At 51.9% G+C, this 64537-nt stretch overlaps 9 protein-coding genes across 24 annotated transcripts in view; 4 read left to right on the top strand and 5 right to left on the bottom strand.

Annotated features, from left to right (window-relative positions):
- Window positions 1–1365, bottom strand: part of Iqcf1 (IQ motif containing F1) — a 2603-nt gene extending 1238 nt beyond the window's left edge. The window contains exons 1-2 of one of the 2 annotated variants that reach the window (XM_034484540.2): window positions 779–1279; window positions 333–431 (exon numbers count right to left, since the gene is read on the bottom strand). In XM_034484540.2, the coding sequence (XP_034340431.1) occupies window positions 333–431; window positions 779–781 (102 nt within the window). In that variant the 5' untranslated portion in view covers window positions 782–1279. Of the gene's footprint in view, window positions 1–332; window positions 432–778 lie in introns of both variants that reach the window. The other variant, XM_034484541.2, reaches the window with a different exon arrangement.
- A 3655-nt stretch (window positions 1366–5020) lies between these two features.
- Rrp9 (ribosomal RNA processing 9, U3 small nucleolar RNA binding protein) lies at window positions 5021–18393 on the bottom strand. 3 transcript variants are annotated; one of them, XM_076917510.1, is made up of 16 exons: window positions 18224–18393; window positions 17185–17688; window positions 16869–16951; window positions 13171–13280; window positions 8923–8990; window positions 8793–8834; window positions 8296–8422; window positions 7434–7558; window positions 7260–7352; window positions 6799–6899; window positions 6570–6704; window positions 6424–6486; window positions 6145–6290; window positions 5981–6060; window positions 5288–5361; window positions 5021–5188 (listed from the first exon to the last, which is right to left on the bottom strand). In XM_076917510.1, exons 2-16 carry the CDS (start codon window positions 17338–17340, stop codon window positions 5095–5097), a joined length of 1497 nt encoding a protein of 498 aa, XP_076773625.1. In that variant the 5' UTR covers window positions 17341–17688; window positions 18224–18393; the 3' UTR covers window positions 5021–5094. The 3 variants fall into 3 exon arrangements, with proteins under 3 accessions (XP_076773625.1, XP_076773626.1, XP_076773627.1); XM_076917511.1 differs by having other exon boundaries at window positions 17185–17616; XM_076917512.1 differs by having other exon boundaries at window positions 17185–17410.
- On the top strand, window positions 17880–23558 carry Parp3 (poly(ADP-ribose) polymerase family member 3). 4 transcript variants are annotated; one of them, XM_034484167.3, is made up of 11 exons: window positions 17880–18127; window positions 18677–18860; window positions 19350–19475; window positions 19657–19845; window positions 20022–20160; window positions 20248–20474; window positions 20715–20864; window positions 21022–21108; window positions 21313–21490; window positions 22613–22768; window positions 23116–23558. In XM_034484167.3, the coding sequence occupies exons 2-11, from the start codon at window positions 18684–18686 to the stop codon at window positions 23283–23285; spliced, it is 1599 nt and encodes a 532-aa protein (XP_034340058.1). In that variant the 5' UTR covers window positions 17880–18127; window positions 18677–18683; the 3' UTR covers window positions 23286–23558. The 4 variants fall into 4 exon arrangements, with proteins under 4 accessions (XP_034340058.1, XP_076773622.1, XP_076773623.1 ...); XM_076917507.1 differs by lacking the exon at window positions 17880–18127 and adding an exon at window positions 18410–18427; XM_076917508.1 differs by lacking the exon at window positions 17880–18127 and adding an exon at window positions 18434–18574 and having other exon boundaries at window positions 20037–20160.
- Window positions 23559–28716: 5158 nt separating this feature from the next.
- Gpr62 (G protein-coupled receptor 62) lies at window positions 28717–29985 on the top strand. Its single transcript, XM_034483863.2, has one exon. The coding sequence runs from the start codon at window positions 28909–28911 to the stop codon at window positions 29983–29985; it is 1077 nt and encodes a 358-aa protein (XP_034339754.1). The 5' UTR covers window positions 28717–28908.
- Window positions 29986–30671: 686 nt separating this feature from the next.
- Window positions 30672–41013, bottom strand: Pcbp4 (poly(rC) binding protein 4). 2 transcript variants are annotated; one of them, XM_034483862.2, is made up of 14 exons: window positions 40819–41013; window positions 40438–40546; window positions 34220–34364; window positions 34070–34093; window positions 33943–33975; window positions 33627–33743; window positions 33264–33395; window positions 32996–33124; window positions 32690–32764; window positions 32498–32542; window positions 32359–32422; window positions 32197–32249; window positions 31931–32100; window positions 30672–31350 (listed from the first exon to the last, which is right to left on the bottom strand). In XM_034483862.2, the coding sequence occupies exons 3-14, from the start codon at window positions 34298–34300 to the stop codon at window positions 31284–31286; spliced, it is 990 nt and encodes a 329-aa protein (XP_034339753.1). In that variant the 5' UTR covers window positions 34301–34364; window positions 40438–40546; window positions 40819–41013; the 3' UTR covers window positions 30672–31283. The 2 variants fall into 2 exon arrangements, with proteins under 2 accessions (XP_034339753.1, XP_034339752.1); XM_034483861.2 differs by having other exon boundaries at window positions 30672–31547; window positions 40819–41012.
- Window positions 41014–41534: 521 nt separating this feature from the next.
- Abhd14b (abhydrolase domain containing 14B) lies at window positions 41535–45966 on the bottom strand. Of its 3 annotated transcripts, none has more exons than XM_076917517.1 (4): window positions 45943–45966; window positions 44233–44508; window positions 42805–43046; window positions 41535–42485 (listed from the first exon to the last, which is right to left on the bottom strand). In XM_076917517.1, exons 1-4 carry the CDS (start codon window positions 45947–45949, stop codon window positions 42306–42308), a joined length of 705 nt encoding a protein of 234 aa, XP_076773632.1. In that variant the 5' UTR covers window positions 45950–45966; the 3' UTR covers window positions 41535–42305. The 3 variants fall into 3 exon arrangements, with proteins under 3 accessions (XP_076773632.1, XP_034339761.1, XP_034339762.1); XM_034483870.2 differs by lacking the exon at window positions 45943–45966 and adding an exon at window positions 45563–45712; XM_034483871.2 differs by lacking the exon at window positions 45943–45966 and adding an exon at window positions 45563–45623 and having other exon boundaries at window positions 44233–44554.
- On the top strand, window positions 45254–53769 carry Abhd14a (abhydrolase domain containing 14A). 4 transcript variants are annotated; one of them, XM_034483864.2, is made up of 5 exons: window positions 45254–45511; window positions 49886–50099; window positions 50250–50365; window positions 52929–53164; window positions 53415–53769. In XM_034483864.2, exons 1-5 carry the CDS (start codon window positions 45493–45495, stop codon window positions 53595–53597), a joined length of 768 nt encoding a protein of 255 aa, XP_034339755.1. In that variant the 5' UTR covers window positions 45254–45492; the 3' UTR covers window positions 53598–53769. The 4 variants fall into 4 exon arrangements, with proteins under 4 accessions (XP_034339755.1, XP_034339756.1, XP_076773630.1 ...); XM_034483865.2 differs by lacking the exon at window positions 45254–45511 and adding an exon at window positions 46548–46709; XM_076917515.1 differs by lacking the exon at window positions 45254–45511 and adding an exon at window positions 46680–46824.
- Window positions 53770–55233: 1464 nt separating this feature from the next.
- Window positions 55234–60646, top strand: Acy1 (aminoacylase 1). Of its 2 annotated transcripts, none has more exons than XM_034483859.2 (15): window positions 55234–55484; window positions 55880–55984; window positions 56618–56682; window positions 56771–56875; window positions 57339–57433; window positions 57698–57774; window positions 57855–57944; window positions 58032–58088; window positions 58466–58539; window positions 58621–58670; window positions 58796–58940; window positions 59027–59095; window positions 60031–60110; window positions 60246–60306; window positions 60392–60646. In XM_034483859.2, the coding sequence occupies exons 2-15, from the start codon at window positions 55891–55893 to the stop codon at window positions 60554–60556; spliced, it is 1227 nt and encodes a 408-aa protein (XP_034339750.1). In that variant the 5' UTR covers window positions 55234–55484; window positions 55880–55890; the 3' UTR covers window positions 60557–60646. The 2 variants fall into 2 exon arrangements, with proteins under 2 accessions (XP_034339750.1, XP_034339749.1); XM_034483858.2 differs by having other exon boundaries at window positions 55235–55484; window positions 55876–55984.
- A 1385-nt stretch (window positions 60647–62031) lies between these two features.
- Rpl29 (ribosomal protein L29) lies at window positions 62032–64243 on the bottom strand. Of its 3 annotated transcripts, none has more exons than XM_034483872.2 (4): window positions 64131–64243; window positions 63754–63798; window positions 63252–63316; window positions 62032–62515 (listed from the first exon to the last, which is right to left on the bottom strand). In XM_034483872.2, exons 2-4 carry the CDS (start codon window positions 63788–63790, stop codon window positions 62147–62149), a joined length of 471 nt encoding a protein of 156 aa, XP_034339763.1. In that variant the 5' UTR covers window positions 63791–63798; window positions 64131–64243; the 3' UTR covers window positions 62032–62146. The 3 variants fall into 3 exon arrangements, with proteins under 3 accessions (XP_034339763.1, XP_034339764.1, XP_076773633.1); XM_034483873.2 differs by having other exon boundaries at window positions 64194–64208; XM_076917518.1 differs by lacking the exon at window positions 64131–64243 and adding an exon at window positions 63961–64042.
- Between the last annotated feature and the right edge of the window lie 294 nt (window positions 64244–64537).

Raw genomic sequence — 64537 nt, 5'->3', positions numbered from 1 at the left:
CCTGATGATTTGCACAGTTCTCATCTTAATTGACAAGCAGACATATGTGCACAAGCCTAAACACACACACACAATTCTAAGCCAACTTCCCAACATCGTAGCTATCCTATTCCATAAATGTGTTCCCTGGCTCAGCCCCAGTCCCTCAGTCTGAGCCATAGTTTCCCCAACTTCACACTAACATTGTCTGCTTTCCATTTCTGAACCAGAATTTTAGCCTGAAAAGGAAACAGGAGAGAGTGGCAATAAGGGACCATTTGCCCCAGTTCTGAGCTATGGACCATGCAAAGGACAAGGACCGGAGGAGACACCAAGGCCCAATCTCCTCCTACCTCTGCCTTCTCTGAGGATAGATCAGCTGGCTGCTGCTTCTGCTGAGGGGCATCGTCAGTAGGTGCATTAAGGTCTTCAGGCTTCTGCTGCTCCTCATCCTGTGCTTAGCAATTGGGGAAGTCAGGGGTGGGTCTGCCATCTCCCCTCACTCTTCTGTGCCCACATCCCTGACTTCCAGAGCTCCCCAGACTCTCTCCTTTCCCCCTACACTTTGTGAGCCAGGGTTTCTCTGTGTAGCCCTGGCTATTCTGAAACTTGCTCTGGAGACCATGCTGGCCTCAAATTCAGAGATCTGCCTGCCTCTGCCTCCCGAGTACTGGGACTAAAGGTGTGTGCCCCCACCACAACTACTTCCTTCCCAGACTCTGAGGCATCAGAGGGTCCCCTCGTCGTGAGAGACCTATGGGGACATAAAAGCATAATGTGTCAGCCTTCTCCTGCTCACCATTGTTCACGCATGGATTGGGTGTAGATGGTTCAAATCCCCTCAGGTCTGTGCTGCTCTGGCGTTGGCATGAACAGAAAGCAGAGGAGGGTGACCCATGATGTCATAAGGGCAGTTGTGACTCAGGTAACAGTCACTTCCAAGGAAAAGGCAGAGTGATGCCTGTTTGCTTGTTTGATCTTTTTCTGCCATAAACTGGCTTCAAGGCAGAGTCATGGCAATCACTGGTCCATTGATGTAAAGGTGTATAATTGATGGTAACACTTCATTCATATTTTTGAATAATTAATGATTTATTTATTGATTTATTTATAGTCTGCTCATACCTTCAGACAAGATGGGACACATTCAGGGTGGTATGACCATAGACTGCTTATACCTTCAAATACTATATAAATATTTTAAAAGTAGTTAAGTCAGACCTATAAGTGGCCACCTAAGTGGCTGACCTATAATTCCAATACTTAAGAGGCTGAGGCAGGAGGATTGCTTTGGGGTCAAAGACAGCTCAGAATCTTTTTTTTTTTTTTTTTTTTTTTTGGTTTTTTGAGACAGGGTTTCTCTGTGCAGCCCTGGCTGTCCTGGAACTCACTCTGTAGACCAGGCTGGCCACGAACTCAGAAATCTGCCTGCCTCTGCCTCCCAAGTGCTGGGATTAAAGGCGTGCACCACCACTGCCAACAACTAGCTCAGAATCTTAAAAGGTAAAAATGAGTTGATCTCTCCTGCCTAGATATATTTGTAAGTAAAGAAATTGCTTTAATCCCAGCACTTGGGAGGCAGAGGCAGGCGGATTTCTAAGTTCGAGGCCAGCCTGGTCTACAGAGTGAGTTCCAGGATAGACAGGACTACACAGAAAAAAGAAAAAAAAAAAAAAAAGAAATCTCAGATCATGGTGGCTGCATCTGAGTACTGTCAGAACAACGAGACATGATCCCGAACATGAACGCAAGGGAGGCAAAAGGTATTTATGACAGAGGCACTGGATGGCTGACATATTTCACCCACCCACCTAGTGCCCAGGATACTCCAAAAACCAGCCTGGGCTCCCATCATCTCAGTTCTGGGTTAGATATTCCCTTTCGTCTTCTGCCCTTAGAGATGACAGGGATGCAAGCAGACAGGTGGAAGGCAGCTGCTGTATGAGGTGAGCCTTGTCTGCTGACCCTCCCACCTCCCACCTCCCAAAGATCCATCTTGACAGCATGAGGCCTGAAGTCCACTCAGAGTCATGGTCCCAGGAGTCACTGGGTGGTTCTTTCAGAATGTACATGATTAGTATAGGAGAGTATACTGAAGGGAAGGGGGTCATGCTGTGAGACTAGAAGTGTCAATGTGAAATTAATAGGGTAAGGGAAGGCAGGATGTCGGTGTAGGTTACAGAAAGATGCATTAACCTCTATTTGGAAAGCATAAGAGACAGGTCTTTGTGACAATTTTATTTCACTTCTCAAATCAGTATCTCTCTCTCACACACACACACACAGAGAAAGAGAGAGAGAGAGAGAGAGAGAGAGAGAGAGAGAGAGAGAGAGAGAGAGAGAGAGAAATGAGAAAAAGAGAGAAGTTAAATTATTATTTTTTACTTTCCAGACAGGGTTTCTCTGTGCAGCCCTGGCTGTAGACCAGGCTGGCCTTGAACTCAGAGATCCACCTACCTCTGCCTTTTAAAAGACCTTTAAAGAGGTAAGTTGTCTACAGAGATGGCTTAGCAGGTAAGAGCATTGACTGCTTTTCCAGAGGTCCTGAGTTCAATTCCCAGCAAGCACATGGTGGCTCACAACCATCTGGAATGGGATCTGATGCCCACTCGTGGTGTGTCTCAAGACAATTACAGTGTACTCATATACATAAAATATATGTCTTTTTTTTTAAATGCTTTAACAAGAGGTAAGTTGGGGTCTACCTCAAGGTGCTTAGGTCACTGAAGTTGCTTCCCTTGGAAAGGACGATTGCAGGGTTCACCCTAAATTTCTAGCTTCTTACTGGATGATATAATCTCTCACATATGCCCCTGCCATCTGCCATAAGCGCCTCACCAGAGGTCAGCTGACACTGATAATGAACTACATTAACCCAGAGAAGAGCTCTCCTGTTCTCAGAACACACTGAGGTCCTGATCATGACACCTACAGGGCCAGGGTTCTGGGTCGGAAGGAAAACTTGCCTGGCGTGATTCAGACTCCTGGGTGTCATTCTGGGTGGGAATGTGAGGGGGGCCAGAAATAAGAGACTTCTGGGGGAGTTTATGACTCCAAATAAAAACAGGGTTTTTTTGGTTTGTTTTGTTCTTTGTTTTTCCGAAACAGGGTTTCTCTGTGTAGCCCTGGGCTGTCCTGGAACTCACTCTGTAGACCAGGCTGGCCTAGAACTCAGAAATCCGCCTGCCTCTGCCTCCCAAGTGCTGGGATTAAAGGCGTGCGCCACCACCGCCCGGCAAGAAGTTTTTTTTAGGGACCTGGTGATATGGCTCAGTAGTTAAGAACACACCAGCCGGTCAGTGGTCCAGGCCTCTAATTTGTTTTCTGGAACTGTGGTGATGAAGCACCAGTTTTTGATGTCTGCACCTTTGTAAGCTAATTCTAGGAAGAAGCATGCTCTCTCATCTACTGGCCACGGCGAATGCTTGTGGCTGTGTTGGTGGGCACTGGAGAAGCTGCTGACGCAGATGAAGGTGACCACATCGCTCTCAGAGAACTGGGAAACCAGGCAGCATTAGCCAACAGTGCTGACGGCTAGCAGAGACAACCCTGCCTTTTACATAGCCAGGACAGATGAGCATCTACCTATGGACTATGTCCCGTGGAGTCTCCGGTCTAGACTTGAAGTTCCCAGTAGAAAGACAGGAATCACATACTCAACCTTGATGCAGAACGAAGAGCCCAAGTCCACATTTTTTGGTTTTTTTGGGGTTTTTTTTTTTTTGGTTTTTTCGAGACAGGGTTTCTCTGTGTAGTCCTGGCTGTCCTGGAACTCACTCTGTAGACCTTGCTGGCCTTGAATTCAGAAATCTGCCTACCTCCAAGTCCACTTCTTTTAAGGGAGAATCCTTCACATTCCACAAAACTCTACAGACTTGAAAGGAGAATACATTGTCTCTGAGTTTATGATGAAATTAGGAACACAGGCTGGAAATGAAGACTAGGCTTCTCCCAGGACACAGAGCTTGGGTAGTGAGCCCAGACAAAACACCATCTTGCCACGACCTGCTCCTGAATGGCCTTCTTCCTCCCACTCCCCGCCCAAGCAGCACTCCTCCTCGGCCCCCCAGCAGCTAGTTTTATATTTATTTATCAAGACGGACATGCCATGGCATGCATGTGGGCATCAGAGTACTACTTCAGGGGTCAGCTCTCTCCTCCCACCATCTGGGTTCTGAGGATCGAACTCGGTCGCCAGGCTTGGCAGCAAGTACCTTTACCCACTGAGCCATCTTAGTGGCTTTTCCGTGTGACCTAGGATCAGTCACTTAGCTCCTAATCCTCTCACGGCTTCTCACCACACTGGAATAAAACCCCGGGACTTTCCAAGTCCTTTTCCAAGGGCCTAGCATCTCACTCCCTTTTCCCAACATCTGACCTGCCTGGTACCTCTTAACCTTGTACAAACTATCCTGGGGCGGGTGTGTGTGTGGGGGTGTTCTCCATCACTCCATCACTCTTCAGATTTCAAGACCTGCCCATCCATCTGTCCTACTCTTCCATCCCCCCTCTCCCAGTCTCCCCCTCATCCACTGCTGCACCCCATGACAGGCATGAACCCCCAATCTGTAAGAGCAGCCGGATCCTTGCCTAGCTAGCTCTATCAAACTGAAAATCTCTTCCCCAATTCTGACCTTGTCCCCAAGCACAGTAGACTCTCCTACTTCAGGGGCAGTGCATCCCTTCAGCTTCCTGAGCTGGAACAGGTAGGGAAGTGGGGTCAGCCTCAACTGCAGGCTTTGCTGGCTTCCATGTGGTCCTCAGACCCCAGCCCGAGCCTTCACACAACAACGGGGAAGGCCGTCGTTCCTTGGCTGATGGGTGAGTGACTCTGACCCCATCAGCACGGTCTGAAGAGTAGCTGTCTAATAAGGTCATGCAAGAGCCAGCTGAGGTTCCCACCCAGTCCTCTGAAAACAGAGCCAGCTGAGCGCTAGCTAGAGTCCTGCCCTTCCCAGGCCTCTGCACCTCCTGCCTGGTCCTTGCCACACACCTACCCCTTACCCTCCCAGAAGCCAGAGGCACAGGGAAGAGCAAGATCTAAAATGGGAGGCTTTAATACAAAAGGGGCGGGGCAGGGGCGGGGCCTGGAAAGCACTTAAATAAGGGTGAGTGTCAGGAGCCAGCAACAGGGGACACAGGGAGCCTGCGGAGCGGGATGATGCAGACTGAGTTCCGGGCCTCCTTGATCCTCCACCACCGGCCAAGCCTGCAGGGAATGAATGACCACTGAGGCAGACGCACGCACCCCTCTCCTATTCCCATTGGCCAGTGCTACCTTGCCCTCAGCCCCACCCCCATCACACACCTGTGTTCCTGTCCCACTCCAGCCACCAAAAAGTCCCCAGCACTGGAGAACTTGAGGCTGTTGATAAAACCAACCTGAGAGAGAGAGAGGACATAGTAAGACATCAGAATGCTCCTCACCACAGCTCCCAAGAGCAGGCACGGGACAGGCAGACGCCCCTGCTGCCTCACGCACTGGTTAGGTGCAGACCCTTTCCCCTGAGGCCTTAGCCTCCTATCTCAAACAGTACGAGTGGAGCACCAGCCGAACAGGGAGATGGTGAGGTTTGAGGAGACGTTGCCCATCAAGTGTGTCAAGAGCTGCCTGGGGCCTGGCTCCTGACACTGGGGTGTTAGAAACCCTGACCCAAGCTGTCACTGACATAAGACAACCCCACAGGTCACCCCTGTGTGGACAATCAATTCCACACAGCCCAGCCTGGTTTTCAAGCCAATACCCACTTCACAGAACCAACCCAGTGCAGACCTCCACCCTCTGCCCATGTATATGCAGCTTGTGCACAAAGCCAAGACAGGGCGGAACAGGTAGGGGTTGGGGAATAGAGAAGGAAGAAAGAGGGAGTCCCTGCCAGGCTCTGTGACAGCAAGTGGCCTTGCCCTGAAGAGACTTCTCTGGATGGGAAGAGCAGAAATTGTTCATTCACAGGCCTCCAGGGTCTTGCCAAGACAGGCTTAGGCATTTAAGACCACTTACCAGGGGGATGTCACAGAGAGGGTCGAGCTGCCGGAAGCCCTCTCCACACTGCCAAAGTCGCACACGGGCATTATGGGAGCCTTGGAGGACAGAGCGTCATCAGTGAGTAAGCCCTATCCCAGCTCACCCTACAGACCCTCCTCCCCACCTCAGCGAGCACCCACCTGTGGCTACAAGGTCTGTATTGAGAAGGGCTGCCACGGAAGATATCCAGAAGGGCTGCTCCAGGCCTGCTTCCCCGTGAAGCCCATGAGCTTCACGCTGGAGGGCGAGCGGCCGTTTCTTGGAGAGGCCCCACAAGGCCACAGAGCTGTGGGTGAGGGAGGTAGTCTGAGGTATACAGCAGGGAGGAGCAAGCTGAGGGATGTGGCTAGGGTCACTGACCCACGAGCTAAGTCCACTGGTGGCAGCAGTGGTCAGACGCATCAGAAAGGAAATCTTACCCATCATCTGCACCCGACACCATGTGCTCCTCGTTGATCAGATGGATGCAGTCAATGGAACCCCTAGAAAGAGAGACCATGAGGGACAAGGCCCAGCCCTGTCACTGGCTCACAGAGCCCCGACACAGCCCAGCAAGCTGCCTTACTGGTGGCCATAGAAGACAAGCTGGGACTCCTCTGGGATCTTCCACACACGCACAGTGCCATCCCGGCCCCCGGCTGTCACACAGCACTCTCGGCTCAAGGCGTCCAAGGCAGCCACAGCATCCTGGTGCCCGAACCTGGAGGGAAGGGCAGAGCAGGAAGGGAGGGTCACATGGGAACTCAGACCCACAGGTGGACCTGTCCGCGTGCTATCCGCCTGGGCACACTCACAGCGTCTCCACGTAGGAGTTCTCGGCTGCATTCCACACCTTCACAGAGCGGTCGTGGGAAGTGCTATAGAGCTGGTGGGTACCTCTTCGGAAGGCCAGTCCCTAGAGGGAACGGAGAGGGGTCAAAGGGTATGGACTGTGGAGGGTAGACCCAGAGAGGCTCTCCTGAAAATAAGTCACATGCCCCAGGAGCCTGCTCCCCCACAGCACTCTGAGTACCACATAAGGCCCTGTGTGGAGCCAGAGCGTGCTTGCCTGTCCTCCAACAGCAACCCTCAGGCCCTCCGTCCACTGAACCTGGTCTCCCTCCATCCCTCCCCATCTCTTCAGCACACTCATGACTCACTACCCAGGGAGACCTCTGTAGATGAGCCTGGGGCCTGGGGTCTGGCACCTAGCGCCAGGCGGGCATACTCAGCAGGCATCCCATGCTAGGCAGGTGGTCACTATCCAGAGCCTCACCGACACGGCGTCCCGGTGTCCCGTGAAGGTGTACAGGTGCTGGCAGCTCTGGGCCTCCCAAATGAGAATGAGCTTGCTACGGTCACCAGAGGCCTGTGGGAAGGAAGGTAATGACCACAGGCACATACCACCCACCCACACCTCCACCCGCCCACAGGGCCAGCCCAGTCTTACGAGGTACTTGCCATCAGAGGAGATGGCCATGCAGAGGATATGGCTGCTGTGGCCTGAAGGCTGTCCCTGGGGACCCTTCTTGGCTCGAGGGATCACATGCAGCTTCCGCCCAGTCTCTACACTCCCTGCCGCCAAAAGAGGAAAGAAGTCACTGGGATGCAGGATAGGGCTGGCTACTCAGAATCCTCTCTCCCAGTATAAAAGGGCAGCACAGGCACGGGGGTCAAAGAAGGATCCTGCACTTGGGTTCAGCAGCTGTGAGCATCTGTACAAGTCACTTTGGTCACATCTGCCAAACGCAGGCAACAGATGGCAGCCATGGTTCCCAAAGAGGAAGAATGCAAAAGTGCCTGGAACGTGGAGGACTGCTGGGAGGACACCTGCGATGTGCAAGGACCCACGCGATTCCCACAGACTATCTTCTGACATCTCTACAGGTGAGCTGTGGCATATGTGCACACCACACACACAAGTGAAAGCATCAAAATAAGAAGGAGAAGGAGAAAGAAGAAGAGAGGAAGAAGAGAGGAGGAAGAAGAGGAGGAGGAAGACAAGGACAACAACGTACATTGGGACCACTAACCACCCCCTCTGATGACAGTGGGAAGGTGAGGACTATGATCAGGTTTGGAGAGCTAGGCGCCCAGAAGGACCGAGGACTCCAAGTCCGTGCAGAGCTTGAAACACCTTCTAATCCAGTTGCCCGTTTGAGTTCTCAGCTCTGTGCCCACAGAGCTCAGAAGCCCTACAGCTGCTTGGAAGCCTCTGCTGTCAATCACAAAGCCCCTCCGAGGTAGCAAATGTCTATAAGCTTCCGTCACAGGGCTCCAGCCCAGGCTCACACCCTCAAGGTCTCACTCACACTTAATGATGGTGCAGTCTTTGGCAGCGGAGAAGATGGCCAGGTCATCAGGAGTGATGACCAAGCACGTGATGGAGAGCTGGTGGCCCCGCAAAACTCGAATGTCGGTGGGAGCTGGGGCCTGAATCTGGGCAGACAGAGACTAGGTCACTGCAGTAGGAGCTACGACGACACTTCCCAACCTAGGACCATTCTTCCCCACCTACCCTAGCCAGAGGAAACCAGAACCCAAGGCTACAAGAATAAGACACTTGCATACCTGCCCAAGTGTCCACTGTTTTCCACGGGGACTTCAATAGCCTGAGCAACACTAAGCCAACTGACTACCAACCCACGTTCGTGCACTGACTCTACCCACACACTACCAACCCACATGCGTGCACTGACTCTACCCACACACTACCAACCCATGTGCGTGCACTGACTCTACCCACACACTACCAACCCATGTGCGTGCACTGACTCTACCCATACACCAAGGTACCCTGCACACTCACCTCCTTTGCCACCAATTTCTGCAGCCTGCCTCTCTGCTCGAGCTGCAAAGAGAGGAGAGAAGAGGAGTGAAGACCTGGGGAAGGCCCCGCCTTCCACCCCCCCCCCCCACACACACACACCCATACTCACCACATCCTCCTTCAAGCGCCCGGCCACCTGATCCTCCTCAAATGCACGGGCTTCAGCCTTCTCCTCCTCTGTGCAGGATAGAATAAGCCACATTGTTAGGAGCCATGCTGCGTTTGCTGAAGTAGCTATACGCTCGCCATTAGAAGATGGCGCTGGCTTCCTGTTCCTGGTTCTTCTTGGCCTTGGTGTCTGCAGCTGTGCGCACGCGTAGGTGCGAATTTTCCCGCTGATAGTACTATCAGTGGATATGTAAATGAGACCCCAGTCTGTAAGCCAATGAGGACAGATCATGTCTCTTTGATAGTATATAAGTCAGTACATTCTGGGGCTTGGGGTCCTTCCTTTGTTCTCCATCTTGCATCCTTCTAACTAAAAGAGCTATAACAATAAAAGACGCTGTCAGAAGAATCTTGAGTGTGACGTGCTCCTTATCGGGGAGGTAGCGTGTCGCATTATGGTGCCGAAACCCGGGAGTGAACGCCGAATGCCCCCGAGGATCGGATCGTCTACCTTGAAGGACCCTGCTTAGCTCGCAGAAACAAGATTCAGAACTGACGGTGCAGTAAGTCTAGACACTTTTCTGTAAGATATGGTGGATCCTATGCTTGGCCTTGCTTTCGCTATCCCTGTCTGAGTGGTGGTTGTTCTCATGTTTTGCTTTTGCCTTAATTGGCATATTAAGGGACGGGAGTGTACATGTCCTCCTTTTCAAAGTGAACCGTAAATCACAGGTAGATAACTGTGCAGGTTCGCCCAGTTCTGTAGATAAAGAATTATGGGCAATCAACAGTTTAAGCCAGCTCTCGTGGCAGTGCAGGCGCTGCTGCAGGAAAGTGGCTTGACTATTTCAGATGGGGTTCTTTTGAAGTTTTTTAAAGAATTAACCCGGGAAAAGGAAGAGGGAAGATTGAGAGCAGGCACGTTACCTATTTTTAAGATGATTCAGGCATGCATAGCGGATGAGAAATGCCAAGGAAAGATTAGAGAAGGACAAAGGGTCCTTACTCAATGTCAGGATAGCCTATCAGAAGCAGAAAAGGAAGGGAATGCTAGCAGAAAAAAAGGCAATGATAAACAGCCTTTAAGCCCTCCATGTCAGAAAAAGAAGGAGGGGGAGAAAAGAAAAAAGAAAAAAGATAATGGAGCTGAGAAAATAGCTCAGTCAGAGAAATATAAAAAAATATATCCAGCCTTGTCTGGGTTTAAAAAATTAACACTGAATGACTCCGCCTCAGAGGGGACGTCCTCTGAGGAGGGAGAAAACGAGGACGATACTTCGTCCCAGGATGGGTTGGATTCGGACGAACAAACAGAGCTCGTTATGAGAAAGAAAGATATCGTCCGGATCCTCCTTATGCACCTGGCAGTTTGCCATCGGCCGCAGCTGCTTGTGCGGAAGACAAAACAGGAACAGGCTAGGAGATATGCTCACTGGCCAGGGGAGCTATTTGTGTTTTCCCACAGGAGCAAGAAAATCCGATCTGGGTACCAACAAGTGAAGGATGGAGAAAAAGAAAATCCGGATCCAGAGGCTGTGGACATCAATGTTTCTGATATTAATTTTTTGGACTCCCATAAGGAGAGCAGCCTACCTCTGTGGGCAATAGTGAGAACATGGCCTGTTCCAATGCCTGTACATGCTAATTCGACTAAACTTCCTTTATTCTTATCTACAAGTTGTGCCATGGAAGCACCATGCATCAAAACGCCTAAGTTTGAAACAGAACCATATAATGCCACCTCAATAAAATTAAATACGGCATTATGTTTTACTTTCCAAAATGAAACTATTAGCTCTGGAAAAGGGCCATGTATTAAAATTACAAAAATGAAATTGGGATATTGGGAAGATCCACTTGTTGCTAATAAAATTCCCACAGGGATATTAATGAATGCCCTGTCACAAATAAGTACTGGAGCAACTAGTGGAAGTGCAACTGGTGGTGATAATACATCTTCTAATATCACTACCATTATGCTCACTAGCAATGTAACTATACCATTAGCTGATAATTCTCCTCTTAATGTGACCGGTAAAAGACAGATACCATGGTGCTATCCATTATTGGATTTTCCTCCGACATTTACAGCATATCAACCACCAGAATTACGGAAATTTTAACTATCGGAGGGTTTCTATTTTAATCAAAAGTTAAAAAGATTTAAAACAAATAACACTCACTCTGGCCCTGGGAGTGAGTGGCCATTTTTCGAATAGATAATTATAAATAATGATAATTATTAATGATGATAATTATTAATGGATAATTATAAATGATAATTATAAATGATAATTATAAATGATAATCTCTAATTATAAATGAGGCATCTACTAGTATATCAGCCTTTGCTAATCTACAAGGAAGCTTCCATACATCTAATAATGTCAGTGGTACACGATTGGAGACCACGCAAAGTAATAAAACAAAGATCAGTTTATCTAATTTGAAGATTAATCAACAATATTCTAATTATACGCTTGAGCCATCGCTAGTGTGTGTTCAAGCACCATATTTTTTCCTTATATTTGATAAAGAGTTGTTTGAAAACAGCTCAATAATTAATTGCCATAGTCCTAATATTACATGTTACTTAACAGAATGTTGGAATGGAAATAACCGGACAGCAATTGTGGTGAATATTCCCACATTTGTACCAGTACCTGTTGAAGCTGACCCCAAAGATTTTCCTATCGTACAATTATTGAGACAAAAAAGAGATTTTGGCATTACAGCAGCTATAATCACTGCCATTACTGTTTCTGCTGCAGCTGCAGTGACTGCAGGTATTGCCATGGCCAATCAAGTGCAAACAGCCTCAGTTATTAGTCAAATTACTGAAAAGGCATCCGATGCACTTGAGACAGTGAAGAGAACTGATGCTCATTTGGCCTCAGGGGTCTTACTGGTCAATCAGCGCATTGACTTATTACAACAACAATTACAAGCGCTTGGAGATGTCATACAACTTTCTTGTGTGGCTTCCACACGTTCCCTATGTATAACCCCCTTACTTTTTGATAATTCTTTCCTTGTTAACAGTTCTATTATTTCAGAATATCTGAAGGGGAACTGGACCCAGGAGTTGGAGTTCCTTCAAGAAGAATTACAGTTGAAGATATTAGACCTCAAAAATACAAGCCTTGATATAATCAGTTTTAAAGACTTTACCTCTTGGCTTTTTTCTGCATTTTCCTTCTTTAAGGAGTGGGTGGGGGTAGGTTTGTTTGGCTGTATGCTACTTGGAGGGACATTGATCTTACTCTGGTTGTTCTGTAAAATGAAAACTCAACAACAACGTGATAAAGTAGTTATTGCTCAGGCATTTTTGGCCATTGAGACTGGAGCATCCCCTCAAGCTTGGTTGAATATGCTAAAGTGCTGAGACGCTGTTCCGTTTATACATGCTTGTGGGCACAGGATCCCATTGCACCAAGCTGTAGACGGGACAGCCTTTTGATGCCTCCCAGGGCTCGGGTTCCCATTGCACGGGACTAAGGCACAAAGGGTCTCTAGTCACTATATGCTATTTATAAAGAAGGGGGAGATGTTAGGAGCCATGCTGCGTTTGCTGAAGTAGCTATACGCTCCCCATTAGAAGATGGCGCTGGCTTCCTGTTCCTGGTTCTTCTTGGCCTTGGTGTCTGCAGCTGTGCGCACGCGTAGGTGCGAATTTTCCCGCTGATAGTACTATCAGTGGATATGTAAATGAGACCCCAGTCTGTAAGCCAATGAGGACAGATCATGTCTCTTTGATAGTATATAAGTCAGTACATTCTGGGGCTTGGGGTCCTTCCTTTGTTCTCCATCTTGCATCCTTCTAACTAAAAGAGCTATAACAATAAAAGACGCTGTCAGAAGAATCTTGAGTGTGACGTGCTCCTTATCGGGGAGGTAGCGTGTCGCACCACATAATTCCAGGCTGCAGTTCCTTCCCTCCCTCTGTTCCATGCCTAGCCCTCTATCCAAGGGTTGGGCCATGAGTGCTGATCTTACAGGAAGCTCCTGGTACCTCAGGGGTCCCTGTCTGCCTTTGTTTACACTGGGCTTGGCTCCCTAAAGGTCTGGTCTGTCCCAGGGTGTACTGGTCCATTGGAGACACTAGCCACCCTCTGCAAGGTACCCAACACCAGCAGCACTAGCGACAATGGGAACCTACGTGACTGACCCATCAGATGCCTGGAACTGCAACAGGGGCAGCAGGTCGGCTCTGCCAGAGACCCTGGCCTGCATCAAGCCCCCAGCTCACCTTGCTGCCTGAGTTGTTCAAGGTAGAGTTTGGCCAAGCGTAACTTCTTTTCCTGTGCAGTCTCCTCCAGCTCTTCCTCCTCCTCTTCCTCTGTTTTTCTTGGAGCCAAGCTGTGGAGAAAAGGGGTGGGGACTAAGGGGATGACCCCCTCATCTGGGAGAAGGGGTGGGGTCTAAGGGGATGGCCCCCCTCATCTGACCACTAGAACTGTGCTTCCTCAATGCCAGCCTTGCCCCTGCCAACCCCTAGGGCCAACGACCCACATACAGAAAACAGAAAGATGTGACTTCAACTGAAAGGTCCCACAGTGTCCAGCACAAGGTCATCAAAACAGCCAGCTCCCCCTCAACACTAGGAAATTACCACAACATTTCAACAAGAAGGGAAAGAGAAGATCCCACACGCTTCTACAAGAAGCCAGGTTGTATACGAGAGAGCAGAAGTAAAAGGTGGCAGGCCTGCTGACTTGGCTTAGTGGCAGAGTTAACAAGCATCCTTGAAGCCCTGGGCTCAACAGCCAGTGCAAGGGAGAGGGGAGGAGAAGAGGAGGAGAAAGAGGAGGAGGAGAAGAGGTATCAGGATAAACGTGACAAGTGAAGACATGGCCATGGTGTGGCTCAGTAACAGGACAAGGTCCTGAACTCAACCACCATCCCCCAGAAAAACCACACTGTCAAGCCAGGCACAGTGGCACACCTAAAATCCTAGAATTTGGAAGGCTAAGACAAGGAGACCACCACAAGTTCAAGGCTAGCTTGAACTAGAGTAAGACTATCTCTAAAAGTCCCAGCTAAAAAGGACACGGTCAGGTATACAGAGTGACGGAGAACTAACTGACCCTGTCCTTCTACTGCGCTTCCCAAGCTAAAGGACACAGGCACAGGGCACTGAACACAGGAAATCCAACATACAGAACAGAAGGCAAAGGCCAGGATGACATCCACTCCAAGACACAGGATGGCTAGTCCCTAAAGAACTCAAGACACAGACATGCTGGGGCTGCCCTCGGCTTGCTGCCCTGCATACTCCTTGAACCCCAAGGGCTAGGTTCCAAGTGAATCCTAAGCAGTACTGACTGAGCCATATGTGATGAATTTCTTGCTGTCCCTTGTAAGCCCCAGAGTCCCTGGACCAGCTCAAGACACTCATTTCTCTCAAAGACAGGTTCAGCTTTGACCTGTTCCTGAAAGCTTGAAGTTAGTGTTAAGAACTCTCAAGCCAGGCGTCCAAGGCAGCTCGCACCCTCCAATCACAAGCCTGCAGACATCCAGTCTGCTGCCTGCTATTTCCCAGTACCCTTGCCCAGTACTTCTACCAGAAGGGACTTTAAAACCTGTCAGGAACAACAGTGTCCTGGGGCACATCCCAACACTTGGGAGGCAGAGGCAGGCAGGTCTCTGAGTTTGAGGCCAGCCTGGTCTACATAGCAGTTCCAGGACAGCCAGAGCTACAAAGTCCCTGACTAAAAGAACAGAACAAAAACCATGTCTCAAGAAGGTCAAGGCCAGCCAGGCGGTGGTGGCGGTGGCGCATGCCTTTAATCCCAGCACTTGGGAGGCAGAGGCAGGCGGATTTCTGAGTTCGAGGACAGCCCGGTCTACAGAGTGAGTTCCAGGACAGCCAGGGCTACACAGAGAAACCCTGTCTCGAGAAAAAAGAGAAAAAAAAAAAAAAAAAAAAAAAAAAAAAAAAAAAAAAAAAAAAAAAAAAACACACACACACACACAAAAATGAAGGTCAAGGCCAGACCATGCCCCAGAGTTATGGCCTTCCTGAGTGTACCCAAACCAATCAGTCTCTTATTTAAGGGTCCCCACAGAGAAATGCAGACTGGTGGTTAGAAGTATGGTGACTCAGCAAGTAAAGACACTTGATGCCAAGACCTTATAAACAAGATTTGGCAATTCTGCCTTTTTTGTTTTGTTTCTCAAGACGTATTTTCTCCATGTAGCCATGGCTGGCCTCAAATTCACAGATCTGTCTGCTTCTGCCTCCCAGGTGCCAGGGATTAAAGGTGTACACCACCATACCAAGCATCACTTTTTATTTAAAAAGTCCCTTTTGAAAGAAAAGCTGTTTCAACCCTAAATTTAATGTGTGTACACATTTATTTTTACTTTTGCCCATGTAAGAAGATCAGCAGAAGAAAACTGAGTGGTACTTCTATTGCTAATACATTTACTTTATGACACAACTTAAAATACTTCAGAGCTGGAAAAGAGTGGGCAGGAAAACATGGCTTATTGGCTAAGAGCTCTGGCTGATCTTACAGAGAATCTGGGTTCCATCCCAGCACCCCTCAGGTGGCCCCATGACCACCTGACATGACAGTTCCAGGGGAATCCAATGTCCTCGGTCTTCCCTGGGCATCAGCATGTAAGCACTGTATACAAACTCATGCATACACACACACATATAAACAAAAACCAAAGTGGTTTTACACAGGTCCTGGAGGCAGAAGCAGGCTGATGTCTCTGAGGTTGAGGCCAGCCTGATCTATATAAGCTAATTCCAGGACAGCCACGGCTACATGCAAAAAACCTTGCCTCAAAAAGGGAGATTGTTTCCATGAGCAAGTTAAGGCAACACATATCCACTTCCACAAGCAGAATTGATAGTCAGGTCTGTAATCCTGGCACGCAGGAAGCAGAAGCAGGCAGATCTCTTGAGTACAGGGCTAGCCTGGTCTACGGAGTGAGTCCCAGGACAACTGCTACTCAGAGAAATCCTGTCTGGGGGTATACTATAGAATTACTACATCCAGTTTATAAGGGAGGTTTCATGATTCCCAGGACTAAGAATCTCCACCCCAGGAATGACACCCTGTTCCCAGTCCTCTGAAATCTTGATGCCATCCCCATCACCGGCTGAAATGAGGAAAGTGTTCAAACCTCCCTCAATTCTATATGCACCTATCACTTGCCCGTTTATTTTTCCTGCCTCCCAACCTGGCACACTAATACCCCAGCCTCGTCTTCGGTCCCTGAACCTCTTCTCTATCAACTCCACGACACCCCTCATCTCTCCAGACTCAACTTTTAAAAAGGCTTCTTCGGTTCTCACAACACATGCCTCCAAGATACACACCTCCCTACACACCTCCACACACAGTGAAACAAGTCCCTAGTGTTAGGAAGGCTACACATGTGACAAACACTAACTTTAACTCTTTAGAAAGCTGAAGTTGAGGCCAACCTGGTCTACAGAGTGAGTTCCAGGACAGCCAGGGCTACACAGAGAAACCTTGTCTGGAAAAAACAAAAAAACAAAAAAACAAACAAAAAAAAAAAAAAAAAAGAAAGAAAAAAAGAAAAAGAAAACTGAAGTTGTAGGATCATTTGAACCCAGGAGATCTGTCTCAAAAAGGAGTCCAATGACACCAGTCGTTGTGGTATTGTGTGAAACAGAATGAAGTAGGTGTGTTCTGCACCCTTCTCTTCTCCCCTTGCCTCTCAATCGATCCAGCCCTGTGCCTGCCTCCATGTCATAAGGCGAAAAAAGGTCCCAAGCTCTCCCTCCCCTAGAGGTCCAGGGTCCTCCCCATAGACACATCAGAGATAAACGACATCTCACTGACAGAAATTGGAGGAATGACCCAGCATCTCGAGCCAAACACCTAGCTCTGTTACCAGCCGCACTGAGTCTTCTAGTTACCACGAGCCTCAGTTTATCTTTCCTCTCGGTAGACAACAACTCACCTCTCACTCTCAGAATCGCTGGAAATCTCTTCATTCATTTTGCCGCCACCCTTCGACTTGCCTCTGTCGGCAGCGGAGTCTACCTGGAAATAAAACGATCCTTTCTTGATCAAGAGCCCCAGGACTAAGAAAGGCAAGTGGCACCTGGCCCTGACCAAGCAGGTTTCCCAGAATTTGGTGGGTGGAAAAAAAGAGATGGAGGCTCCCTTCTGATGGAGCTCTTGGGGAAGATACATGCCCCGATGTGGGGCCTGGGATGGAATGATGGCTCTCCCAGTAGCAAGATCAGTTGCGCCCAAGGGATCACCATGCTCACCTTTCGTCGCCGCTTGCCGGCCACCGGAGCCGCCCCGGGCCCGGGAGCTGGCTTTGCCCGCTTACGAGTTGCCACGGCGGTCGACATACTGTTCATCAAGGCGCCGCTGCCGCTGCTGAAGAACTCACTCACATGGCTGCTAAACCCGGGCCGCATGGCAAGACACGGAGCCCTAATAGGTTTCCACTGCACGGCGGGCCAGCTCCATTGGACCCTTCAGAAGAGCCTGTCACGCCCCCAATCGTCTATTGGACCGATGCAGTTGGACACGCCTCCAGGAGCTCCTATAGGCTCCGGCGCCAGCCAGGAGTAGGAAGCAAGTCTCTCCTACTGTTTCCGGCCTGGGCCTGTGGCGCTTGCGCTCTGCTGACACCTGACTTCCAGGGCGGGGTGGGGCCAGGAGGGCATGTCTGTGTTTGCGTCTTATGGCCACTAGGGGGAGCCAGAGGTGCGGGGTTCTGTGATTTTCTGCTGGGGCAGTGTTAAAGCTAACCCAGCTAGGCTCTAAAACATAAGGAATGGGATTCAGGCAGCTCTAGAGAGGAGATGGTATCCGAACCCAGAGCCAAAATCACCGGGAAAATAACGGATACATGCTGCATGTGCCTAGTCAAAGCTGCATGAGGGGCGAATCAGTCCCTGCGGCTTTGGATACGTCTAGATTAATGTCCTCTCATCTTTGGGACCGGTCACCAACATCGGCCTACCCAGCCTCTGACTCATCCCACTAGTGGCCAAATGACTGGAATTCTACACCACCCCTAAGCTCTTTCCCCTCCTCTGGTGGTTGCTGGGAAATCCCTACCAAAGACAAGCCAAAGGCTCACGAAGGGTCACTTAGATGGGAGCCCACACTTGGAACTCGTTTCTTAGGAAGCACACTCAGCATTCCTGAGACACGGCTGGATAACAGCCACCTCTTCCAGGGTCCTGTTTCTTCTGGGTGAGTGTCCTTTGGCCCTGCCCTGGAGTCCTCTGCAGGGCAGGGAAGGGTGAGGTTAAAGTGGCATTTGATCTCTGGCAGTTGAAAGCCACTTACCTGAAACTTTGGCTGGCACCCCAGAACTCTGGACTGTTAGCAAAAGGCTTCTTCTACACAACTTGGTCCTAAGCTCTGAAGGTAGCTCTGGCTGCAGAAGGGCTACTTATAGAGTCCTCCCCCTGTAGTTGCGATGATTCAGCCCAGATGACTGACAGGAGGAGGAAATGTTCTAGAAAGGGAGGTGCCCCAGAAGTGGGAGGGGTGAGTCGTCTTTCACTTTTTCTACTACCTCAGGGCACACCTCAACCTGGAGAGCATAGGGAGCCAACTTCTTCCAAGTTCCAGAGTGGGCAGAACTGACAGGGACTCTAACCTTGTACTTGCAGCTTAGGGTGGGGTATCTCTGAGGTACTAAGTGCAGTTTTGGAGACGGGGATTTGTATACCAAGAAGGAGTAGGAGGTCAGCCCCCTAAAAGGCAAATCTGAACACTCCCTACCTCTTACCCCAGGAGAACCATGGCTCCAAAACGAAAGTCTTCCGTGCAGACTGAGGGCTCCAAGAAGCATCGACGGGGGACAGGGGAGGAGGACAGCTTCCGGTCCACTGCTGAGGCTCTCAGAGCAGCTCCTGCTGATAATCGTATCATCCGTGTGGACCCCTCATGTCCATTCAGCAGGAACCCCGGGATTCAGGTGAGCTGAACCCATGTTCAGACTACAGCCTTCTCCTCCTTGGGTTCTTAGTTTTAACCCAGTAGCTCAGTGTCTCTATGCCAGGGATTGCGTACATGTCTTCTGAAGACCACCAAGGTCTTCAGGTCAAGGTGTATCATGTCTGACCATCAGGTCAAGGTGTATCATGTCTGACCATCAGACACTAGGGTGTTGCCTCTTGCATCACATTCAAGGAAGGGGCCTGACTCAGTTTCCCCAGGACCCTCCTCCATGTTCCCTCAGCCCTCAGGGCAGAGCCAGGTCTTTTTCAGATTCCCACACCCAGGAAGCAGCTGCATCCTCTCCAAATTCCCATGCCCACAATGGGGCTTCATCACATCCAGTGAGACTGTGATCCCAAGGAAGGGCACAGTCACCAATGCCAAAACAAGCCCTCCCCCCACCATGCCCCAGTGTGACACCTAGCTCATGCCCAGCCAAGCTGCCCTCCGGACCCACCCCACACAGGTCCATGAGGACTATGACTGTACCCTGAACCAGACCAACATCGGCAACAACAATAATAAGTTCTACATCATCCAGCTGCTGGAGGAGAGCAGTCGCTTCATCTGCTGGAACCGCTGGGGCCGAGTGGTGAGTGAGCCATCACCAGGGCTGCCCTCCCCCACACTCCCTCCTCTGGGCACAAGGGTATCCAAAGAGCCACTGCTGCTGACTGTCCTACTTCCTTTCCAGCTGTTCAGAGGCCATCGGCCCAGCCCAGAGACCAGCAAACAGTTTTGGTGGGCACACCCCTGAAAGTTGTCTCTTACAGGGAGAGGTTGGCCAGAGCAAGATGAATCACTTCAACTGCCTGGAAGATGCAAAGAAGGACTTTAAGAAGAAATTTTGGGAGAAGACTAAAAACAAATGGGAGGATCGGAACCACTTTGTGCCCCATCCCAACAAGTACACTCTTATAGAAGTTCAGGGAGAAGCAGAGAGCCAAGAGGCTGTAGTGAAGGTGAAGGGGCAGGAGAGGGCGGTAGGGAGCAGCAAGGGGCAGAGGTGGGGCACTGCCTGCCAGCCCATCCAAGGCCAGAGAGGGAGGTTGGGACTCCTCTCTTGGTTTAAGCCTTTTCTAATGTCCTACCCTGCTCCCTGTGTGGGCATCCTGCCTAACGGCTCCTGCCCAAGCAGGCCTTCTCTCCCCAGGTGGATGGCGGCCCAGTGAGGACTGTGTTTAAGCCCTGCTCCCTAGACCCTGCCACCCAGAAGCTTATCACCAACATCTTCAGCAAAGAGATGTTCAATAATGCAATGACCCTCATGAACCTGGGTGAGGAGGAGCTCTCAGCAGAGTGGCAGGTCCCTCCCCCTCCCCCAACCAAGGGCCACAGGCTGAGTTCATCCCTTCATCTCCCAGATGTGAAGAAGATGCCCTTGGGAAAGCTGAGCAAGCAGCAGATTGCTCGTGGCTTTGAGGCTTTGGAAGCTCTAGAGGAGGCCATGAAAAACCCCACAGGGGATGGCCAGAGCCTAGAAGAGCTCTCATCCTGCTTCTACACTGTTATCCCACACAACTTCGGCCGCAGACGACCCCCGCCCATCAACTCCCCTGAAGTTCTTCAGGCCAAGAAGGACATGCTGATGGTGAGAGCTGGCAGGCCCTGAGGATACCAGGCAAACTGGGCAAAGATGAGAGGAACAGACGGCCATGCAGTCCAGAGGGATAGGCTGCAATGGGCAGGCTGAGAGCCAAGGGAGGGGGGGAGCCAGACAGAGAGATGGGCTGGGGAAGGAACAGGCAGGTGGGGTGTCTATCACATGGGAGAGGCTGGGGTGGAAGTGGAAGCCCATCAGGCAGACAAGGTCCAGTGCCTGTTATCTTAGGTGCTAGCCGACATCGAGCTGGCCCAGACATTGCAGGCAGCCCCTGGTGAGAAGAATACAGTGGAAGAGGTGCCACACCCACTGGACCGAGACTACCAGCTCCTCAGGTGCCAGCTGCAACTGCTGGACTCTGGGGAGTCCGAGTACAAGGTGAACTCTGCCCACCTGCCCTTGAGATACCCAGGGAGCCCTGGCTTGCAGCATTCTCTCCTATGTGCCCAGACCTAAGGAGAGATCTGGAGTGGGAGGACCACAGGGCAAGTCCACAAGTCTCCCACCTTTGGCCACTGGCCTTCGTTCTCCACAGGCAATACAGACCTACCTGGAACGGACTGGCAACAACTACAGATGCCCAGACCTGCAGCATGTTTGGAAAGTAGACCGAGAAGGGGAGGTGAGGGAGATTCAGCCCCTGCATCAACACCCTATCCCTTAGGGGGAGAACACTTACTTATCTGCCCCTTTGCTAAGCTGGTTTAACAACCCTGATCAGTTTCTGCCAGGTTGATTGTATGCCATTGACCCGTGGAGCCCTAGGCTTGGGACACCTGAACCCTCACAAGGCACGTCAATACCATTTTCTATCTCCCCCACTCAGGGAGACAGGTTCCAGGCCCACTCCAAACTGGGCAACCGGAGGCTGCTGTGGCATGGCACCAATGTGGCCGTGGTGGCTGCCATCCTCACCAGTGGGCTCCGAATCATGCCCCATTCGGGTGGTCGTGTTGGCAAGGGTATCTATTTTGCCTCGGAGAACAGCAAGTCAGCTGGTTATGGTGAGACACCCCTGGGCCAAGACCTGGATGGGGATGGGGCCACCAAGACAGACTGAGAGATGAAGTAAGTGTGAGAGCTTTACTGACCAGAGTACACAGTGAGGCTTCCCAGGACTCAGGGACTCTGAAGAAGCACCTGGCAGTTGGGGATGCATCCTAGAAGAGGGGAGACAGATAGGATAAGAGCAAACAGACTCTGAGAAGTAAGAGAAATCCTGAGAGGCAGGGGTGAAGGCTGTGTGGGCCAGGCCTGGAAAGGACAGCTCGTTCTATGTGGAAGTTCACAGCAGTGTCAGGTGAAGAGGGGCAGGGACATAGAACCATCAAGGGAGCCTTCTCCGGAAAGTCACGGAGAGCCTGGGTTGGATGTGCACATGGAACAATCTTGTGGCTGGAGCAGTGGAGAAGGTGATAGAGGCACGGAGGCTGCCCCCCACCCCCGTCTCTCTGTCTCTGTCTGTCTAGCTCTCTGTCTCTCTCCCTCCTTCTTTCCCTCCCTCCCTCCCTCCCTCCCTCCCTCCCTCCCTCCCTCTCTGGGCACTAGCTCTGGCCCCAAGGCTGCAAAAATCAGAGGGGTGTGTGAGGCAGCGTGATACTTACTATGTGGGAAAAGGTCAAAGGTAACTCCAGTTACTTCCAAGTTCATGGTCAGGGTATCCTCACTTGAGTGACCTCATCAGCCCAAGCTGTCCCCATCACTGGCAGGTGTGATCACCTTCCACTCCAAGAAAGCAAGAGTCTAAGCCAAAACTAATGGGGTTCAAGTCCTTGGCAGATGGGAGGTCTACCAAGATGACAAAGTATCCAAGAAAGACTGGCTGTGGGGCCTCAAGAGAGCCAATCAGAAGAGTCTGTGGTGGAGCCTGAGGGATGTCAGTGACAACATGAATAAAGTAGGCCAGGGAGTTGCGCCCCCACCCTCCCAGGATGGGATGCCATAGCTCACCCTTTAACTGAGAGCCTATGGGGGTGGGGGGAGGTGCTGAGCAACAGGGGACAGGAAGAAGGCTGAAGTGGGAGGGGCCAGGCCAGGGCAAGTGCTTCTTTGGGCTGCAAAAGTGGTGGAGAGATGGGGAAGGCTTGAGCTGCCTCCTCTTACCACTGGGCCTCTGTGTCCCCTAGTTACTACCATGCATTGTGGGGGCCACCAGGTGGGCTACATGTTCCTGGGCGAGGTGGCCCTCGGCAAAGAGTACCACATCACCATGGATGATCCCAGCTTGAAGAGTCCACCCCCTGGCTTTGACAGTGTCATCGCCCGAGGCCAAACAGAGCCTGGTGAGCCCCCCATATTGGGCAGCTCTATAGCCAAAAGTGGGGTTGACATAAGGGACTGGAGGAATTTTCGGAAAGAAGACAGCAGAGAGAGTAGACTATAGAAAGATAAAAACATGTAGGAACAGATTTTCTGTGTCACCCAGCAAACACCCACTGTAACAACTCTCTCCAGGGCGGCTAAGAGGGCTGCAGAGAATCATGTCATTGGCTGAGCGCTAGCCGAAGACTTTACCAGAGAAAAGTGGGGGATAAGGTGGCATTCCCTGTAGCAAGAGGCAAGTCACAAGGACTAAGTCATAGGTAGCCCCAGGCACCAGTGACCCCCCTTGGCCCTCCATCCCTTGTAGATCCCGCCCAGGACATTGAACTACAGCTGGATGGGCAGCCAGTGGTGGTTCCTCAAGGCCGCCCTGTGGCGTGCCCATCATTCAAAAGCTCCAGCTTCAGCCAGAGTGAGTACCTCATATACAAGGAGAGCCAATGTCGCCTGCGCTACCTCCTGGAGATTCACCTCTGAGCTGCTTGCCCTGCCCAGGTCCTGCCAGGCTGGGCCACGATCTTCACCCTCTTCTCTCTGGTTCTCGGATCATTTTGTCTGCCTCCCAAGAATTTAACACATGCCAGGCACACTGGCACACACCCGTAGCATCAGCTACTCAGGGGGCAGAGGCAAGAAAAACACTTTACCCTGGAATCTGGACTCTAGCCTAGGCTACATGTAAGACATGTAAGACATGTCTCAAGAAATTACAATACTGAGTCAAAGCCAAATAAACAATGTTTTGAAGCAGGCCGTGTACTTGGGAGTACTTGGGAGGATGAGACAGGAGAATCACTGTGAGTTCAAGGTCAGCCTGGATAAAATAGTTCCAGGCTAGCCTAAGCTATAGATGGTGACCCTGCCGCAAAAATATAGAAGCCAATGTTCCGGTCAATAATGGACTACAGTACTAGGATCATATCATCTAATGACACCGTTGTCATGTCGGTCTATGTGAACAGAATCTACACACAATGACAAAATCACTCAGGAGCATGTTCATGAGAACGTTATCACCATCATGAGGTGGAAAACAACTTCATGTTGTCTTTATCTATAGTCAGTGCTGTGCAATAGATTCTTAACTCATTTCTCCTGTCTGACTGAATTTTGTACACACATCTTCCTAAGCCCCTTTGTGCTTTACTCAGGAGCCCAGCCTTTTTAGACTCCACATGTAGGTGATATCATGTGGTATTTGTCTTTCTGGGCCTGGCTAACTTAACATCCTGCAGGTTCTCCCATGTTGTTTCAAACAATGGCATTTCCTTCTTTTTTACGGCTGAATAGTATTCCACTGTGTGTTCACATTTTCTTTGCCTATCCACCCATCAGTGGACACAGGATGATTTGCATGTCAGTTATTGGGAACAGTGCTTTAAAAAAAACCCAGCAACCTACTGGTTTCATTTCTTTTGGAATAGTGGTATTGCTGGATCCATCCCATCTCTCCCTGCCAGGGCCCCCTATATCTAAAAGAGTGATTCCCAGTACCTTCCGATTCTCTTAGCCTGGTCCTGGCTGTGGCCCAGCAACCTACTGGTTTCATTTCTTTTGGAATAGTGGTATTGCTGGATCCGTCCCATCTCTCCCTGCCAGGGCCCCCTATATCTAAAAGAGTGATTCCCAGTACCTTCCAATTCTCTTAGCCTGGTCCTGGCTGTGGCCCCAGACTCTTGCCTCCTAAAGTCATATTTAAAGAGGCACTGGCTGGGTAATGCATCCTGCTAACTGCCTTACATCTCTGGCCATTTGATGGCTTTTCTTAGGTTTGAGTTCAGTTTTTGTGCTCAGGGACATGTTAAGAGAGGTGCCCCAACACTGAGCCACTTCCCAGACTCACAGCCTCAGCTTATCTGTGCTACAGTGGCCACAGTCTTCCTTTCTCTCCACGGTGGCCCTGCACGTGGCACCTCCAGCTGCACATCCAGACGTGTGTGCTCACATGAGCTGATAATGACCACATGCATCCTGCCCACCCAAGGTTACCCCTGGAGCACCCTGCCCCCTCTAATATCCAAATAGGAGCCTCACCATCAATGCAGAAACCTCCATTTGGAAAGCCCCCTGATTCTGTCTCCTTGGCTTAAACACTGCCAGGTGAACCAGGCATCCCTGTCTCATGTCTGGATGCTAGAAAGGAGCTGAGTTATGGAAGATGGGAGTCTTGGTTTATAGCCTAGGCTGCACTTGAACTCGTCATTCGCCCAAGCGCTGGGGTCACAGTTGTGTGCCTGTTGTCACACCCAGCTCATTTTAACATTCAGGAGACTGCAGGACAGTTGCTTCATATAATGTTTCCTGACATTTTATGTGTATGGGTGTCTTGCGTGCACATGTGTCTGGACCACTTGTGGGCCTAGTACCCACAGAGACCAGAAGAGGGCATCAGATCCCCTGGTACTGGAGTTACAGATGGTTGTGAGCTTCCTACTATGACACCTGGCAGCCTGAGTTTGACCCCCAGGACCCACATAAAGGCGAGTGGCCTCCATGCATATGCCACAGCACCCCAACATATCCCCCAATAATAATAAAGTGGAAGATCCTCCCTGCCCCTCCCTCATCCCCCTCATCTGCTGGAGTGAACCCCCCACATTGAGTTTTGCACATTTACATAAGCATATACACTCACTACAAAGAATTCTAATTTTTTGGTGGTTTGAGGCATGGTGGTTTTTGTTTTTCTTGACAGGATTTCTCTGTGTAACTCTGGTTGTCCTGGAACTCACTTTGTAGACCAGGCTGGCCTCCAACTCAGAGATCCACCTGCATCTGCCCCAATGCTGGGACTAAAAGCATGTGCCACCACTGTCTGGTCGAATTCTTTTTTTTTTAAATACAGGGTCTCACTATACAAATCAAGTTGTTGGAACTCACAGAGGTCCTCCTGCCTGTGCCTCCCAAGTGCTGGGATTAAAGGCGTGTACCACTATACCTGACAGCTAATTTTTTAAAATTAAATTTAGTGGTTTGGGAAGGAGTATGCATACACACACACACACACACGTTCCCTCCCCTTTGTCGTCCTCTCTAGACTCCTTTTCTCTCTTGTCTGCTGTTCCTGTGGACCCTTCTGAGCTTCCCCTGGGCTGTGGATGCCCACGAGGTTGCCCCATTCCTGCAGGCCTGTCAGGGCAGGCAGAAGAAGAGTAGAGTGGGCTTTTCTCCACTCTCTGAATTAATACCTCAAATATCCAGCATCACCCTCTAGAGGCAAACCACATCCAAGCTATGGCCAGGTACAGAAGGGGATGTCAGTGTGGACCAGCTCTAGGAAGGAAGCAGGTGACCAGAGTGCCAGCCCTGTGCTCTGAAGCACAAACCTCCCCTCTTCCCCTAACCTCCTCATCTGAATGATGGGAAACTGGACAGTGACCTGTCAAGGTCCATCAGGGAATGAGTCACACCAAGAGGCTGCAGCCTGATCTCTAGGGCCGAAGGGATGCTGGCCTCATTCTTGTAATGACCTTGGAGGCCCTTACAGCCCAGGGAGAGAGGCCCCAAATGATCATGCACATAGATATGAGACAGAGCATCAGGGAAAAACAGTGTCTGCAAGCCCCACAAAGCACCGTGAAGGAGTAACGCAAGCTGAAGCTGGGGTGCTTTTGGAATGGACGGTCAAGGCAGGCCTCTCTTGTGAGTAGAAAACTGAATTAAATGCCAGAACAAAAATTAGATGCAGTAGCGTATGCCTGGAGTTCCAGCACTCAGGATGAAGGCAGATTAGGAACTTAAGGTCCTTCTTAGCTATATGAGTTTGAGGCCAACCTAGACTATGGTAGATCCTGCCTCAAAAATAATAAACAAATAAACCATAGCAAGGCAAGAGAGCAAGTCATGGGGCAGGAAGAGGAACCAGCAATGCAAAGATCCCCCAGAGCGGTTTACCAGGAGGGAGGTACAAACAGCAAGTGACTATCATGCCTGCAGTATGGCCGGTGACTGATGATGGATAGACACTGCATGGATGGACGGGGACTGGTTTTCAGGTGCCACCTGGCTTTTTTTGTTTGTTTGTTTGTTTGTTTGTTTGAGACAGGGTTTCTCTGTATAGCCTTGGCTGTCCTGGAACTCACTCTGTAGACCAGACTGGCCTGGAACTCAGAAATCTGCCTGCCTCTGCCTCCCAAGTGCTGGGATTAAAGGTGTGCGCCACCACTGCCCGGCCACCTGGTTTATTTTTAAAAGGGTCTCCTCCAGTCACTGTTAAGAATGAACTGTAGGGGGCTGGTGAGATGGCTCAGTGGTTAAGAGCACTGACTGTTCTTCCAGAGGTCATGAGTTCAAATCCCAGCAACCACATGGTAGCTCACAACCATCCATAATGAGATCTGATGCCCTCATATGGGTGTCTGAAGACAGCTACAGTGTATTTACATAAAATAAATAAATAAATTCTTAAAAAAAAAAAAAAAGAGTGAACTGTAGGGAACAAGTTGGTGAAAAAAAAATCCAGCCAGCAAGACAGGAATCACACAATGAAAGACCAGGGGAACTGGATACAGGGAGAGAACAGAAACGATCGATCGCACAGGAGACAATGAGGCAATCCAGAGATGGGCAATAGCAAGGAAACCATCACCACCCAGAGGCTGGACGGAGAACGGAAGGAGACAGTGAGGATGCCAGGTTCATCTTGCATGCACAAGAACACAGAAGAGCCTCCATGAAGGAAGCCATGGCTACAGGAAAGAGGTTGTCTTCCACAGAGGGCTGCAGAGGCCTAGGCTAAGCTGTGAGGGAAAATATCACAGCTACCCCCTACTGTCTAGTTTTCTGCTGGTAACTTCCATTGGCTGACTATCCCGGAAGGACAGGTACAGGAAGGCAGAGCGGGGAAGGGACCTAAGGACAAATCATGTGAGAAGCTTGAGGTGCAGGAGCAAAGGCCAGGCCTGTTGGGCGAATGCTGCGACACTCTGGGTAGGCAGCAGTATAGGCCGGGCGGTGGTATTGGTGATAAATGACTGGATTCCCCGGACCTTTAACAAATTAGATCTGGTGCAGGAGAGAAGAAAGCTAGAAAGATAGGAAGCTCTATCCTGAGGAGTTTGCTAAGAGGATTCTGCAAGGTGCCAGTTAGGGAACAGTCAAGGGTCCTGGTTTTGTTCAGGACACAGGATGTTTGACATGCTCACTAATCAAAGTCCTAGGGAGACTCAAGTCTGGCTCAAAGGCTCAAAGGATACCTGCTCTGTTCTCAGTTGTATCAAGGGGTTGGGTGATTGTAACTGGAGCATGACCCCCTCCCCCTGGAGTTACAAGGAGCTGGGGGAGGGGGGAGGGCAGGGATGCTACATCCTGACTGGCCAGGACTGTGTTTTATGTGGAGGTCTTGTTCTGAGGTTGGGGAGGGGTGGTGCTAGTTATGCACATGCAGGGTACTCTTTAGAAGAAAGCTGGTTTGCCAACAGTCCAAATACAAGACCAGCTAAGCATCCATTTTTCTACTAAGGCCTCCTCTTCACATGTACTCCACAGGTGAGGTGCCAAGGTAACACTGGCTGAGCAGCCAGTGCCATGCCCTGAGATTTCTCTCTCTCTCTCCTTCCCTCAGACCTCCTGGGCATTCCAAGCAAACCTAAAAGTTTTTTTCCCCAGATTCCTGGGCTACCTTGAGAAAAGTAATGCCTGACCAAACTGCCCCCATGTCCCACCCCCTGAGCAAGGCAGGGAAGGGTCTAGGCTCAGTAAGCTGTACCCTCAGGCAATTTCACAGAAGAGCCTCCAGTCTCCAGCTGGCAGCTGTTAGGGCCAAGGGGGCTGGCACCAGGCCCTGCCTCTCCCTTACTAAGCTGTGTGTGTCTTCAAAGGGAAGCAACAGAGTGACAGCCGGTACCATCTCCACAGAATCTGAGTTGCTGGAGTTGTGCTAGGGCAGGGAGAGAAAGCCGAGCCAGGCTCAGCCTAGCATCCACGCATAGGGCCCACCAAACCCTACAAGAAGATGGCAGCCTGGACGTCGGAGTCACCTCCTGGGCAGCCTACGAGGTGAGGGGCCTTGAGGAGCATGGGACAGGTGATGGGAATCCTGGAGCCAGAAGCTCTATTTCAGCTCTCCCGATAGCAACCCCAGTGAAGCCTGAACATTCAGATGGCCAGCGGCTCAGGGCTCAGCGTCACCGAACTCGCGGGCTCGGTGGGGTTTATCCTGGCTGTTCTCGTAGAGGTGGGGGCCGTGCTGGGCAACAGTACACTGCTCGTGGTGGTGCTGCGCACACCGGACCTGCAAGATGCCTTCTACCTGGCGCACTTGTGCGTTGTGGACCTGCTGGCGGCCGCCTCCATCATGCCACTGAGCCTGCTGGCCGCGCCGCCCGGGCTGGGCAGTGTGCCCCTGGACCCCTCGTCGTGTCGGGCGGCACGCTTCCTCTCGGCGGCTCTGCTCCCCGCATGCACGCTCGGCGTGGCCGCTCTCGGCCTGGCGCGCTACCGCCTCATAGTGCATCCGCTGCGGCCAAGCGCGCGCCCGGCGCCGGCGCTGGTGCTCACCGCGGTGTGGTCGGCGGCCGCGCTCCTGGGCGCTCTCTCCTTGCTTGGGCCACCACCCGGGCCACCTCCGGCTCCGGCTCGCTGCTCCGTCCTAGCCGGGGGGCTCGGGCCCTTCCGGCCACTCTGGGCGATGCTAGCTTTCGCGCTGCCCGCCCTCCTGCTGCTGGCCGCTTACGGTAGCATCTTCCTGGTGGCACGGCGCGCCGCCCTCCGGCCTCCGCGCGGGACCCGGCTCCGCTCCGACTCTCTGGACAGTCGCCTTTCTTTTTTGCCGTCTCTCCGGCCACGTCTGCCCGGGGGCAAAGCGGCCCTGGCCCCAACCCTGGCGGTGGGCCAGTTTGCAGCCTGCTGGCTGCCTTATGCCTGCGCGTGCTTGGCGCCCGCGGCGCGCGCCGCAGCCGCAGAGGCTGCTGTCACCTGGGTAGCCTACTCGGCCTTCGCGGCTCACCCCTTTCTCTATGGCCTGCTGCAGCGCCCAGTGCGCCTGGCGCTGGGACGCCTTACCCGCCGAGCACTGCCTCGGGCCCCAAAAGCCTGCACGCCAAAAGCCTGGGACCTGCGGACACTCCTTCAGCGCCTCCAGGGACTCCGCAAGGACCCTGCCCTAGGTCCTTCTGAGGTTCCAGAACACACCCGAGAATTGGCAGGACAGAGCCCAAGTGTGTCAGAGGCCACCTGAGAGATTTCTCCTGAGTTGGGGCAAAGAGGGTGAGCTCAGAGGGCACATTCTCCCACTGCTCAGGTTGTGACCGGCACTCTGCACTCACTGCTGGCTCTGAAATGGCAGAGGGAGTGATACATAGCCTGGTGAGGTTTCTCCGGTACCTGATTCTGGGCAGAAAAACTACCTGTGTGGCCTTGTACTCAATCCTACCTTCCCAGGGGCCTCAGTGTTCCCATCTGTATGCTGTACCATCATCTCCTAAGGACCCCCCAGTGTAGACCTTTCAAACTCATAAACACTGCCTGGTCCAGAGAGGAGAAAGACAGGCATGGTCACAGAAAAGAGGGTCCTAAGAGCTCACAGCCAGAAGGATGAGCCAAGCTGAATAGGGTCTAGGTTACACCACAGTGGGAGGAACCAGTGGAGAGGCATACCAAGTTCCCTGCCGTGTGTACCATGGAGAAGCTGGACAGTTTGATTCAAACCCATCACCCAAGCTGCTCAGAAACCGGCCTGATTTGGTGCTAAAGGCAGGAGATTGAACAAATAACCCCCAAGGGCCCTGCGGTTTCACTCCAGAACTGACACCAGGGACTGTCGGTCAACTAGAGCTGGTGGATTCAGACTGGGGTTCTTTGGGGTTTCAGTTACTTCCCTTCCCTGGAAGTTTTGTTACCCCAACACTAGTATTATTTCACAGCTTTCTGGTCGCTGAGAATATTTATTCAAAAACAGGGATTGAAAAAACTGTACAGAGTGTCTGCTGCTGAGAACTGGGCCCCTGCCCCCCAGGCCACACCCCCTGCTACAGGCAGAGCCCTCTCTTTGGGTTGCCCCCGACAAGCCCAGCCAGTCTATTCCAGTCAAAAGGGTATCAGTGGAAGCAGCAGGATCTGCAGGGGATGAAGAGAAGCTTGGCCCCGGCAACCCCTCACTCTCCTCCAATTCCCACTGGGGCAGCAGGATGAAGCCCAAAGGGATGGAGAGGACACGAGTAGACCCTCCCACCAGAGGGGACTCAGGAGGCCCTGGCCATTCCCTGCATCCAAGCATAGGTCTGAAGGGGTGGGGCCCCTGCCCTGGGGCTGCCATACTCCTAGAACCCTGGGCCAGAAACTGTCCCCTCTCTGAGGAGGATCTCCAAAGATGGGGCAGGGTAGGGGGTGCATCCATGCGTCTGGCATTACTGGCGCTTGAGACCCCATGGTGGAGTCTCCTTGGGCAGGAAGGATGTGGAGGCAGCCCCTGCCGGCGGTCCTGCCTGCCCCCGCCTGTGCCTCAGCCGGCCTCAGTAGGGGGAGAATTTCTGCCGTTCAGCTTTCTTGCTCCCATTGGCCGCTGCCATCTTGGCAGTGTAGGCCGCCAAGCCCGGCGGTGGCCCTGGGGAAGCAGGTGGTAGAGCCAGGAAGGGCACAGGCTTGAGGCCGATGAAGTTGGAGAGGGAGATGGCATAAGGTGTGCCCAGCAGGCCTGGGGGAGCTGTGGGCAGGGCCGTCAGGGGTGGCGAGAAAGGGGTGGGCAGGTCTGCGGGGGCTGAGCCAGGCGTCCCCCCAGAGGTAGACTTGGCCGTCTCTAGACTGGAGAGAGGGATACAGAGGGGAGATGAAGGGAAAAGTAGGGGTGAGACAGGAGCCATGAGGTTAGCCAAAAGATAGGAGAGGAATAAACAGGAGCAGGCATGGGGCAAGGATGGGAAAGGTTTAAAGGGAGGGAGGGCAGAAACCACAGGCAGACAGAACAGGTTAAGAGGAGAACAGGAGAGAAGATCCGGGAAAAACAACAAGGGTAAGACAGGATATGTGGAATGGATACAGAAGCAGTAAAGGAGGCAACATGGATGACTTAAGTAGAATACCCAAAGGAAAGGAGGAGCTGTGGAGCATCAGGGAACTGCCCCAGAGCACAGGAGGTGCTCCCTTCCTCCCCCGCCTGTGCTCCCCGCTGCCCAGCCCATGCTCACCAGGCAGTGATGAGGTACTGAGCCAGGGCAATGGAGACCGGTGAGCCAGTGATGGTCACATGCCGCTCCCCAGCACCCTCTGCTTGGTTCCCGATCTTGATATGTGCCCCTGACATCTGCCGGATCTCACTGATCTTGCTGCCTTGGCGTCCAATCACACAGCCAATCAGCTAGAGGGGAGGCAGAATTTAGCCTTGAGCAAGGGCTGGACCCCTGGATCCCCTTACCACCACTCCCAGCCCCCCCAACCCCCCGCTTCTGCTCACATCATTGGGAACCAGAAACTCCTGCGAGCTGGTCTGTGTGCTGGGATCCAGTCCTGAGGCAGAGGAGAAGGACCGAGTGTGGTTTTGGGTCTCTATGGGCCTCCCCATCCACTGCAAGGGATGCCCAGCTTCTGGCTGTCTCCTTCAGCGGAAACTGCTTACCTGGCACCACACTGGGTGATGCAAAGGGAACTGCATGGCCTGAGAGCTGCTGGAGCTTGGTAACCTTGGCCAGAGAACAGGATCAGAGGTTAGAGGGGGCAATCCAAGAAGGGGGGGTCTCAGGCTATGGGCCACTCACCTCTGCAGGGGTCACTGCTCCATACTGACCCTGGACGGAGAAACCCTGTGGGAACAAAGTGGTTGAAAAGGGAGTCACCATGACAGGTCAAGGTAGTCATGTCAGATCATTCCCTGTCCCCTCCTCAGACCCAACCCCCAATTCCTTATCCCTCTCCCTCCTCCACCCTGGTCCCCGGAATGCTTCCCTTACCTGGTTGGCGGAGAGGAGGACAGTGCCTAGGGAGAGGCTCGGGTGGTACGGGATAGTGGCTCCTTTGGGTGGGGACTGTAAGGCACAAATTGAGAAGCTTTGTCAGGATCCTCTCAGGCCTCCCCAAGAACCCAAGAGCCTTAAGGCATTCCCATGGGTCTCAGGGGAATGTATCCCAGAGTGCTCTAATCAACCTACAGCTGTAGCTCTGCCTACCCCACCCCACCCAATGTTATAGCCATACAATCTGGATGGTTGACAAGCACCCAGGACCTCTCCTTCCCTCTCTCCCACCCCAGGAAGCACCTCCAGGATAACAGCACAGATCTGGCGCACACACAGGATGATGGCATCAGGCACCCCAGACACAGTGACAGCACGCTCTGTGGAATTTGGGAGCAGGTCTCCTGCCACCTGCACCTGGGCTCCTGTGGTCTACAAAAAGAAAACAGTAACCACTTCTTTCCAATAGCCAAGAGAAGGGCTAAAGGGCCTAGAGTGCCTCAGGGGCTCTAGTTCCCTCTCCCATTGAAAGACAGAAAACACACCCCTGTGGGTGGCACTCTCTGCTCACCTCTCGGATCTCCTTGATTTTGGTGCCTGCCTTCCCAATCAGTGATCCACACTGGCTGGCAGGGATGACAAGGCGCAAGGTCACTGGAGGTCTGGAGACACTGCCACCATTTGCAGGAGCAGCACAAAGGTCCTGGAGTGGGTAGCGGGACAGTGAGTCAGCCAGGTATGTCCCTGATACTCCCCTACCCTCCCCCAAGAACTTTCCTGAAGAAGAATAAGGAGAATGCCTCATCCCTAGACCTCCTCCATGGGAACACGGCCTTGGACTTGACCTTCCCTCCCCCATAGCTGCTATCTGGAGACAGGGTCAGGTTTCTCACAGGCAGCCACCCTCAGACTCCCACCCCAGTTATGCACGAACCTCATCCAGCTTGAAGGCAATCATGGAGACTGCATGGAAGACAGCAGCTGTAGAGCCAGTGATAGTAGTAATTCTCTCAGGGCAGGAGCCCTCGGAGATGGTGATCCGGGCACTGCTCTGCAGGTGTGGGACAAGCACTGTGCAGCGGGCATCCTCCCCACAGTGGTGGCAGGGATCTATCTGTCTGCCCCTCCCACTAGGCCCTAGCCTAGAAACTACCATTTTTCTGGGCATTCATGTATCCCAGATGCAGTGGGCCACCTCCCCGACCCTCAGCATCAGGGCCCCCGGGCTCTTCCCCTGACCACATCTTTACCTGCTCCCGGATTCGCTTTACAGTCTCTCCCTTCTGTAGGAGACAAAACCAAGATTCCTAACCGGTCACCTCTTTACCAGGCTAAGGCTCGAGTCGAGGGGAATGCAGAGCAGAGTTGTATACCTACCTTCCCTATGATGCTGCCCACCTCCTGCAAAGATAACAAGTGGACTCAGCTGGGGATGAATGTTCCAGATCCTCCCGTTCCTCAGGCAGGGAGGAAGCACTAGGACCAGACATGTGCTCCCACTGGGCTGTGCCAGCCCCACCCACTCACCTTCCCGTGCATCAGCATCCGCAGGGTGAGGGTGATACTAAGCTCTGGCTCCTCCTCCAGCCCCGCATCTGAACTGCTCATCCTGTCAGGCGGGGCTGGGGCCACAGCGGCCTGGGAGTGTGTCCACGCTGTGGTTCAGCTGGCTCTGGACAGGGCAGGACAGCAGAGTATCTGAGAGGAGCCCTCTGGCAACCCCAGACCCAGGCCATACAAACTCAAAGGGAAGGGAGATAGTATGAACCTCGAGTTCTTTTTTTTAAAGATTTCTATGAGTACATGTAGCTCTTCCGACACACCAGACATGGGTGTTGGATCCCATCCCAGATGGTCGTGAGCCACCATGTGGTTGCTGGGAATTGAACTCAGGACCTCTGGAAGAGCAGCCAGTGCTCTTAACCACTGAGCCATCTCTCCAGCCCTGGACCTTGAGTTCTAAATGCCCTTCTGACCAGTGTATTTGTGTGCATCTTCCTGGCTATGTAGTCCTGGTCATTTAAGCCTTCTGGGCCTCAGTTACCCAACCTAGAAAATAACTACTGAATCCTACACTCCAAATTTCTGAGCGTTAAAATAAGACAGTCACCAGTTTCCTTGACTATTGTTCCCTTCCTTCAGGCTATTAGAAGGACGGCAGGAGGTTATAGCTCAGTGGTTGAATACTTGCCTAGAATATATGCTGTCCTAGGCCTGAGCGCCAGCATGGCAGGAGAGGGGGATTAATGAGGTGATCTGGACATCTATGAGAAACCACAGGATAGCTTTCTCCCTGACTTGGAAGAGAAGATCCCTGTAGACCGAGCCTCCATTGTGGAGTTAAGGTTGAGTATACTCTAGGCCAGAAATAGTGGTACAGGCCTATAAACCCAGGATGCACCCAAGCTAAGGCAGGAGGCTCTCATTCAAGGCTAGCCTGGGCTATGTGGTAAGAGCCCATTTCAAAAAAATTGAAAGAAAAGTATACTAAATATGAGGTATCTGCTTCCAGAGACCAACAGGGAACTAGAGCATGGTAAAGACTTGGGACAGGAGGCCTTGAGGAGATTTTCTATGGACTAGGGGTCACTGAAGGAGAGGGTCACTGCAAATGGCTCTGGGTAATACCCATTCAATATTGACACAGAAATAAAGGTGGGCTCTCTCTACACTAGTATTTCTGATCCATTTCCTGTGTGCTCAGAATGGCCTGTACACAGTAAGAAGCATAGAGACTGGTCACATTTTCCACCTAAGACACACTACTGTACCAGATACACGTCACTGGGGCTCTGGGGATCAATTTCCACACACAGCAGAAAGGATCTGTCTCCTTGGGATGGGGTAATGGGTAAGAGAAGGGTTTGGTGAGCTGCAGGAATGTCGAGGCCATTAACTGATGGAGGAAGGCCGAGCCTGAGATTAGCTACTGGGATTAGCTCAGCAGCCAACCCTCCCCACCCTGCCCGCCAAAGTTCCCCCCACCCCCACCCCCCCGACCCCTTTTCATGTCTCAACTTAATCCTGACCCTTAATCCTCCTCAGAAATCCTTCAGCAGCGGCTGTCTCTCCTCAAGGCCCAGACTTGATGATGAACTCATTGGGGACCATAACCCAAGGAGGACAGACAATGAGTCTGGACCCAGACATCACTAACCATGGGAATTCCTTCTGCCCTGAAGGGTGTTGAGCAAGGAATAAGCATTCCTAATGGGAGCACCTTTGCCAACCCTCTGTCCTATCCTGACATGAGGGCCAAGGTTTCAGAGTTCTGCCCAAAGCCCTCCTCTGAATGCCAGCCCGAGTTTTGGGTATGGAGTGTATAGGAAGTTCCCAACCTGGCTTTCTCTTGGATACCTGAGTGAGGCACTGTACCAAACACAGTCTCCTTTCCTGCTTGCTTTGGAGATAATCAGGATGGCAATCTTGTTCTTAAGTGCCTTTTCCTGGATGCTCACTTCTTTCATTTTGTTCTGCCATAGACTCGCCAGAGGGTGGAGACCAGCAATAGATTTGGGGCCTGTGTTCTTTGGGCATCCTGGCCAACCTCATGCTGGCTGCCCTTGCTAGACATTCCCCTGGCTGCCTGCACTTCCCCCATCAAAGCGCCTGTGATGACGTGAATAGTTTCTGTCTCCCTGGACAGCCAGGCCTGGGAGCCCCTTAGAACAGGAGCCAAAGCTGCCACCTTCTCCTTGTGTCCCTAGGGTTCAGTTCAGAGCCAGGCTAAAGAGGGTGCTCAGACATGCCGGTGACGGGAACAGATGAATTTGCTGCACACAAGGGCAACCTAATAGCTAGAGGGTCTGTAATCTGCCCAAGGTCATAGAAAGAGGGGGAGTAGAAGGGAGAAGAGGGTCCAACAAGCTAGAGCAGGACTGGACCAGGCTCCATCTGTGTCCCCTTTGTAGCTGTTCCAGTCTAGATCTCTTAGTTCTTTTCTGAAGTGGAGTTTAGACTTTGGTGGCCTGGGGAGCCCCTGCCTGACCTATGGCTGTTCATCCTGTCTGGAAAGACTGATGGCTTTTCTGGGGCCATATAATCTTAAGTTCCAGAATTCTGTGGCCTCTGATTGGGTGATAAACAGTGGGAGATCTGAAAACCACCCCCATATCATCTCCTCACTTCTTGTGACCCCAGGAAAGATGAAATGTATGCAGAACTGCTCAGTCTTGCCGTGAAGATGCTTGGGTCTGCAGCAGAGACCCACTGCCCCGAATTCAATAGGTGATCTTGGCTTAGCTCTTCCCTGGCCTGGATCTGGATTTACCCACCTGCCCTGTTTGGGGAGCTGAGATAAGGGAGAGCTGTTGGTATCTCTGTGATCCTGTTCTAGAGACATTTTCCCTATCTTTTGGAAAGAATAAGGCTTCTGACCCTCCTCTAAGCCTCTCTCCCAGAGCCCTAAGCTCAAGTAGCCCCACTGGGCATTCATGACCAGATGCCCCGCTTTCACTGGAGTTTAAAGGAGTATCTTGCTGCTTCGATCTGGTGGGCCCCAGGTCTCTGCTGGGCCACCCACGTGGCAGCCACACATCATGCCATGCTGACCTCCAGCTCACCTCTGAGGGTGCCCAGCCCCCTCTGGTCAGCAGAGCTCCCTGGCAAGAACAGCCTACAGTCAGACCAAGCCCCCTGACCTCAGGCCCTCCATCTTGCTTCTCAGACCCCCTCCCCAGACCAAGTGCCTACTTCTTCTGAACCTGGCTTCCTGCCACTCTGGCTGAAGGGGCTGGGGGTGGGGGGGTGACAGCTGTGTAAGCGATGGTGGCTGCCCCCTTCCTGCCCCTCCCCCCCAGCTGTCTCTCTCCCATGACAGCTGCCCAATCAAAGGGCCGGGGGCTTAGCCAGCTCCCCCCCACACGCAGGGATCAAGTGTCCTCCCTGGCTTTGTTCTAGTGGAAGAACAATCCAGAGGAGGGAGGGCTCCTGGGGCCAGTTGAACCAAGTAAACTGGCCCGCCCCTCGGGGGATTCCCTCTGCTCTACTGCCCAGTGTGTCTGGACCACTAGATACTGTGGACCCACCTGGGCTGGGGAAGGTTAGGGAAATCCAGTCTCTAACTTCACCCCAGATCTCATGTTCAGCAAGTTCCCCTTAGCAATCCTAACCTAACAGTCTCTTCCAATCCTTACTCCCAAAACAGCCATACTGGCCACACCCGATGATGCTGGGGAATGGTTGAGCATCAGGCATGGCAGGGTGTGTCAGAAGGGTGGCCACTGGGCCTTGGGAGAGGAGGCTGGCAGCCTTGAGAACTCCTGACTCCCTTGTCCATCCCTACACTGGGCACCCTCATCCTTGCTGATCAGCCTGGTCTCTACTGCCCAGCATCCTCAGACCCAGCCTCAGCCTTTCAGCCTCTCAGGGTAGCCAATCATCCCTAGTTTGGAGGGAGGAGAGGGGGAAGAGGACTAGGGGAATTCCAGGCTCTGGTTCCTTGATTTAAGTCTGTCTTGTAAAGTACCAGCGAAGAGAACATAGAAAGATTAGAAGCTGATGAACTAGTAAGTGCCAGAAATGCTGTACCCTCCCCAGAGCCTCCCAAGAGACTTCACAGCCAGGGAAACCAAGGCAGGGCCCAGGACCCGCTCACTGGTACTGTCTATTCAAGCTGAAAGAGCTCTCTGATTGCACATCTCCATCAGACTGTATGCTCACTTTATTTAACAACCATCTATGATTTCCTAAGACCCAAGGGACTAAAACCTGACCTGTACACCAGCAATGGAGGCCTCCATGGTCCAGCACCTACCAACTTCTGTTGTCGCATCTCTGCTCCATCCCTCAAACATACCAGGCCACAAAACCAGGCCTAGCAACCCCAAGCCTCAGACAGAACCTTTGCCAGCTAACAACGCTAGCTTAAAATACTTATCCCCTTCACTCTTTGGCAAAATTCTTCTCAAAAGCCTCCTCCTCCATGGAGCCCTCCCCAACCTTCAAATCAGATGAAATTCCTCTGGCCTCTGTGCTTTCCAAAGACGTGGCTGCAAGTCAAAGGAGGCCCAATGGACATTTCTAAGCCTATCTTTCTGCTACAGAAGAATAGGAAATTTGAGACAGGACCTGGCCCCGGGGGTAAGGGGAGGAGTTAGAACTCACAGGCTTTGGAATATCAGAGACCATCACGCCTCAGAATCCTGGGACTGGGGGACTGAGCACGTGGGCAGAGTCTAACATGCCTGGCTAGAACTCCAAGTTCTGTCTTCATTCAGTATCCCAGCCCCTGTTTCTGCTGGGTTCCCAGCCCCAGGGGCTCCCGGGGCAGGCTGCTGAAGTGAGGAATTTGAGAATTCTGAAAAACCAGACTGAGTCCCCCAACAGGAAGAGGAGCTGGTAGAAACCCTAGAGTGTGAGATAGGTTTCACAGCATTGAGGTGGGTTCAGCCAATCACAACTGGAAAAGCTTCACCAATCAAGAGAGAAACCTGAGGCCTAGGGAGGAAGGGAGTTGTTTGGAGGACGGCAAGGGAGGTGTCAGGCAGGCCAGGAGAACCCGAGGGTCTACCTGTACAGCCTAGAGCCCTTTCCTTCAGGAGCTAGGCATGGGTGATGGAGACTGGAGGAGAGTGGGTGGGTGGACAGAGCCTGTCTGGGGACACAGGGTGGGGCAAGCCAGCCTCTCTGCAGCCTGGGCCTGCCAGGGTGTGTGGGCCGCCTGCTCCCAGCCCCCCACCCTGAGCATGCAAAGAGAACAATCCCCTTGTGTTTGGGCAGCCTGAGCCTGCATGCTGATGAAGGCTATGGAGTGGGGGCTGGGATAGGGGTGTTTTGAAAGTTGAGAGGGTTCCAGGACCTAGAACAATAATATTCTCAAATGGAAAAACAATAGACCCTCCCAGGTGTTGGCCCTGAGGCCACCAGGGTGACCCCCATTGAACACTGAGAGCCAGAGATCAACTCCTAACTGAAGCACAGTGTGTTTATGAGGAAGACAGGGACTCTGGGGACACATGCCTTGTTGGTCCAGGAAGAAGGTAACTATCCTTGGCTTGGTGGGAACCCAAAGCCACACATTCCGAGAGAAGGGGTGTGAATGGACCAAGGTACATCCCCTTGAGGGCCATTCCCTTGGGTGCCCGGGTGGGGCGGGGCCCTGGGTGCCACAGGTCTCAAGATGGCGGGCCTGGTTTAGGAGAGTGAGGAGGTGGGCACCTCCCTCTCCTGGCCAGGGATGCATGAGGGCCAGGTTTAAGTATGTGGCGGAGCCCCTTCACCTCCATCCCAGTACCCCAGCCAAGAAGCTAGGTCAGAACTAGAGATGAAGAGCCACAGGAAAGGGGAGAACATTTTGTGCTTCCAACTATCATCTCCATCCACCTTGGCCTGGAGGTCTGTGTCTGGCTCCCCTAAGGACTGCAGAGAATGGGAAGGGGTGTGTGTGAGCCAGGAGCTGCAGAGAATGGCAGATGAGAACAGGGATGAAGTAAAACCAGAACCTGGGGCATGAGGTCCAGAACTGAGAGCAAGCTCGAAGGACAGAAACGGCAAATAGGATGAGAGCCTCAAACCTGGTACCCAAGGTCCAAGAAACCCCTCCCTGTAGTGGGGTGTTCCCCTGGAAAACCAACGCCCCCCACCTGTATAGGCCTCAGCCGCATTGGACAGAGAACGTGTTCCTTGCAGTCCCCCCCCCCCCGAGGCCCGCGGTCGGGTGCACACTAGAGCGGATTCCCCGCCCCCCCCCCAGCGAACCCCCAAACTTCAATGGCCCGCGGTGCCCTGCCCGGCCCGTGCCTTACCTCGTTGGGGTTGTTCTGCGGCGGCGGTAGCGGCGGCGCGGCGGCTGGGCCGCTCAGTCCCACATTGTCCCCGGGAAAGGCGGCCGCTCACAACTGCGAGTGACATCAGCTGCGAACAATGAGGGGTTTGACAGGCGCGGAGCCCGGCCGGCCCGGTGCCCGGCTCCGCGCCCCCCCACCCCCACCCCCCGGCCCGCCTGGCCCGGCCCCGCCCCGCCCCCTCCCCGGATCCGATTACAGCGCGGCGGGCCCGCCCCAGCAGCCCCAGTGCCGCAGCCGCCCGCCCCGCCCCGCCCCGCCCCGCTCCGCGCCGCGCGGTCCGGCGCCCGGAGCATCCGCCGCTTCCGGGAGGGAGCCATGGACCCTTCCCCTGCGGCTCACCAGAGGCCCCGGATCCTCTCTGTGTGACTCTCTCCCAGCCTGTCCTTCCCGCCCAGCGCCTCTGCGGAGCTCCCCGCAGCCTTCATCTTAGTCCTGGCCGCGCCTCCCGGCTTCTGTCCCACCGGCCTCCGCCCTGCCCTGGCTCTTGCTTCTTCACCATCCTTCACTCCGGGGTCCAGCCCACCTAGACCCGCCACCTACAGCGTCCGCAGTGTCCCGCCCTGGTCCTCCCCGGAGAGGCTACCCGACCAACTGGAGGAGGGGCCTGAGAGCCGTGTGGCCCTTAAGCAACCTGTCCCGTGATCCTTGCCGTGATCTACTGCCAAATAAATTCCTTTTGTAGCTAGGGTTGTAAGGGTCAGAGTGCCACTAACTCCTTTACTAGGAACGGGATAGGTTTGTGTGTGTTTGTGTAGGGGTGGGGTGGGGTAATTGAGCTTGCCCTTCCCCCATCTCCGAGCAGATATTCTCCCCCTTTCGGTAATCGGCTCATGCGGGTCCCACTGACCTACACCTCCCCCCTCAGCTGAGTCTCTTGGCACCTGGATGTGTGTGGGTGGGGAGGGGAATCCAATCTCCCTTTCCCTCCATCTGGCCTAGTGGACAAAGGGCAGGGGGACCATCTGGTCCCGCCAGGGTGGGGGAGGAGTCCACAGTGGCAGTCCCAAGAGGAAGGGGGAGGGGCGGCGCGCCGCAGACAGCAAAAGCACGTGAGGTCTGATTGTATCACTTTATTTCAGAGACCTCCGAAGTCGGTCTCCCCATCCCACTCCCAAACCTCAGAGCAGGAAATAGGCTCAGCTGAGAAGATTAGTGCTTGATGGCCTGGGGAGTTGTGCAGCCCCCCAATCCCCCAAGAAGAAGGGGTGCACCTCCCCTTCTGAGGAAGCAATTCTGGTCTGGGACCAGTTGCAACGGATAGGTAAGAGAAATCTAGGGGTGGCCACATTTTTATCCTGACAAGTGGATCTCTTACAAAGACTCCCTCCTTCAGGGATCTGCACACATACCTGTGCAAGCATGTGATTCAAAGCTGCACAAGAAAGTGGTGTTGGTCCAGTCATGTGGACCCCTGTGCGGCTCCCAAGGGAAAGTTTCTGTTTGGGTGTGGGATGGATCTAAACAAGCATACCCTTATGTTGTCTGTGGTCCAAGACCAGGGGAGCAGAAGGAATGGCTGTTTTGCAGAACAGCTGAAGAAGGAGATGGATCAGAAAGTAAAGGCAGAAGTGAGAGCCAAGCAAGAAGCCAAGGAGCAGCTCATGGATTACCCACACTCAGAGTTCTCCCCTGGAATTCAAGGCTTTCCCCACTTGATTTTACCTCCTTGATCTGATCTGTCGCTGCAAGAGAAAAACAGAAATGACAGGAACCCAGACAGATGTATAGACAGACCTGTTGCAGGTGAGGCAGAAGCCAAGAGACCAGGAGAAGACAGCAAGAGGTGCTAGAGCAGGCAGTTTGCCCCCTGTCAGCAGGCCTGAGTCTCATGCCAGCCCTTGCAGGAAATCCAGCAGCCCCTTATGCCACGCATCAGGCTGGTCCAAGTAACAGGGATGCCCTGCCCCTTCCATGACCAGCACTCTGTGGTTGGGCAGCTGCTTCAGGTGTTGGAAGCTGGAGGAGCCCATGAGGTCCTGGTCTCCATATACAATGAGAGCTGGAGTCTGAGAGGAAGGAAAGGAGGACAGAATTGGAGGTTTGTCGCACCAGCCCACCTTCTAAAGGTTAGCTTCAGGCCTCACCAACCTCTTTAGTCTCTTCCTACCCTCCTGAGACAAAGCTGATCAGGTGGGTGGAGACATGAGCTTGTACTTTATACAGCTTTATACAGGTGTTGGCATAGTCATCTGATAAGTCAACCGAAAGGGGTCTCCCCAGAAACCACCCCATTGGTTACCCAGCTCCCAAATGAAGAAGGCCCAGGGATGGACCCTGTCTTGTTCCTGAGATACCATCTCAGTGACACACACACACACACAGTACCTTCACACTGGCGTAGTCAGCAGCATTGATTTTGTCTGTGCAGATGGGAGCCACTGGTACATAGCCCCGGAGTTGGGACCCAGGGGCCACGAGGAAGGGCAGTGCATACATGCCACTTAATGATGGACTGATCACAACTGGGGGTCCCAGCTCCAAGGCATCCACCACAGCAGCTAGGAAGCTGCCAGGGGCCAGTTCCCCAGTAGAGGCAGGAGCTGCTGCTTCCTTAGATCGCCCAAGACCTGCAGGGTTTCGGGTGTAGGAGAGACAAGGGCAATGAATGGGAAGGGCCCCTTGCTCCGATCCCTGCCCAGGTTCATGTAATACCCAGTAGATTGAATTCATTCAATCCCACAGCCCAGTGGATTATATCTGTGGGGAGAATGAAATAATTCTTTCCATGTTTATGTTTGTACTAACAGTGTCCTGAAAAGAATGAAGCTCTGAAGTCTATGAGGGCTGGTCTGAGTCCCAGGTCTCTGTTTACTCTATCGATGACCATAGGTGAGGCCTCTCAGGCCTCCTCAGTTGCAGTTCCCCCTCTGTTTCAAAGGGATAAGGAATGTTCCTGCCATTTAAAGTTGTGCAAATTAACTGTTTAAAAGGCATCAACCCTGACTTGACACCAGCCAGGATGCTGGAGGATTATAGCTGAGGAGAGTGCTCCTGCAGTAGGACCTACCAGTCGCCCCACCCCAACCCCCCCAACATTAGTGTAGATCTTCACCAGCTCAGCCCAACCCACTGTTGGAAGCAAGCCTGGTCAGGCTGGAAATCTGCCCTTGAAACCTGAAACTGTATCAGCTCTAGCCCTTGAGGGGATTAGATCCTGTCAGATAGGCTATGTCTCCAATTCCTCACCAGACACTAAAAGTGGTAGGGCCTGGTGATTCAGGTTATGTCAAGCAATCTGGAAGGTGTTCCCACCTCCTCCAGTTCCCCCCCCCCCCCGGCCCCAAGACTCTGCTTACAAATAGGTGACCAGGTACTGGGCCATCCATCAGGCCCTGCCATGCTTCCCAAGGTTCTGGAAGACCCATTGTTAGTGCTATCACCAGACTGTGAATATGGTTCTATCCAGGTACTTTGCTTCCAGTCAGCTGGGCACCCTCTACTGCTGGTCAAGTACTAGCTAATACATTCACACAATGACCTCCTTCTGTGCTCACTAGGGACAGTCCCCAGCAGCAGTGTGGTACCTACCATTACAGATGAGGGAAGGGAAGTGAGCCCAGAGGCATCAGAACACAGGCCCAGTACTAGTGAAAAGCAGCTGAACAGTGTATTGACCCTTGTAGAGCAAGACCTGACAAGTTCAAAGGTCTAGCTTCCTAACTCTGTCAAGCTCAGGGCCCAGACTGGCTAAATCCTTTCGTTCTCCATCAAGTATTTCCCAACCCTGGCCCAGAAGCCCTACCCCAGAAGTACCTGGCAGATCAATGGCCACAGCCCTGTAGCCAGCCTCGGCCAGCTTATGCAGAGTACCCAGGTTCTGCCAAGTCTCAGAGGAGAAGCGGATACCATGCAACAGCAGCACAGAGAAGCGAACAGCCTGCCCATTGCCAGGCCGGACCTCTCTGAAGAAGAGGCTCTGGCCCTGCACCTGGATGGTGCCTTCAAGCTGATCCACACTAGCCATGCCGGAAGGTGATGGATGTGTCTGCAGTTCAAAGCCAGGCTGGTGAGGAATGAAGGAATCTCCACCTGCGAGCAGCAGGAAGCAGTTAGGTGACTACCAGGTCTCTAGGATCTGAATTAAGGTCAGGAAAAGCAGGTATTATTATTTCTGCCACTTACACTTGGTTGTTTGATGTTGGGCTTTAACTGTCTTAACAGAAACATGGCAGAATTACAAATGTCACTTAAGAATTTAAGAACACTGCTGGGCAGTGGTGGTGCACACCTTTAGTCTCACTCAGTACTTGAAAGGCAGAGGCAGGCGGATTTCTGAGTTCGAGGCCAGCCTGGTCTACAGAGTGAGTTCCAGGACAGTCAGGGCTACACAGAGAAACCCTGTCTCGAAAAACAAAACAAACAAACAAACAAACGAATCAGGGTGATCTCCACCAGTAAAAACTGGTATATGAGACTATTCAGTACTAGCTCATAGACATTAAATGAAGCTGTAGCCGGGCGGTGGTGGCGCACGCCTTTAATCCCAGCACTTGGGAGGCAGAGGCAGGCGGATTTCTGAGTTCGAGGCTAGCCTGGTCTACCGAGTGAGTTCCAGGACAGCCAGGGCTACACAGAGAAACCCTGTCTCGAAAAACCAAAAAAAAAAAAAAAAAAAAAAAGCTGTACATGAGGGGAAAAACTTATACATGCCTAGGACAGTAAGTGCTCAATCAAGGATAAATACTGTCCTGTTTGCCTCATCTAAACCTGCACTAATGTACTGTGGGAGAACTAGTAATATAGGCAGGAGACCAAGTTTGTTTGGGATGAAGGCCCTTTTTCCAGAAGCAGAAACACATGCACGGGTCAGCAAGGACTTTGGAGTTTCTGACTGCCAGGGACGCAGGGTGCTCAGCGTGCTAGCCGCTGGAGCTCAACCAGTTGACGCTGCGGTCACCGGCGCTGCCAAGGCTCCCTCGGTTCACTGGCCACAGTTCCGGATCCCTGAGTCTATCTGGAGGAAGCACGGGCAGGAGAGGTAGCCCAGAGAAAGAGGTGACCTGGAGAGCGGAGATGAGAAGACTTGGGGCAGGTGGGTTCTGAGTGGAGACGCAAAGAGAGAGTCGAGTGTGCAGGGTGGTACCTGGAAATGTGCGTGGTCTTCCGCAGAATGGCGTGTGCTGTTGGCGAGTGGGGAGAGAAATAGGAAAGGGGCTGGGCAGGAGGTGGGGACAGGCCTAAGCGTTCCAGGCGCCCTCTCTTGGTAACAAGCTGCCACTAGGTTCGTCTGTGCCTTTAACCCTTCGTTCTTTGAACGAACCTGTTTTCCCAAGCCCACCTCCACGCCCATGTGCACCAAAAGCAGGGTTGAAGATCTCGAAACCCTCAGCGATCTGCCCCACACGGAAATGGCTTGACTTAAGGGCGAAAGCTATTTCTGGTATCTTTGCTGTCCGCCGCCCCCCGCCCCCCCAATCCCATTCCTCATCCCGGAGTCAGGACAGTACAAGAGGAGTTGTGCACCTGTCATAAAGCTGACATCCTTCAGATCTGAGTGAAAGGCTCCACCAAAGTCCAGCCAGGTAGCATCAGAGTCTTTTCTGAGCCTGTAGAATGAATCTGGTTAATGCCAAACTTGGCGGGGTACCAATGAGTAGTGAATCTTTTGCTCCCTTCATGGCCTCCTTGCCCCAAGGTCTGGTTGCAACACAGAGGCCTGAACCTGGGACACACCAAACGTCGATCGCAGGTATAAATATCCTGAGCAGACTAGAGTTAGACACCTCAAGCTCTGACCTGGCAGGGGAATGGGGCGCGTAAAGAAAATGCTTGGTCAGAAGCCTGGAGCTGCTGCATGACAGTAACATCATCTGGCATTTACGTTTTGTTTGTAGAGCTCGGTGCCAAGAACTCTTCTAAGGCTTGACTTGTGTTTAAGTTCCATGACATCCTTATACAGTGGGTCTTTCCTAAACCCCACTTTGCAAACAAACCTGCGAAAATTGATGAACCGGGTGGCTCTTCATAAGCTCTCAGGCCTCCAGCCAATAACAATTCAGAAAATCTGGGCTGAGAGGGGCGGGCCTCGGTGCTTTAGGGTACCGCCCTGCATCCTTCCCTGGTAACCAGGCTTGGCCTGCAGCTGCGTACTGCGCAAGCGCGCCTGGGTGGCTGGACTTTGGCCCGCCAAGGAGGAGGTTGTGCCACATCCGCTAGGCTGTTTGACAGTTGGCTCCGCCTAGCCCGAGCCCCGCCTCACCGGAGCCCTCATGGTCACTCCTGTCCGTGCGGTGAGTGTCCCCAGGGAAGGAGGCCCGCAGGTTGTCCCGGGATCAGCCATCCTTATCCCTGCCGCTTGGGGCAGAGTCCTTCGGAAGGCGCAAGCGCCGGGCAACATGTGTACAGGTTCCTGTGCTCCTGTGCTCCTGTGCACCCGAATGTCTGTGTGTTTTTGAGGTCTAGGTATAAGTGCTTCTCTTCGCTTTGGCGGGGGTGAGGGTGGGGGTTGTCAGGGGTAGTGTTTTCCGGTCTGCATGCCTGCTTGCATGTCTTTTTTTCTGTGTTTATCTCTGCATCTGACTGTGTGTATTCCCGAAGGTTTATGTGTGTCCCTCAGCTGGTGCGTTTCTTCCCCTGCCTACCCGCCAGGTCCTTGCTTGCTAGTAGTCTGTTTTTCCTAGATCTTTTTCCTTTGTTTAAACATTTATTTATATTGGTGGGGGCACATAGTGAGTCAAGTCCAGACTTGCTGGAATCCATCCTTCCACCGCTGTGAATTCCAAGGATTAAAGTCAGATTGTCAGGCTTGGCAGCAAGTGCTTTAACCTGTAACTCTTCCTCTTTTAATGTTTTATTTATTTAGCCGGGATGTGTATGGAGGTCAGAGGACAGTTTTGGGAATTGTTTCTTTTCTTTCACTCTATGGGTCCTGAGTATCAAACTTCCATGCCTGTGTAGGAGTTTTTTTTTTGTTTTGTTTTGTTTTTTTTGTTTTTTTTTTTTTTTTAGACAGTGTTTCTTTATGTGACCCTGGCTGACCTGGAACTCCTATGTAGACCAGGCTGGCCTCAAATTCACAGAAATCCTACTGCCTCTGTCTCCTGAGTACTGTGATTTAAAGCCATGGGCCACCATGCCTGACTTACATATGGTTTTAAAATACTATGAGTCAATCTCTATGCCTTCCTGATAACAGAACTTTTTTTTTTTTCCTGTCACAGAATAGGAAAATGTGTTGTCTCCTGGGGAGAGAAAACACATGTCTACTTATACCAGATAGGAAGCCCATGGCAGACCACAGTACGGATACCACCAAAGTCCAACTTGATGAACCAATTATTTTTATTGGGGTTACTTACAGAAATATAGATAAGGGATTACTTACGGGAGCAGAAAGGACTCAAAGACAGCTCCATTACCAAAGTCCAAAGTATCGGTGACAGTTCTCAAATTGTGGAAAACCCTGCACAGCCAGCAGGCAGCTCGACTGGTTGGAGCGTGTCTTTTCCAAGTTCCTCAACTGGTGTCTGCCTCTTGTAGGCAGCTCAACTGGTTTCTGCTTCTTCAGGGAGCTGGTGTGCTCTCCAAGTCTTCTTTGCAGCTTAGCTTTATTTGGTGGCAGAGGGGTTCTCAACTTTTGTGGTTTACCCTAGTGAATCTTGCCACTTTCAGGGAGTTCTTGAAGCTAATTTCTGGTTGTTCCCCTCCTGGCTTCAGGAGCTCCTCTGAAGCATGGAATATTTTGATCTTGGAGTAGACCATTAACACATCCATGCATGGGACTTTGTGGATGTTGCCGTAAGAGTCTGACTGCATATGGGGGTGCAAAGAGGTTGCAGTACATTTAGGGGATAGCTTCTTAAAAATTGTGTGGAAGCAAGGTTCTTGGGTCTGTTTGAGTGTGTGTACACCCGGGTGCCGTGGTAGAGGGGCAATTCAGTAACCAGAACAAGCACAGTTTAACTCCAACCTCCTCCACCTGTAGAGTGGTCTGCATCAGAACCCCTACAGTTGTCTAGTCTTGGGCACCCAGGTTGCCATGGCAACGAGTGAAACCTCACCCCTTCATCCTGAAAGAAGCACGGGACACTAAGGGTGGTCCATCAGGATGCTCCACCTCTTGGGAACCTGAGCTAAAGTGGCTGCGTTGGAGACAGGCATCCTTGGCTGCTCCAGGTTAGGAAGAAGAGTGTGCTCTTTCTCCACCTGGCTCCTGATTTTCCACAAGCACTGGAGGATCTGCTGCAGCCCACACACTGCCTGACTTCGGAGCTAGGGAGTGAGGCCTCCAGAAGAGTTCCACTGAGGTCGGTGTGGCCCCAGGTGGGCTCCAGCTCCTAGCCCTACCACACACACTTTGTTTACACTCAGTAAAGATGCATCCAGAATCCCAGAGTAAGACAAGCACATTCATCTTAGGCTCAGTAAATGATGACAGTACACCCTATCCCCACCAAATCAAGGCAGAGGGGAATTCTCAAACCAAGACCACCTGTTCTGCGTGAGTTTAGCCCTCTGGGCTGATAAAGCCTCCCTATTGGAGGAGTCCATGGTGGAGGGGTGGGGAATATTCTTTTCTGTGGCCTTCATGCTTCCCCTCCCAGTCCTCCCAGCCCTCACCGTCTCTCACCTCAGCATTATACCCAACATTCTCTGTGAACTGGCCCACAATGGCTGGGGCGACCATGAACTATCCCTTCCTATTGTACAGCATGTTCTGGTTTTAGCAGTTTATTCATTGTGAGGAAAGACAGGCAGGCCCTCAGTAGAGGTCTCTCTGCACACTTTAGCAGCCTCCACAACTCCATCCACCACTGAGTCTGCAGTTCAACCAGCTCCTGCCAACACAGTGTTTTCTTCCAGAACACACATGATCTGGTGTTTAGGAAACCAGCCCCGGGTCCCGGTTCCCCGGCTCCCGCTGCCACAGAGAATTCACCTGTGAGCCTGGATTCTTTTGTGTCAGAGACCTATCATCATATCTGTTCTCTGTGTTTTCTGTGGCCTCTGAGTGCTTAGTGTAGAGACTCAAGCATGGAGGCTACAGCCAGAAGAGCTGGTTTAGCTAACACAGTGATGATGGTGGCCATTAAATATGAGGGACCTCTCCTGCACTTCTTTTTTTTCTCTCCTGCACTTCTTTTTGTTTTGTTTTGTTTTGTTTTTTGTTTTTCGAGACAGGGTTTCTCTGTATAGCCCTGGCTGCCCTGGAACTCACTCTGTAGACCAGGCTGGCCTCGAACTCAAAAATCCGCCTGCCTCTGCCTCCCAAGTGCTGGGATTAAAGGCGAGCGCCACCACCGCCCGGCTTCCTGCACTTCTTATAGTGGGGTGTCTCAGGCCTTTGCCCTAGCCTGAGAAGTAGGTGGGTATGAGCATCCAGACATTCTTTCAGGGCAAGAGAAGGGAAGAGGACTACAAGTCTTCCTCAGCCTCAGCCTATCTCTTCCTTCTTTTTCTTTTTCAGGCTGTGTGGTACAGAAATTCATGAGCCGGTACCAGGCAGCCCTGCTGGGTCTGGGCCTGCTGCTCATGTTCCTACTTTATGTCGGGTTGCCTGGCCCACCCGAGCAGACTTCGAAACTCCGGAGAGGCCCTAATGTCACAGTCCTGACCGGTCTCACCAAAGGCAACTCTCACATCTTTTACCGGGAGGTGCTGCCCATCCAGCAGGCACACAGGTGAATGGTTTACTCAAGGGTTTAATGGAGGGACCCCAGTCCAACTCGTGGGGCTCAGAGCCTGGGAGGGCAGTGAAAGACACCTGGGAAGAAAAAAAAAGACACTGGCTGCCTAGGTCCCATACCACATGTTTCCCCATGTATCTGCAGGGCAGAAGTCGTGTTTCTCCATGGAAAAGCATTTAATTCCCACACATGGGAGCAGCTGGGCACGCTTCAGCTGCTGTCAAAGGGGGGCTACCGGGCCGTGGCCATCGACCTTCCAGGTGAGTGCCCCCACATTCAAGTATAGAAAGAGCAGGCTGCTGTAGGAAAGAGGGAATAGTCACCAGAAGGGAGAATTGGAGGGGTGGCAAAGCAGGGGCATGCGGGTCCCCATGTCTGGACAAAACCAGTTGCAGGTCACGAGAAAGCACCACAATAAAAGCCTGTTTTTATTTTCTACCTTGAAAACTACACTGTGAGTTACTTACTGCATGACACAGAGGAAACAAAAGTTATTCGTTTCTTGAGCAACCCATCAGAGAGGATTTCCCTGTGCCTTTTGTGACTGTAAATTTTGTGGCTTTTTTTTTTTTTTTTTTTTTCCCATTAGGGGCAGATACCTTGTTAGAATCGGTCCTCTCCTTCTACCTTATGTTATAAGGATCAAACTCAGATTGTCAACCTTGGTAGCAGGCCCCGTTACCCACTCACTAAGCAACCTCACCAACCTTGATTCTTCTTAACTTTACACGTGGACTATGCTTTTCTCTGGGTTTGTTGTTGTTTCTAGTACTGTGGATTGAACCCAGGGCCTCAAGAATGCTAGGCAGACACTCACCTACTAAGCTACATTCCTAGCCCCAAGATATCATTCTTCTCTTTTAAAATGGACCGTGTGAGGGATGGGGGGTTGGGGGGATGGGGGCTGAGGGGATGGGAGTGGCCTAGGGACTAGAGAGAGGGCTCCACTGTTGAGCATAAGCTTGCTTTCCTGCAGAGGATTTGAGTTGTTTTCTAATACCCATGTCAGGCAGCTCACAACAACCTGTAATTCTAGCTCCAGGGGATCCAATGCCCTCTTCTGGATTCTGAGAGGACTTGAATTCATGCACAAACCTACACACAGGGATACATATATAAATTAAAAATAAAATCGATTTTTTAAAGTGAAGTCTTTAGGAACCAATGCCACTGATGTTTCTCCTCTAAACAGCTAAGAGTGACAGCTCCCCCCCCACTTTCAAATATTTCCATGCATAGGGATAACACACACATGGACCTGGTAGCACAGACCTGTAATCCCAGCTACTCAGGAGGCTGAAGCAGAAGAATTCCAGATTTAAGGGCTGCCTAGACTATACAGTGAGTTCAAGGATAGCCTGGCAATTTCGTAGAGACCCTGCCTCAAAATAAAAAAGGCCTGGAAATATAATTCAATGGTAGAGTTTTTGCCTAGTATGTGCAAGGTCCTATGCTCAACCTACCTATACAGAGACAGAGAGACCAGGCACAAACAACGTGCAGGCTGTATATGGAGTTTGGGAGTATTAGCATCCTGAAAGCATAATGAATATAGTTACACCTTAATTTTCTTGGCTACATCATGACTGTAGGCCAAGCCTGGTCCTCTAGACTTCCGTCTCTGTTGTTAATGCTGCAGTGTGAGCCATGGGAGGCATGGACAGGTTTGTATTAACATTCCTCATTTAGTAGATCTAGCATTGTCATTGTCACCTGAAACACTCAAACATGGAACCCAAACCTCTCTGGACATTTTTCATTAACTATAAGGAGAGCTGGGCATGGTGACACATGCCTCCAGCACTCAGGAGGCAGAGACAGGTATCTCTGAGTTTGAGGCCAGTTTGGTCTATAAAGTGAGTTCCAGGACAACCAGGGATACAAAGAGAAACCTTGCTGGTTGGGGGAGGGGGGAGGTGGGGGAACCAGCAACAAAAAACATAGGGCAATAGTTTCTCTAACAATCAAGTATAATTAGTGGGTCATATATAGCTGGTCTTTGATACTTTGTAGATTCTTCTTTTTCCCACCATTTATCCCTCTGGTTGTACCCACCCTCTAACTAGATAGGAGGGAAAGGAGGAGAGAGAGATCTGTGAATCTAACTTCTTTCTTGTTTCTTGTCTTTGAGCACAACTACTAACAAGCCTCAACCAACCTCCCTGAATGACCACCAACCACCAATCCCATATATCCGGCCTCTATCTTTTATATACCCTCTGAAAAGGTCCCAGAATTTCAAACATCACACAATCACAGAAACTGTCTGCAGCTCAGATGGCAAAACCACGCCTCTGATAAAGCACGAGGCAAGTCATAGTCAGCTATTACGGACAGTCCAGAGCAGCCCCATACCGGCATACCTGAGATTAAAACAAAAAACATTCTTATATTATTTCTGAGTTTTTAAAAGAAACGACAATTCCAGAATTGTCACTACAGGCAGGGGATATACTTTTGATAAACAGAAAGGCTACATAATAGATTTATCCTTGTAGGTATCCACTCCTCATCTCTTCTAATACTGGGTGTTATCAGCTTAAGAGCTAGCTTACCTGAGACATGTTCTCCTTTCACCATATGGATTCCAGGGATCAGATTCTAGTTGTCCAGATATGTGCAGCCAGTGCTTTTTACCCAGTGAGCCTTCTCACCTGCTAGAATCATGGTGTTTTTAGTGGACCTGTTACATTATAAAAACTTGCTTCTGCAATTAGCTGGGGTAGAATGTGCTATGTCCTCCTCTCTTTCTCCCACTGCGATGGGCAGGAAGTCCTGCGCACTGTGCAGCTCTTCTGAGGTAGTGCCTGCTGCTGTTCCCAGGTTTTGGGAATTCAGCTCCTTCAAAGGAGGTGAGCACAGAGGCAGGCCGAGTTGAGTTGCTGGAGAGAGTGCTCCGGGACCTACGGGTGCAGAATACTGTGTTGGTGAGCCCCTCACTGAGTGGCAGCTATGCCCTACCCTTCTTGATGCGAAGCCACCACCAGCTACATGGATTTGTGCCCATTGCGCCCACCTCCACCCAGAATTACGCACAGGAACAATTCAAGGCTGTGAAGGTACTCAGACAATGATCTGCAAAGTTCTCTGTCCCTGGCCTGTGTGTGTGTGTGTGTGTTTGTGTGTGTGTGTGTGGTGTGTGTGTATGAATGGGGTGTTGGGGTGTGTATGATGGGGGGGTCTTAGAGGATTCGCCCCTACAGTCTTGTGGAAGAAGTAGAATGTGGGACAAGGTTCCATAAAGGAATAGCTTGTGGGTTGGGTCCTCACCAAGCCCCACAATCACCAAGTTCTGGCCTTGCCCTACAGACCCCAACTCTTATCCTGTATGGGGAACTGGACCACACCTTGGCTCAAGAGTCACTTCAGCAACTCCGCTACCTGCCCAACCACTCTGTGGTGAAGCTGCACAATGCAGGCCATGCCTGCTACCTCCACAAGCCGGAAGCCTTCCACCTCGCCCTTCTTGCCTTCCTCGGCCATCTGCCTTGAATGGACTCACTTCCCAGGACCAACCTCGAAGAGTCTACACCCCCTCCCCCCTCTCCTCTTCCAGGGTGGCAGTCCCTGGCTGGGATTGGGAGACAGAGAATCAAGCCTAGCCAGGACTTTTGTATTTCATTTCACAGGCACAATAAAGAAAAGCCTTTTTGTCTTGTCTGGAGAGTGCCGTTGTGTTTCCTGGCTGTGTGGGGAAGCTGGGAGTGGGAAGCAAGACTGCAGCTGTGCTGGGACTGGGAGGCTGGAGGCGGTGCTCCTGGGAGTCTAAGAGAGAGTGTAGTACTTCCTCATAATCTGTGCTCTCTGTGCCTCAGTTTCCTCCTCTGTAAAATGGCATGACCACAGTATCTAACAGGGGAATGATTGTGGGGTTGAATATGGGTAACAGGATTGAAGGAGGAGGAAGGTGAGTTACTGGGGCTTCGGTCCCACTGGGGACCGTGCAGAATAGAGGTCACTTCCCAACTGCACTTAGTGAAGGTAAGGCAGAGTACATGAAGGTGGAGATGGAGCCTAGTTTAAGAATTAAAACTGCTGCCAGGCAGTGGTGGCAGACACCTTTAATCCCAGCACTTGGGAGGCAGAGGAAGGTGGATTTCTGAGTTCAAGGCCAGCCTGGTCTACAGAATGAGTTCCAGGACAGCCAAGATACAGAGAAACCCTGTCTCGAAGAAAAAATAAATAAATAAATAAAACTGCTGTTGAGCCACCAAACCTGCTTGCTTCCTTATTAAGGGTCAACAGCCAGAGACTTCAACCCCAAGGGTGGGATGAGCCCCTCCTTGATCCTACCCGTCTCCTCCCTTGGTTCCAGGGTTGAAGTCTCCTGCCCCTTGTCCCTCCCAGAGCTGGCTCGGCCTCTGGAACAGAGGGCAGAACTTTCTGGGAGTACAAAGGACAGCTAGGTAGGTGCACAAGTGGGCAGCTACAGTTACAAATTGCTTGCGGGTGGCCAGAGAAACAGTTGTGCCTCTGTTTCTCTCTCAGCTGGAGGCAGAAGAGCTTAGAGTTCGCTGTAGGGTCAGCCAAGGTTCTCTTTCCCCATCTCCCATACTGAGAGGTGTCACGATTGTACATGATGCTCTGCACCTCCACGGTCTCAGATTAATAATGTCACACATACCGTTCTATCCACCGTTACACAGATTTGGCCACACAGAAACTCGTGGACATAGTCACACGTTCTCCCATCCGGGTATTTATATTTCATTTATGGTTATGGCACCTTGCCCAGACGCCTACTCTGCCTGGCCAGGGTTAGAACCTCATGGGCTCACCAGCGTCCTGGAACTCACGGAATGAGGAGGGCAGACACTAAAAAACCTCACTACAGGAAGAGTATGGCAATCTGGGACTGGGTGGGGGCTCCCTGAGGAATGGAGGCAAGAAACCGCAGAGAGGACAGGATGCATTTTGCAGGCGGACACCTAGATAACAGATGAGTACCCCGCCGCTGCGGTGACTTTTAGCGCCAGGCCCCGCCCTCTTTCCTCGCCCTATCCGGAGGCTGCAAGGGGAGGAGGGTCCCTGGGGGCGGGACCATCCTGGCCTTGCGGTCCAGGCTCCAAGGCGGAGTGTCTGGAGGGCGGAGCTGGCCTCAGTGAGGAGGACCCAGGGGCTGGATCTCAGATACAAGCTTCTAATTACCCGGCGCAGGCCCCACGCAGAGCCTGGCTGGGACATCGGTGCGGGCTCCGCTCCAGGATCTGGGACAGCCCTATAGTCTTCGGTCTCCGCCCCTCCACTCCGCCCTGGCCACGTGGTGGGCGGCCCCGGGCGGTTTTGAGATTGCGACCTCGGTGGACCCTGAGTTCCGGCCACAGTCTCAAGAGGGCCCTGAGAGAGGAGAACGCAGGACTGAGACCTGAAGAGAGCAAGGTTGGAGGACCTTAAGGAGGGATTGAGGAGTATGGGGCTCCGTGGCTCTGTGGCATAAAAGCCCGGCTTTTGGGAGAAATATTTTGAGGAGGGTATAGGGAGTCAATGTCTCATTCAAACCAAGTTCTCCTCTTAAGCTGGCTCTGTACCTCAGCTTTCTCTTGTGTCAAGTGAGCACTCGGAGGATCAAACTTACTTCCAGGCACTCTTTTGAGGATTGAATGAGGAAATGTTTAGAAAGAAGCACATGGCCTGGCACAGAATGAGGAAGGCAAACCAAAGTATCCTCCTCTCCGTAGGAACAGCATTGAAAAGGCCAGAGTTTAGGTGCAAACCACCGGGCCCCAACTTCTGGGGGTGGAGTAGTAATTAACTATTCAATTTACCCAAGCCAGCAAGCGGCGCCATGACCACCAAGGGTCCTGACTCTGAGCACCCCTCCGTGACGCTCTTCCGCCAGTACCTGCGCATCTGCACTGTGCAGCCCAATCCAGACTATGGTGAGAATGCAGGGTTTTAGGGCCTGTGAGGGAGCCTCAAGGGCTGGGAATATGCTGTACATTACCTTCAACACCTGCCACCCAGTGGACCCCGACTCTGCTGTTTCTGCTGCCTCCCTTTCTGTAGCCATCCCCTAGGTCAGCTGACCAAGGCAACGCGTCCCACTGTGCACCCACCCTTTCTCTATGCTGTGCAGCTTCGAATGGTTACGCCTTGCAGCTAGTTTAAGAAGGCGTGGCTTCACCTCACTCTTCAAAGGCCAGAGTGGTGTGGGGAGACAGGGAACCACCCCTGGCCTAACACTACCAAAGTTATACAAAGGCCACAGCCCTTAGGGAATCTGGCTTAGTGGCTAGGAATCTTGGGCATGGGTCCAAGTCCTGTTGTAAGACTTACAAGCTGAGAGACTTTAGGTGAGTCTCTTTATCTCTGACTTCTCTATCTTTAAGAGAGATAACACCTGACCGTCACAGAGGGTCTTTGATCAGCCAAGAAATCGTGTTCCTCGTGGACACAGATGCAGATGTTTTGAGAGATTTGAAATTGTGTTTTGGAAAGCAGATCTACATCCCTGGGCTGCCTGGGCTGGTGGGTACCAGCAAAAGCAGTGCCAAGGCTCTCTGTGTTTCCAGGAGGCGCCATCACCTTCCTTGAGGAGAGAGCGCGCCAGCTGGGTCTGAGCTGTCAGAAAATAGAGGTGAGCCTAGGGCCTTGAGCAGGGTGGGGCCATGAGTTGGGGACACCTTGTCAGCTGGTGTTGACTGCTTTCTATCTTGACTCTGCAGGTGGTGCCTGGCTATGTGATCACTGTGCTGACCTGGCCAGGCACCAACCCGTCACTCCCCTCTATCTTGCTAAACTCCCACACAGATGTGGTACCTGTCTTCAAGGTGTGTATGGGGGGATGTGTGCAAGCCTGGAGGACAGACACAGTGTAGACTTCAGGATTCCCCAGGGACCCATGGTGCAGATCTCGCCACTGACTCCTGTTTTGATTTGTTTAGTTTAGTTTTGTTTTTCCTTGAGACAGGATCTCACTATGTAGCTCTGGCTAACCAGGAACTCACTGACCAGGATAGCCTCAAACTCAAAGATCCACCTGCTTCTCCCTCCCTAGTGCTGGGATTAAAGGCGTGTGCCACTATGCCCAGCTTATCCACCACTGACTCTTTAACATTCATATGGCATGGCTCCATGTAAGCAGCCTTTGACCAGGAGGGGTTCTGTGCTAGGGAGGGGGTGATGGCAGGAGACAAATCGGGGATGGAAATCAGGTAGCTGGGGTTTCTGGCCTTCTTTCTCTCTCATCTTTTCAATTCTGTGGTGGGCCTCTCTTCCCACCTATGCACCCAGGAACATTGGCATCACGACCCCTTTGAAGCCTTCAAGGATTCCGAGGGCTACATCTATGCTAGGGGCGCCCAGGACATGAAGAGTGTTAGCATCCAGTGAGTATCCTCCATTCCCAGACCCCTGCTGGCCTCTGGATTCAGCAAGAGCACAGAAATGTGTTGAAAAACCCTAAGCCAAGCAAGGATCATCTTGACTTTCTATCTAAAGCAGAAATGGCTGCCATGACCATTTATAGATGGGGAAACAGGCCCAGAAGAGGGCAGAGAGTTTTCTGGAGTCCCTGAAATACCTGGCAGGGAAGTGTCTAGGGCACAAGACTATACCATGCACACCCTGAGCACTTAGCCTCTGGCCCTTAGGTACCTGGAGGCTGTGAGGAGGCTGAAGAGCGAGGGCCACCGCTTCCCTCGAACCATCCATATGACCTTTGTGCCTGGTAGGAGTGGCTTGGGGCGGGGCATGGAAGGAAGGTGTGTTAGGAGGGATCTCACATCACATCCCTTGACACTTTTACAGACGAGGAGGTCGGAGGTCACAAGGGGATGGAGTTGTTTGTGAAGAGGCCTGAGTTCCAGGCTCTGCGGGCAGGCTTTGCTCTGGATGAGGGTGAGCAGGTTGGCCAGCCTCTCCCAGATGTAGGGAGGCTAAGGGAAGCTGAGTCACTCTGCCCTGTATACCTACTTTCTCCCTCAGGCCTGGCGAACCCCACTGATGCCTTCACCGTCTTTTATAGTGAGCGGAGTCCTTGGTGTGAGTATGGGTTTGGGAGAGAGGCGTGCCATTTGCTGCCTCCTTCCCTGTAGCCGTCCCCCAGGTCAGCTGACCAAAGCAACCAGTCCTACTGTGCGCCACCCTTTCTCATGCTGTGCAGCTTTACCTGCTTACTTCTAGTTAAGGAGTGGCTTCACCTCACCCCTCAGTGGCCTTTCCTAGCCAGGTGCAAAGTCAGCCAGAAAGAGCACAGCACAGGGGCTCTCAGAAATTGACGCCTGAGGCACCCAGACTTTTAGCTTCCTGGGTTCTGAGGACAAGCTCTTGACTTTTGTCAGGATCCTGCTCTAGGCCATGGGCCCAGGGTTCAGAATGTGTTCCCAGCTCCCTCATGCTGATAACTCTCTTCTTCCTAGGGGTACGGGTGACCAGCACTGGGAAGCCAGGCCATGCCTCACGCTTCATTGAGGATACAGCAGCAGAGAAGTTGGTGTGTGGCCCATGGGGAGACCGGGCATTCGGGAGGCTCTATCCCAAGGCCTTTCTTACACCTCACCTTATACTCTCCTAGCATAAGGTTATAAGCTCCATCTTGGCATTCCGGGAGAAGGAAAGGCAGAGGTAAAGGCAGCCTAGGAAGGGGGTGGGGTGAGGGGGTGGCTCTGGAAGACTGTGCAAGACTTGTGCTACCTTCTTTTATCTGCAATGTTCTCTGCCTCCCCCTCTTCCTCTTCTACCCGATGCAGGCTGCAGGCAAACCCTCACCTGAAGGAAGGGGCTGTGACTTCGGTGAATCTGACTAAGCTTGAAGGTGGTGTGGCCTATAATGTCGTACCTGCTACTATGAGTGCCAGCTTTGACTTCCGAGTGGCACCAGATGTAGACATGAAGGTGCCAGCCAGCTCCACCAGGTTTGAGGGAGAGAGCCTGGGTTCTCCATCCTGTCCTAGAGCCTCAGATCATACCCCTTCCTTCAGGCCTTCGAGAAGCAGCTGCAGAGTTGGTGCCAGGAAGCGGGAGAGGGGGTCACCTTTGAGTTTGCTCAGGTATTGACTTGGGACCTATGCTGAGGGAGCATCAGGGCTACAGGAATATGAGCTCACTAAGTCCGGGCTTATGTAGAACCTGTGCATATATCTGGCTGATTCCTTAGCCATAAGAGATGCTTTATTTATCCAGTAAGCAGTAGCTGTAGAGACCATTCTGAATGGTAAGGGATGAAGTGGGGGTCTTGCCTCATATTCACTGCAGCATGGAGCAGGGAGGCATGTGTGAATCCTCTGATAGGAGATTTGGAGTGTGGCTCAGTTGGTAGAGCACTTGCCTAGCATGCATGAAGCCCTTGGTTTGATCCCCCAGCACCTCCTAAAGTAGGAACGTAGCATATGCCTATACGTACTCAGAGGTGGAAGTAAGAGATCAAGGCCAGCCTTGGCCACATAGTGAGCTCAAGGCCAGCTGAGACCCTGTATTAGAAAGCAATACAAGGCAAAGACAAGATGTGGTGTCTCATGCTTTTAATTCCAGCACTTGAGAGGCAGAGGTAGGCAGATCTCTTGTGAGTTTGAAGCCAGTGTGGTCTACATCCCGAGTTTCAGGACAGCCAGGGCTTTGTAGAGAAGCCATGTTTTGAAAGAAAGAGAGAGAAAGAAAAATTACTGTGATATGATTATGTGATTGTACCCACATGTGGTACAGGAAAGTAGGACCATGTATTCAGAGAATATGTTTTCTGCTGGTCTGAGGCCCAGGGTGCCAGAGCAGCAAACATTTGGGCTCAGATCTGAAGGATAGAGTGAAGTAGATGAGAATGAGGAAAGACCCAGACCTAGGGCATTGGAAGGACTGGAAGAGGACCTGGGGCTGTCCTGGCCCTGGGGAAACCTGGTAGGTGGGAGGGTGTGCCCTGTGTCAAGCATAGCACATTGTGTGAGAAGCAAAGCCCCATGTCCTGGTCTTTGTCATCCCTCCCCTTCTCCAGAAGTTTACAGAGCCTCGAATGACACCCACTGATGAATCAGATCCCTGGTGGGCAGCTTTCAGCGGGGCCTGCAAAGAAATGTGAGCACTGACCAGCCCTCTTCTGATAGCCCACATCTCAGAACCTCTCCTCCCTGTTGTCTCCAAGCTTTCCCACTGTCCTGTGCCAGTTTCTCCCCTGCCTTCCTCCCCATTTACCAGGCCCTTTTCCTTCAGGAACCTCAAGCTGGAGCCAGAGATCTTTCCTGCTGCCACTGACAGCCGTTATATCCGAGCGGTGAGCTAATACTCACTCAGGGCAGTACCAGGCTGCGGGGAGTCTGAAGGCTGCCTTTCTCCTAACAGCTCTATCACCCCTGCAGGTGGGGATCCCAGCTCTGGGCTTCTCGCCCATGAACCGCACACCCGTGCTGCTACATGACCATAATGAACGGCTGCATGAGGCCGTGTTTCTACGTGGGGTTGACATATATACACGCCTACTCTCCGCACTTGCCAGTGTGCCCGCTCTACCTGGTGAAAGCTGAGCCCTGGGGCTTCCAACTCTTGTAGCTCTCAGCCCTACCATTGCCAAGGATGTTTCCCTTGCCCAGTAATAAAGCCAATGTGAGATGGTATGTTTTTTATACTGTGGACAATCATGGAGTAGAGGTTTCTCTGGGGACTTATCTCCATTTCAGATAGGAAAATTGAGCCTGATTTTGGGACCTTTTTTGTTGAGACAGGGTTTCTCTGTGTAGCCCTGGCTGTCCTGGAACTCACTCTGTAGACCAGGCTGGCCTTGAACTTTGGGACCTTTCTTACTCTCCAAAACCACTTTATACCTTTTGGCCTGGCACATCATTCAGTAGTACCACACATCTGGGCCCGGCTGAAGGCCCTAGTTCCCGAGTCATAAACCCAGCATAGTTCTGATCTGCAAGGTCAAAATACTGTTCCCATCCTAAGTGGATACTGAGGGTCTGGAGAAGTGGTACATTGATTTTCTAGAAAATAGGGCAGGCCATCCCCAAGTGTTATCAGTTCCAGGGCTCCAGTTCCTGGCTGTCCTAGAACTCACTCTGTAGACCAGGCTGGCCTCGAACTCAGAAATCCACCTGCCTCTGCCTCCCAAGTGCTGGGATTAAAGACACGGGTCACCATGGCCCACTGGGTGTTTTTAATGATCCCTGCTCATAGTAAGGGGCCAGGGCTTTGAACCGCTCACACATTGAACCTTGCTAGTCTTTGCACAAAGGTCCCAACATTATGTACTAGAGCTGTGGCTCCCCATCAGAGCAGAGCTCCCTAAAGGGACTGTTTTTCTCACAGCTGCAGGGCTGCCTCTCCTGCTCTCCCTAGCCATGCATTCAATTTTCATACATGGGTAGCAATACCACTAACACACCTCAGAGCCACCCTATCATGGGTTAAGAAAGGTTAGTCCTGAAGGCTACTTGTACTCAGGAAAGGATCCATCCTATTCAAGAGTGCCCCAGAAACACCAGTCATTTACTGGTTGCTCTAAAGACTAAGACCTTTAGTCTTACCAGAACTTGGGAATTGTGGTTCACATCACAGCTGCAATCTTTGTACTCTGGAAAGCTATACATCTGTCAAGTCCAGGGCTGCCCAGTTGCTTCAGCAGATAGGCCCTTGCTGTCAAGCTAGTCTGACTCCTCAGGACAGTCCACAGGTTGTCCTGACCTTCAGCCTATGTGCACCCCACCTAGAGCCATGGCATGCTACCAGGGATAAGGTGGTGCCGCCCCCCCCCCAGCCTGTCAGAGGAGAACATAGCTGGAGAGCAGGCTAAGGCCTCAGCTCCCTTCAGAGGCAACCATTCTGTTTACTAAGCTCCTCTCTTTTAGTCCAGGACCCTACCTCAGGGCTACAACCTTTCATCCCTAAAGAAGACTATTCTCCCCATAGCTGCAACCCCCTCCGTCCAAGGCTGAACTGTTGCCCCCACCAGAGGGCAGCAACTCCACCCCCATCCTATGACAACAGACACAAGCTAACAGATCTTGCCTTGAGTTTATTTGTAAAAACAGCTTAGGACACTGGTCATCTGCAAATAGTGTGTGGGTAGGTGTGTCATGGCAGTCCATCTGTCTTCACACTGGCAGGAGCCTTTTCTATGGGGCCTTCACAGGGGCCTGGGCACCTTTAGGAGCCTGGGCTGGAGCTTTGGCCTGGGCCTTAGCTGGAGCTTTGGCCTCTGCCTTGGTTTGAACCTTGGGCTTTGGTTGGCAGAGCCTACGACCCTTGGCCATGTAGCTTCGAATCCGCTTCCCAAGCTTGGGGTGAGCGATGAAAGCCAGGCGGCTGAGTTTGCAGCTGGGGCCCTTTGGCATCTTGGGCTTGGTGACCTGAGGCTTCACCAGGGCCTTGATGGCCTCTGCTCGTGCACTCACTGCCTTTGCATTGTTGGCCTGCATCTTCTTCAGGCCTTTCTTGTTGTGCTTCTTGGCAAAGCGCATGTTCCTCAGGAACTTGGGGTCAACCTGGAAAATAGAAAAGATATATGGGGTAGCATATAACACCCCCACTTCATTTCCTCCAGCCCCTGTCCACAAAATGATACTGTATAACAGCAGTAAGTTAACCCTAACCATGAAAAAGTTGGAGGGTGTGAACTTACAGATATCCAGCTATTTCTTGAGACTCTCCTAGGACCACCCTCCCTACCTCAGCTCAGAGTGTCAGATACCAAACCTAGTCCATCAGATTCACATGAGAGAGGTTACAGGCAGCAAACAGACTAGGCAGAGGCACAGTTATCCCCAGTTTAGTACTGGGTGTGATCGAATATACAACTAAATGGTTTAGAAGCAGACTATAAGGTACCCAATACACAGAACTACTCCATGCACAAGAGAAGCAGTTCTGTTCTCAGGAGCAAGTTACACCAGGAACTGGGAAGGTCAAGAAAAGCTTTTCTGTGAAATCTGGCAGGGGAGAGAAAGGAACAGAAGGTACCAAGCAACTATCATATAAAAGGGCGGTAAGAGCCACCAGGGGAGCTAGGCAACACCTTTAATCTCAGTGCTCCTGAGCAGATTTGAGTTTGAAGCCAGCTTGGTCTACACAGTGAGTTAGTTTCAGGACAGCCAGGACCACAGGGAGAAACATACATACACACACACACACGGGTGGTGAAAGAGGAGCCTTGACTTACAACAGGCCCTAGACTGTAACCTGGAGCCAAGGGATATTTTATGATCCACTGTATTCACTCACCCCCTTAAGAGATTCGTATCTTTGTGACCGGGGTTTCTTGATGCCATTTCTGTGCCATTTGCGGGCTGTAGGATAACAATATTTACAGATCAAAAAATGAGGTATTTTCTAATAAGATCACCTAACCGACATCATGATTGTCATAGTCCTTTTGAGAATACACTAAGGATAGAGTGCAAAGCACTGTGGGCTTCTTAAGCGGGTTCCTGGCTCCCAAATTTGTAATCTTAAAAATAGCTAAATACACCATCAGCAGGCCGGGAAGTGGTGGCGCACGCCTTTGATCCCAGCACTTGGGAGGCAGAGGCAGATTTCTGAGTGAGTTCCAGGACAGGCAGGGCTACACAGAGAAACTCGAAAAACCAAAAAACCAAGAAAAAAACCCCACCATCAGCTTCAGGCTCACCTGAAGGAAGACCTGTCCTCCCTTCAGCTCTGATCTGGCAACCCTAAACCAATCCTTGCTAGGGTACAAGCACCAGCTGGAGCCCAAGGAACTTACACTGGTTGTGTGTGGTGTGGTTCTTGGACTTGGCCATGTCTGCACCTGCAGGAAAGACATGAGATAAGTTCTGGGGTTCCCCAGACTGGGACACCTCTGCCGCCCTGAAAACTGGTGTAACACGAAGAAACCAGAAAAAAGCTGCAGCAAACGCTATCGATTTACGACATCCACTAGCCTGGCCGAACTCACAAAACGCGACCCTACCTCCAAACTCGAGCAATGAGGTCCTTAAACCAAGTTTGCCGGCCCCAGGGGCGGCTTTCCCATCCATCCATTCCCAGAGGACGACCGGGCACCACCCCCGCCCGGCAATCTCTTCGCCCCATAGCCAAGCAGCTGCCCGCCCTGTCCTTCCTGCGACCCGCGTCGCATACCCCGCGACGCTCCGCCACCCTGTAGTCACGGATGGCTTTGGATGCCGTAAGGCCAACACTCACGGTAAGCTGCGGCTTCCGCAGCGCCTGGGACCGGAAGAGAAAGAGAAAGGCCCGCAGTGCAGCACGGGAAATAGGGCCGACGCCGCCGGAAGGTACAACGGAAAACTTCCCTCACTGCTGGTGGAGGAAAAAGGTTCCAAGGCCGAAAAGGGCTGCCGCCTAGACAGGGGAGGGGTTAGAGAGTAGCCCCGCCCTCTTTAGCGTCGCGGATTTTTCTTTGCCTAACTCCTCCCCCTGTTGTTTTCTGTTTGTTTGTTTTTGGGGTTTTTTTTTTGACAGCGTCTTTCTTGCTCTGTAGCTTAGACTGGGTTATAACTCTCCATCCTCTGGTCGCAGCCTTCTGT

This window comes from Arvicanthis niloticus, chromosome 21 (genome assembly GCF_011762505.2).
Source record: "Arvicanthis niloticus isolate mArvNil1 chromosome 21, mArvNil1.pat.X, whole genome shotgun sequence".
Classification (NCBI taxonomy): Eukaryota; Metazoa; Chordata; class Mammalia; order Rodentia; family Muridae; genus Arvicanthis; species Arvicanthis niloticus.
Note: the sequence above shows the minus strand (reverse complement) of the source record. Positions and strands in the feature narration are given on the sequence as shown.

What these genes read in the sequence shown, in the direction of transcription:
- Gpr62 (XM_034483863.2), top strand. Translation starts at nt 28,909, where the DNA reads ATGGCCAGCGGCTCAGGGCTCAGCGTCACCGAACTCGCGGGCTCGGTG.
- Abhd14b (XM_076917517.1), bottom strand. An exon ending in TGTGGCCATTGATCTGCCAG is followed by an intron (nt 43,047 to 44,232) that starts GTACTTCTGGGG and finishes GAAACCCTGCAG; the next exon opens with GTCTTGGGCGATCTAAGGAA. An exon ending in CTGACTACGCCAGTGTGAAG is followed by an intron (nt 42,486 to 42,804) that starts GTACTGTGTGTG and finishes CCTTCCTCTCAG; the next exon opens with ACTCCAGCTCTCATTGTATA.
- Parp3 (XM_034484167.3), top strand. Translation starts at nt 18,684, where the DNA reads ATGGCTCCAAAACGAAAGTCTTCCGTGCAGACTGAGGGCTCCAAGAAG. An exon ending in GGAACCGCTGGGGCCGAGTG is followed by an intron (nt 19,476 to 19,656) that starts GTGAGTGAGCCA and finishes TGTCTCTTACAG; the next exon opens with GGAGAGGTTGGCCAGAGCAA. An exon ending in CCGAGGCCAAACAGAGCCTG is followed by an intron (nt 22,769 to 23,115) that starts GTGAGCCCCCCA and finishes CATCCCTTGTAG; the next exon opens with ATCCCGCCCAGGACATTGAA.
- Rpl29 (XM_076917518.1), bottom strand. Translation starts at nt 64,027, where the DNA reads ATGGATGGGAAAGCCGCCCCTGGGGCCGGCAAACTTGGTTTAAGGACC. An exon ending in CCACACCACACACAACCAGT is followed by an intron (nt 63,317 to 63,753) that starts GTAAGTTCCTTG and finishes GTTATCCTACAG; the next exon opens with CCCGCAAATGGCACAGAAAT. An exon ending in GATACGAATCTCTTAAGGGG is followed by an intron (nt 62,516 to 63,251) that starts GTGAGTGAATAC and finishes TCTATTTTCCAG; the next exon opens with GTTGACCCCAAGTTCCTGAG.
- Abhd14a (XM_076917515.1), top strand. Translation starts at nt 46,689, where the DNA reads ATGGTCACTCCTGTCCGTGCGGTGAGTGTCCCCAGGGAAGGAGGCCCG. An exon ending in CGTGGCCATCGACCTTCCAG is followed by an intron (nt 50,366 to 52,928) that starts GTGAGTGCCCCC and finishes TGCTGTTCCCAG; the next exon opens with GTTTTGGGAATTCAGCTCCT. An exon ending in AACAATTCAAGGCTGTGAAG is followed by an intron (nt 53,165 to 53,414) that starts GTACTCAGACAA and finishes CTTGCCCTACAG; the next exon opens with ACCCCAACTCTTATCCTGTA.
- Rrp9 (XM_076917510.1), bottom strand. Translation starts at nt 17,340, where the DNA reads ATGCGGCCCGGGTTTAGCAGCCATGTGAGTGAGTTCTTCAGCAGCGGC. An exon ending in AGCGATTCTGAGAGTGAGAG is followed by an intron (nt 13,281 to 16,868) that starts GTGAGTTGTTGT and finishes TTTTCTCCACAG; the next exon opens with CTTGGCTCCAAGAAAAACAG. An exon ending in GTGTCGGGTGCAGATGATGG is followed by an intron (nt 6,291 to 6,423) that starts GTAAGATTTCCT and finishes CCTCACCCACAG; the next exon opens with CTCTGTGGCCTTGTGGGGCC.
- Acy1 (XM_034483859.2), top strand. Translation starts at nt 55,891, where the DNA reads ATGACCACCAAGGGTCCTGACTCTGAGCACCCCTCCGTGACGCTCTTC. An exon ending in GCAGCCCAATCCAGACTATG is followed by an intron (nt 55,985 to 56,617) that starts GTGAGAATGCAG and finishes CTGTGTTTCCAG; the next exon opens with GAGGCGCCATCACCTTCCTT. An exon ending in ATGTGGTACCTGTCTTCAAG is followed by an intron (nt 56,876 to 57,338) that starts GTGTGTATGGGG and finishes CTATGCACCCAG; the next exon opens with GAACATTGGCATCACGACCC.
- Pcbp4 (XM_034483861.2), bottom strand. Translation starts at nt 34,300, where the DNA reads ATGAGCAGTTCAGATGCGGGGCTGGAGGAGGAGCCAGAGCTTAGTATC. An exon ending in AGTTTCTGGTTCCCAATGAT is followed by an intron (nt 32,101 to 32,196) that starts GTGAGCAGAAGC and finishes CCTCCCCTCTAG; the next exon opens with CTGATTGGCTGTGTGATTGG. An exon ending in CAGTACCTCATCACTGCCTG is followed by an intron (nt 31,548 to 31,930) that starts GTGAGCATGGGC and finishes CCCTCTCTCCAG; the next exon opens with TCTAGAGACGGCCAAGTCTA.